This window comes from Salvelinus namaycush, chromosome 3 (assembly GCF_016432855.1).
Source record: "Salvelinus namaycush isolate Seneca chromosome 3, SaNama_1.0, whole genome shotgun sequence".
In the NCBI taxonomy this organism is placed as follows: Eukaryota; Metazoa; Chordata; class Actinopteri; order Salmoniformes; family Salmonidae; genus Salvelinus; species Salvelinus namaycush.
The window spans coordinates 57,380,306-57,438,645 of record NC_052309.1 but is presented as its reverse complement, the minus strand read 5'-3'; the positions used below and the strand labels follow the sequence as shown (position 1 = coordinate 57,438,645).

General features: G+C 42.8%; 2 protein-coding genes across 3 annotated transcripts; one reads left to right on the top strand and one right to left on the bottom strand.

Annotated features, from left to right (window-relative positions):
- Positions 1-3,562: 3,562 nt before the first annotated feature.
- Positions 3,563-29,870, top strand: mmp25a (matrix metallopeptidase 25a). Its single transcript, XM_038988539.1, has 9 exons — positions 3,563-4,244; positions 4,863-5,010; positions 19,064-19,374; positions 19,842-20,021; positions 20,166-20,262; positions 20,389-20,471; positions 25,848-25,997; positions 26,227-26,508; positions 29,379-29,870. The coding sequence occupies exons 1-9, from the start codon at positions 4,088-4,090 to the stop codon at positions 29,639-29,641; spliced, it is 1,671 nt and encodes a 556-aa protein (XP_038844467.1). The 5' UTR covers positions 3,563-4,087; the 3' UTR covers positions 29,642-29,870.
- Positions 29,871-37,742: 7,872 nt separating this feature from the next.
- Positions 37,743-51,857, bottom strand: LOC120033188 (serine/threonine-protein phosphatase 4 catalytic subunit B). Of its 2 annotated transcripts, none has more exons than XM_038979473.1 (9): positions 51,707-51,857; positions 50,967-51,254; positions 50,820-50,871; positions 42,194-42,244; positions 41,877-41,978; positions 41,379-41,552; positions 39,738-39,864; positions 39,351-39,540; positions 37,743-39,139 (listed from the first exon to the last, which is right to left on the bottom strand). In XM_038979473.1, exons 2-9 carry the CDS (start codon positions 51,074-51,076, stop codon positions 39,010-39,012), a joined length of 936 nt encoding a protein of 311 aa, XP_038835401.1. In that variant the 5' UTR covers positions 51,077-51,254; positions 51,707-51,857; the 3' UTR covers positions 37,743-39,009. The 2 variants fall into 2 exon arrangements, with proteins under 2 accessions (XP_038835401.1, XP_038835408.1); XM_038979480.1 differs by having other exon boundaries at positions 51,744-51,857.
- Positions 51,858-58,340: the final 6,483 nt, after the last annotated feature.

Below are 58,340 nucleotides of genomic sequence, written 5' to 3'. Positions count from 1 at the left end.
TAGCGAGACAGAGAGAAGCAAATTTGAAGAAGCACCGCCGTCTTTCAAATCCGCTGTGTGGGAACATTTTGGATTCAGCGTTCAATACGATGACGAGGGTAAGAAGACCGTAAACAAACAAAGTACAGTCTGCAAGCATTGCTTTGCCACTGTCGGCTACTCGAGTGGAAACACTTCTAACATGATGTGTCATTTACGTCGCCCTCACCCGGCCGTATCCCTTGCAGGTGGAGCTGGAACAAGGAGAGTCCACTCGTTAGCGAAAACACAACAATCTCTCGCTGCTGCCTTCCAACAACAAAACATAAAGAAATAACAAAAGCAGTGGGAGTATTCATAGCCAAAGATTGTATTGCCTATACAAGTATGTATCCTGTTTATTTAAAATAGAGAAGGCAAAGCACCTACAGGTTGTCAAAGCTAAGAAGCACTTTTAATTTAATGTTTTTCTCCCCTTGACTCCCCTAGCCAGTCATGCTGCCATTTTCTGAATGGAAAGTTTTATTTGTCTATAGGAAAAATAAAGAGTTCATTGTTTAAAGGGTGATGTGTTTTAATTTTTTTCTTAAATATAAAGATACCGTACCATTACCGTGGCCCACAAACCGTGATACATACCGAACCGTGGGCCCACTGTACTGTTGCATCCCTAATGTACACACACGTACACACTGCTGTGCTCTAGAGTCAGTGGCATAGGAGGTCGTTTTTCTATCCCTAAACATAGCACACCAAACCATCAAGTCACCTGCTCGAGAGTTCAGTGGGGTGCAGTACATGGAAATCAAATTATATGCATAAAGGTGGTTGATTCTTGTTCCAATTAAAATGTTCCATTTGTGTTCTAGAATAAGATATTAAATACAAACACACATGCAGACTGGCCTAGCTAACTTAGATTTTCCATTTGGTTGTCTGGTGTGCTGTTGCCAAATTTCTGCCCTGCAAGAGCTGCCCCAGTCAACTGTAAGTGCTGTTATTGTGAAGTGGAAATGTCTCGGAGCAACAACGGCTCTGCCACGAAGTGATAGGCCACACAAGCTCCCGGAATGGGACCGCCGAGTGCTGAAGCGGATAGCGCGTAAATATCATCTGTCCTCAGTTGCAACACTCACTACCGAGTTCCAAACTGCCTCTGGAAGCAACATCAGCTCAACAACTGTTCATCTGGAGCTTCATGAAATGTGTTTCCATGGCCGATTTGCCGCACACAAGCTTAATATCACCATGTGCAATGCCAAGTGTCGGCTGATGTGGTGTAAACTCACTGCCATTGGACTATGGAGCAATAGAAACACGTTCTCTCGAGTGATGAATCACGCTTCACCATCTGGCAGTCCGACAGACAAATCTGGGTTTGGTATTTTATTAGGATCCCCATTAGCTGTTGCAAAAGTGGCAGCTACTCTTCCTGGGGTTCACATAAAACATAATACAGAATGACATAATACAAAACATTAATATACAAGAACAGCTCAAGGACAGAACGACATCATTTGTTTTAAAGGCACACATAGTCTACATATCAATGCATACACAGAAACTAGGTCAAATAGGGGAGAGGCGTTTTGCCATGAGGTGTTGCTTTATCTTTTTTTTAAACCAAATTTGCTGTTTATTTGAGCAATATGAGATGCCAGGAGAACGCCACCTGCCCGAATACATAGTTGCAACTGTAAAGTTTGGTGGAGGAGGAATAATGGTCTTGGGCTGTTTTCATGGGTCGAGCTAGGCCCCTTAGTTCCAGTGAAGGGAAATCTTAACGCTACAGCGTACAATGACATTCTAGACGATTCTGTGCTTCCAACTTTATGGCAACAGTTTGGGGAATGCCATTTCCTGTTTCAGCATGACAATGCCCCTGTGCACAAGGCAAAGTCTATACAGAGATGGTTTGTTGAGATTGGTGTGGAAGAACTTGACTGGCCTGCAGAGAGCCCTGACCTCAACCCCATCAAACACCCTTGGGATGAATTGGAATGCCAACTGTGAGCCACTCCTAATCACCCAACATCAGTGCCCGACCTCACTAATGCGCTTGTGGTTTAATGGAAGAAAGTCCCTGCAGCAACGTTCCAACATCTAGTGGAAAGCCTTTGCAGAAGATTGGAGGCTGTAATATCAGGAAAGGGGGGACCAACTCCATAATTACCCATGATTTTCGAATGAGATGTTTAACAAGCAGGTGTCCACATACTTTTGGTCATGTAGTGTATGTATTGAGTTCTCTCTTTCCGTAAATCCCCAGCTGTCTTCCTCTGTTTTAATCTTCCTCATAAACATCCTCTATCTAATCTATTTTTATAAACACAATACTCAACAGGTTGGAATTCTCCCCGGGGGGTGTCAAACATCAGTCCCAGCAAACAGGAAGGAGTGGAACCCACTGTTTCAGGACCTCATCACCCCCATTCATATCCTCTCTCAGACCCCCTATTGATTATTTCTTACATTCCATCCCTCCTCTCTCCTTCATCTCGTCTGGCCCTTTACAGCGGTGACACAAAAAGATACACATCTCTCTGCTTTGAATGAAAAATATGTGGTGAATACTGTTACCGTCTTTGTTGTGGGTTCTGCTGAATTCATGTGGGTATGTGTATGACACAGGGTCAGTTCTCTTGCCGGTTTGCCGTCGCCTCTGTACGCCGATGACATCATCGTTTGGCATCAATTTGGACATACTCTATGAAGACGTTTGAACTCTTGAACTTATCATCCCCAGATCAGAGGCGGGGTATGGGTTCGATGCAGTGTGGGACAGCTCCTTTTCAGGATGGGGTATATAGAGCAATATACAGGACAAGCTGTTTACATGTCCACCTTCTAAACAAGTGCTCTGCAGAGTGAGAGGAAACAGAAAGTGTATGTGTGTGTGTTTACCAGAATGGAGTAGATGAGAAAATGAACCCAGAAAAAAAAGGGTGGGGTGGGGCTGCTGACTATAAGTGCATCCTATTGATCTATACAGTATGTCCATCTATGCGCAGGCCCAGCCTAGTCTCAGGGGATGTTGCAAGAGAAAAACAGACAGAGACAGAGCTCTGCTAAAGAAGCATCTTCAACTATTCTGAGGAACTGTTCTCCATCTTGTGCTTTCTCTGCTTACTCAGGAAACAGGTTGTTTGTATCTATTTATTTATTTGATTCATCAGAGTTATCCAGAGAGCTGCAAAGGTTCCAGGTTGAGTATCCTACGAGAAGCCGGCGGTTATGAGTCAAGCATTTGACTGCTTAAGTGGTCACACACTCTGTGGAATGAACCGGACATCCTGTGTAGCCCATCTTTACGAGAGGTCGTGGTGAGCAAACGCATTTTCAGGTTAGTTATGTGTTATAATCGTCTGCTCTTGGTGAGCGGAGCAGGGCTCCTTCTAACAATCTCCATCGGGCTGTGTGCCCCAACGTCTGACCTGTACTCTCGTGGAGTGGTAAGTAGGAAACCCTGCATGCTTCTTCCGGTCCAATAATGACAACTCATTTAATAACCTTCATTATTCGCATTTATGACATTCCCTCAGATTCATATGACATGTGAGATGTACACATTAGATATTAAATACGTTTTCATACATAGGCATTGTTCAAATATCCAGATTGGCATACTTTGTTCAATGCTAGTATTGGGACTCTACTAATGATTTACGCTAGATCCATACTGCCATTTGCATAGAATTATTTGACTGTGGTGTTGCCCATAAATCTTATGCTTCAGTTATGTGTTTTAAACGTAAAGAAAAGCTCATGGTATTTATGTGTTTTAAACAAGAAAAGCTCATTGGACTCAAATAAATGTGGGCTGGCTGATGTTTAACAATAAATTGCATAAAGTGGTGCATGTTTACAATATTCCTTGGAACTGAGGCCAGTGTATATGCATACTGGAGATAGTTTCACAGTGTGTGTGTGAGAGAGTGTGTGTACATGCATGTGTGTGTATGGTGTCATTCTTGAGCTGTCTTTTTGCACAAACATTTGTGTTTGTACACACGCAAACGCACTTCTTTAAAAAAAAAATGCTTTCTTCACATTATTGTGGAAAATATTCCGTAATATATCAAGGAATTAGGAATCACTCTGTGCATGTATGTGTGTCTCTCTCTCTGTGGAGGACTGGCTGAGTCGGTATGGGTACCTGCCCCCTCCGGACCCCCGCACAGAGAGGCTCCAGACCAGGGAGGGCATCCAGAAAGCTCTCCGCCAGATGCAGAGGTTTGCTGGGCTAGATGAGACAGGAATACTGGGTAAACTCTTTTGCATACTTTTGCATCCCTGAGTCTAATTATGTTTAATTGGAAAAAAATGTTGTATTGCTAAATGGACAAAATACCTAAATGTTATTAAACAAAATAGTAAAAAAATATGTTTTATTCAAATATATATATCGGACTGCACAGTGAAGGAAAAGCAGCCAACAAGTGCTCAGCATATGTGGGAACTCCTTCAAGACTGTTGGAAAAGCATTCCATGGGGAAGCTGGTTGAGAGAATGTCTAGAGTGTGCAAAGCTGTCATCAAGGCAAAGGGTGGCTATTTGAAGAATCTCAAATCTCAACACTTCTTTGGTTACTACATGACTCCATATGTGTTCTTTCATAGTTTTGATGTCTTCACTATTATTCTACAATGTAGAAAATAGTAAAAATAAAGAAAAACCCTTGAATGAGTAGATGTTCTAAAACTTTTGACCAGTAGTATATATACTGTATATATATAGAGTGAGCCTGGATAACGTCATCTTTGTTTCTCCACCCTAACTGTTATTGTACACACTGATGAAAGAATAGAATATAATTATAAAAATATGAATGTCCTCTATCTCTCCCCCTCTCTCTGGCCCCCTCCCTCCCTCTCCTCCCTCAGACCATGCTACTCTTTCTTTGATGAAGACCCCTCGCTGTTCCCTGCCTGACATTGTCGGAACGGAAGACCTGAGGAAGAGAAGGAGGAAGAGGAAAAAGAGATATGCTTTGACCGGGCTGAGCTGGAAAAAGAATGATATCACCTGGAGGTATGATGTCGCTGAAAAATGCTAGTTATAAACTGGTTGGTTTGAGCTCTGAATGCCGTGGTATATCAGACCGTATACCACAGGTATGACAATAAATGACTGTTTACCGTTATAATAGCAATAAGGCATCTCGGGGGTTTGTGGTATATGGCCAATATACCAAGGCTAATGGCTGCATCCAGGCACTCTGCGTTGCGCCGTGCATAATAACAGCCCTTAGCCGTGGTATATTGCCAATATACTACACCTTCTCTGGTTTTATTGCTTAATTATACACCATGTTTTTTGACAATGTCTAGAACACCAGTTACCAGATTCCGAATGAACTTAGTTACCAGATTTCAAAACCACTCACTTACCAGCTGTTTACGTGGCACATACTAGGCCATAAATCTCCACTCGATTTAACATTTAACAAACAGAGATGTGCTAGTTAAAAAGCTAAGATTTAAAGTGGGCTTCTTTTTTTAGAAATGGGTCTTGCCTGTCCCTAAATAGCAGGAAGCCAATTGTACAGTACACTCAACTTTCCTGCCAGTTCTTGACTATTGTGACACCATTTACCAGAATGCAGCAGCCATTACTCATAAACCCTTGGATGCCATCTACCATAGTGCCCTTCATTTTATCACAGGTGACTGTTTTAATGCTCATCACTGTGTCCTGTATCAAAAGGTTGGCTGGTCCTCATTATTAAAATCGCGTAGATCACTTCATTACTCCCTTTTTGTTTCCAAAGCTCTACTACTAAGCTCCCGACTCACCTAACTTGTTAAAGTATAAAAGCATGAGATACCAAACCTGTTCACAGGATTGGTTAACTCTTGAGGTTCCTCAGGTCCTCACCAAACTAGGATAATCCACTTTTAGTTTTAATACACCTCATTGCTGGAACCAACTACAAAATACATTAGAATTGGATGTTCTGGTACAGCTCGGCAATTTAAAATATTGCTTGGGGACCTTCTTACTGAAGAATGTAACAGTTTTTCTAGAATATTTGTGTTGTGCTGCATTTTAGTTTGTTTTACATTGTATCGTATTTTGATTGATTTTGTCTTATGAATTGTACTGTATATGCAGGCAGGGCCATATACCAGGGTTTGAGTTTCAGTGAGTTCCGGAAAGAGAGGGATCTACAAACACTATTAGCTATACAATTGTAATGTTATACCCCTAAAAGGGGGGAAATATGATTCATTATTCACAATGACACACAGAATCAGCAACTGTTCAGTCAGTTGTAATGATGAATTGTATAAAATCATCAACCCTTCACATAGATATTTATTTTCTCAAATTACATAGCGTTCATGTTTCTATTCCTAGGCATTACTAATCAAGCTCCGCACAAACAGACATCAATGGAGCACACAGTCATTGCATTATCACATTCACATGAAATATTAGAGTATTAAGATTTTGTATTGATATCAGTGATGTAAGTGGTAAAAAAAGTGGCTAATTAGTCAATTATAAACTCCAGTGGGCGATTGAGATAAGACGAACAACCATCGATACAAACTAAAACGTATTACATTTTTAGAACTGTATTTTTGCCTTTTAATTTAATTTTAATGTAAACCTATAGGGAAGATAGGCTATGTGGAGATGTTCATATTGAAACATATATTCTTTTTTAAAGTTCCTAATAGGGCTGTACCGGTTCACCAAACCCACATATCAGTAGGTATTGTGGTTTTACGGTCACAGTTCGGTTTTGGTACAGCGGGAAAACACAATGTTCAGCATTCACAATGTTCCTTGCATTGTCTGCTCTGACCGGATTGTTATATTGGGCACTGTAGGGCACTCGAGTGGCACAGCGGTCTAAGGTACTGCATCTCAGTGCTAGAGGCGTCACTACAGACACCCTGGTTTGATTCCAGGCTGTATCACAACCGGCTGTGATTGGGAGTCCCATAGGGCGGTGCACAATTGGCCCAGCGTCATCCGGGTTTGGCCGGTGTAGGCCGTCATTGTAAATAAGAATGTGTTCTTAACTGATTTGCCTAGTTAAATAAATGTACAAAAAAAGTAACGCTTTCACTCTGATGCTGCGTTTTTAACCATGTGCGAGGTGGAAATTTACCAGTAGTGAATTTGTACCAGTTGGATGCATTCATGTGATTTGAACTCGTTGAGAAACACAGATTGTCTAATGGCCAACAAACTGTGTCAACCATAAACTAAAAGTACAGCTTTCAAGCTTATAAACAAATTATAGAGTTTAAAAACCACGAATAGATTTATTTTTATAAATAATGTTTCGTTAATGCATTTACAGTGCCTTCAGAAAGTATTTACACCCATTATCTTTTTCCACATTTTATTGTGTTTCAGCCTGAATTTAAAATAGATTAAATTGAGATTTTGTGTCACTGATCTACACAAAATACCCCATAATGTAAAAGTTGAATTATGTTTTTAGAACTTTTTACAAATTCATACAAAATTTGAAGCTAAAAGTCAATAAATATTCAACTCCTTTCTCATGGCAAGCCTAAAGAAGTTCAGGAGTAAAAATGTGCTTAAAAAGCCACATAATAAGTTGCATGGACTCATTCTGTTTACAATAATAGTGTTTAACATGTTTTTTGAATGAATACCTCATCTCTGTACCCCACGCATAAAATTATCTGTAAGGTCCCTCAGTCGAGCAGTGAATTTCTAACACAGATTCAACCACAAAGACTAGGGAGATTTTCCAATGCCTCACAAAGAAGGACCCCAATTGTTAGGTGGGTAAAAATAAAATAAAAAGCAGACATTGAATATCCCTTTGAGCATGGTGAAGTTATTAATTACACTTTGGATGGTGGATCAATACACCCAGTTACTACAAAGATACAGTCGTCCTTCGTAACGCAGGTGCCGAAGAGGAAGGAAACCGCTCAGGGATTTCACCATGAGGCCAATGGTGACTTTAAACCAGTTACAGAATTTAATGGCTGTGATAGGAGAAAACTGATTGATAGATCAAAAATATTGTAGTTACTCCACAATACTAACCTAAATTACAGAGTGAAAAGAAGGAAGCCTGTACAGAATAAAAATATTCCAAAACATGCATCCTGTTTGCAATAAAGCACTAAATAAATGTACTTTATGTCCTGAATAAAAAGTGTTATGTTTGAGGCAAATCCAACACATCACTAAGTACCCCTCTTCATATTTTCAAGAATGGTGGTGGCTGCATCATGTCATGGGTATGCTTATTATCGGCAAGGAATAGGGAGTTTTTATAGGATAAAAAGAAATGAAATAGAACTAAGCACAGGCAAACTCCTAGAGGAAAACCTGGCTCAGTCTGCTTTCCAATAGACACTGGGAGACATTCACCTTTCAGCAGGACAATAACATAAAACACTGGAGTTGCTTACCAAGACGACATTAAATGTTCCTGAGTGGCCCATTTACAGCTTTGACTTAAATCGACTTGAAAGTCTACAGCAAGACTTGAAAATGGCTGTCTAGCTATGATCAACAACCAGCTAGAAGCAACTATTTGTCCAATGCCGTTGTAATCTACTGGGAATCCAAAATATCTTTATCAACTTGTTCTTTCATAGTTTAATGTTTTACACATTCAAAAGTCTCTCAGGCTATCACACAATGTTATGCAAATGAGTTGCTGTATGTGAGGATGCTGGAGCATACTGAGGGAGAGTTTTTGGTGAGGCGATTGTGCGGCGGGTCAGTGCTGGGGTGCACTGTCTGTGTTCATCCAAATAAATTACAACTTGGTTATTTATGGGAAATCAGTGTCCTAGGACTGTTTACACTAGTCAACAAACTACGTGTGATTTTCGGTGGCTTTACAGGCTCGTTACAAATTGGTGGCAACGGTGGGATCAGCACGTCAACTAGCTAACAACTTACGAGCTTGGCTAATTTTAGCTGGTTAGCTGCATTGGAAAATGGAGGGAAAAGTTGAACAACCCGGGAACAGCAATCGACAAACACTGACCAACCAACAGCCGGTGGTGGATCAGCTGGGTGCAGTCGGATTGACCAGCCGGTGTTCATGTCAGAATCTTTCGAGGGGAAAAAAGATGAATGGACTGTTTGGATTGAACAATTTGAGTTAGCAGCGCAAGTGAACGGATGGTGAGCGGTAGATCGTTTGAACTTTCTCATGCTGTTGCTGAGGGGAAATGCGCAGAGATTTTGTAGTACTTTTCCTCAGGATACCAAGAATGATTACAACAGTGTGAAAGTGGCTTTGCAGAGGCATTTTGAGCCACCGGAACATGCTGACTGGAATCATGCATTTTTTTCAGGACAGAAAAGGTAAAGTCGTTGAGTGCATTCATGACTTTGGGCATGATTTAAGCAGGCTAGCTTCAAAGGATTATCCAGATTATAGCACGAGCACACGTAATTCGCTGGCACGAGACCATTTTATTGCACACATTGGGTGCAGTGATCTGCGTATGCACCTGCGCAAGGCAGTACCAAAAACGTTGGAAGAGGCAATTAGTATTGCTACAGAGCTTGATCAGATAAAGCAGCTAGAAATGCTGGAAAGTGAAGACACTGCACAATAAAAAGTGTACATGTGTGGTACAAGCAAGGTTACTCTGCCTCCAGTTGGAGACAGTGTAAGAGTTCCAAAAGAGATGTTCGAGTCATTGTGTGAGAGAGTTGCACAGTTGCGGACTAAGGTCCAGTATCTGGCAGCGAGGCAGCCACATCAGAGGCAGACATACCAAAGCAGCAGAGCGTTTCAAGGGTCTTCTACAGTAGCAATGGCAAACGCCACGGGAGGATACAGACCGGACCAGGGAGAGGGAGATCTAGCTTCCCCGGGAGCGACAGAGGACGACCTACGTCGACCAATAGCAGGGCCTGCTGGAAATGTCATTGCACATGAAAAAAACTGTCCTTTCCTTTTCCATGTCAGCGCAGCATCGGCTTCAACTACATGCACAGCTGACCAGTCCACAGCGAGAATTACATCAAGTGTGGTGGAGAGTGGGGTTTACCTGGAGTGCAAATTTGCTGACTCCGAGTATGAGGTCATGGTGGACTCGGGGTCCAGGTTTCCATGGTACACGAACAGGTATGGAGAAATGCTACTGGAGATAAGAGTGGTACATTGCAACCATACCACAGCATGGTTAAAGTAGCAAATGGACAGTTTCTCTCAGTCTTGGAGACCTGGTCCACAGTCATGAACATTGAATCTGACCTGGGATTTTGTCGTTGCTAGCAACACAGACCAGTGTGTACTGATAGCGACAGACTTTCTGGTGAAATATTGGGCTGTACTTGACGTGAAAAAGAAAACATGTGTTTTGGGGAAGCAGATTCCCATGATTTTCAGGGGAGTGGCAGGGGGAGTGTGTTAAGTGGTGTTGATACAGTGGGGCAAAAAAGTATTTAGTCAGCCACCAATTGTGAAAGTTCTCCCACTTAAAAAGATGAGAGAGGCCTGTAATTTTCATCATAGGTACACTTCAACTATGACAGACAAAATGAGTAAAAAAAATCCAGAAAATCACATTGTAGGATTTTTTATGAATTTATTTGCAAATTATGGTGGAAAATAAGTATTTGGTCACCTACAAACAAGCAAGATTTCTGGCTCTCACAGACCTGTAACTTCTTCTTTAAGGAGGCTCCTCTGTCCTCCACTCGTTACCTGTATTAATGGCACCTGTTTGAACTTGTTATCAGTATAAAAGACACCTGTCCACAACCTCAAACAGTCACACTCCAAACTCCACTATGGCCAAGACCAAAGAGCTGTCAAAGGACACCAGGCCAAGACCAAAGAGCTGTCAAAGGACACCAGAAACAAAATTGTAGACCTGCACCAGGCTGGGAAGACTGAATCTGCAATAGGTAAGCAGCTTGGTTTGAAGAAATCAACTGTGGGAGCAATTATTAGGAAATGGAAGACATACAAGACCACTGATAATCTCCCTCGATCTGGGGCTCCACGCAAGATCTCACCCCGTGGGGTCAAAATGATCACAAGAACGGTGAGCAAAAATCCCAGAACCACACGGGGGGACCTAGTGAATGACCTGCAGAGAGCTGGGACCAAAGTAACAAAGCCTACCATCAGTAACACACTACGCCGCCAGGGACTCAAATCCTGCAGTGCCAGACGTGTCCCCCTGCTTAAGCCAGTACATGTCCAGGCCCGTCTGAAGTTTGCTAGAGAGCATTTGGATGATCCAGAAGAAGATTGGGAGAATGTCATATGGTCAGATGAAACCAAAATAGAACTTTTTGGTAAAAACTCAACTCGTCGTGTTTGGAGGACAAAGAATGCTGAGTTGCATCCAAAGAACACCATACCTACTGTGAAGCATGGGGGTGGAAACATCATGCTTTGGGGCTGTTTTTCTGCAAAGGGACCAGGACGACTGATCCGTGTAAAGGAAAGAATGAATGGGGCCATGTATCGCGAGCTTTTGAGTGAAAACCTTCCATCAGCAAGGGCATTGAAGATGAAACGTGGCTGGGTCTTTCAGCATGACAATGATCCCAAACACACCGCCCGGGCAACAAAGGAGTGGCTTCGTAAGAAGCATTTCAAGGTCCTGGAATGGCCTAGCCAGTCTCCAGATCTCAACCCCATAGAAAATCTTTGGAGGGAGTTGAAAGTCCGTGTTGCCCAGCAACAGCCCCAAAACATCACTGCTCTAGAGGAGATCTGCATGGAGGAATGGGCCAAAATACCAGCAACAGTGTGTGAAAACCTTGTGAAGACTTACAGAAAACGTTTGACCTCTGTCATTGCAAACAAAGGGTATATAACAAAGTATTGAGATAAACTTTTGTTATTGACCAAATACTTATTTTCCACCATAATTTGCAAATAAATTCATTAAAAATCCTACAATGTGATTTTCTGGATTTTTTTTCTAATTTTGTCTGTCATGGTTGAAGTGTACCTATGATGAAAATTACAGGCCTCTCTCATCTTTTTAAGTGGGAGAACTCTATTTCCTAGGATCGATGAGACCTTGGACTTGCTTGCCGGTGCTCAGTGGTTTTCCACTTTAGACTTTGCCAGTGGTTACTGGCAAGTCGAGATGCACCCCAAGGATCGTTGCAAAACTGCTTTTATGACAATGACAATGCCTCTTCCCCGCACTCGCCCTGAGGTGCGTGTCCTCAGCCCGGTACCACCAGTTCCGGCACCACGCATCAGGCCTCCAGTGCACTTCCACAGTCCAGTACGGCCTGTACCTCTTCCCCGCACACGCCCTGAGGTGCGTGTCCTCAGCCCGGTACCACCAGTTCCGGCACCACGCATCAGGCCTCCAGTGCACTTCCACAGTCCAGTACGGCCTGTACCTCTTCCCCGCACTCGCCCTGAGGTGCGTGTCCTCAGCCCGGTACCACCAGTTCCGGCACCACGCATCAGGCCTCCAGTGTGCTTCCACAGTCCAGTACGGCCTGTGCCTCTTCCCCGCACTCGCCCTGAGGTGCGTGTCCTCAGCCCTGTACCACCAGTTCCGGCACCACGCATCAGGCCTCCAGTGCGCTTCCACAGTCCAGTACGGCCTGGGCCTCTTCCCCGCACTCGCCCTGAGGTGCGTGTCCTCAGCCCGGTTCCACCAGTTCCGGCACCACGCATCAGGCTTCCAGTGCGCTTCCATAGTCCAGAGCTTCCGACGACAGTACCCAGCCCAGAGTTTCCGGCGACAGTACCCAGTCCAGAGCTTCTGGCGACAGTACCCAGTCCAGAACTTCCGGCGACAGTACCCAGTCCAGAACTTCCGGCGACAGTACCCAGTCCAGAACTTCCGGCGACAGTACCCAGTCCAGAACTTCCGGCGACAGTACCCAGTCCAGAACTTCCGGCGACAGTACCCAGTCCAGAGCTTCCGGCGACAGTACCCAGTTCAGAGCTTCCGGCGACAGTACCCAGTCCAGAGCTTCCGGCGACAGTACCCAGTCCAGAGCTTCCGGCGACAGTACCCAGTCCAGAGCTTCCGGCGACAGTACCCAGTCCAGAGCTTCCGGCGACAGTACCCAGTCCAGAGCTTCCGGCGACATTTCACAGTCCGGAATCTCCAACGACGGGCCACAGTCCGGAACCTCCAACGACGGGCCACAGTCCGGAACCTCCAACGACGGGCCACAGTCCGGAACCTCCAACGACGGGCCACAGTCCGGAACCTCCTACGACGGGCCACAGTCCGGAACCTACAAACGTGAAGGAGGGCCTTTCTGGGTCTCGTTAACTACTATTGACGTCTTGTGCCACAGCAGAGCACAGTTCTAGCGCCACTGTACAGGTTGCTGAAAGACCAAGTGACTTGGCGTTGAACACAACCGGAACAGGATACCTTGAACAAATGAAAAGAGCTGTTAACGAGTGATCAGGTCTTAGTCCACTATGACTCAAAACTACCCACTGGGCACACACTGGTTGAATCAACGTTGTTTCCACGTCATTTCAATGAAATTACATTTATCCAACATGGAATAGACATTGAATTGACATCTGTGCCTCGTGAGTACCTCTTTCTTTTGGCTTTCTTTGGCATCTCCAAATAGAGATGCCCCAGCTGAGAAGAAATACTCACAGATTGAAAAGGAAGCCTTGGGACTAATCTATGGAGTAAAAATGTTCCATCAGTATCTGTGGGGGAGACAATTTAACTTATTGACAAGAGCCTCCCTACGATTGCATCCAGCGGTAGGCCAACATTTTGTCAGCGTATGACTTCTACCTGAGACCAGTAATGCCGGAACTTTGTCAGCTCACATCCACACACTGCTAACAGAGCACTTCGAGGAAGCACCGCTGAACGCTACACAAATAGCCAGAGCAACACACATGGAGAGTGAGCTCTCAAAAGTTTACAAACATATCATGGAGGGTTGGCTTGAACAGGTTGAAGAAAACTTGAAATCTACACACGGAGGAATGAGCTGTCAGTTGAAGGGTGTTTCTTATGAGGCAATACACACAGGACACCAGGACATTGTAAAAACAAAAGCACTTGCTCGCAAATACTTTATGTCTGGTGGCCAGAACTATATAGAGAAGTGGGGCCGATCTGCAAGAAGTGTGAAATACCACGACAGGTCTTGTTGCATCCATGGGAGTTCCATGGTGAGTGTTAAATGTTTACACAGACTGTGCAAGCCCATGTTTATGATAGTGGTTGACGCACACTCTAAACGGTTAGAAGTGTTCAGAATGTCACAAATCACTTCACATGCTACCATAACCAGACTGAGAAGTTGTTCTCATCATTCGGATTGCCTGAGCAAATCGTAACGGACAAAACTAATTCCAGATGTTTGTGAATCCTACACTCCACCAGCACGCACGGACACACAACTTCAAAAGGCTGGCAGAGAGGTATGTTCAGACATTCAAAAATGGTTTAATAAAGCTTGCCAGTAGCACTCTGGACATAGAGGACAAGATCTCCTTGTTCTGACTGCAGTACCGCACCACAACGGACTGCACAACAGGACAAACGCCTGCTGACCTCTTCTTGAGCAGACATGTTCGCACCAGACTGAATTTCATCAAACACAGCACAGCCAATGCTGTGCTTCGCAGGAAGCAGTACAAGTAAAAGTATATTGTCACAAAAAATGTTGTCACATACATCGGATAGGTGCAGTGAAATGTGATGTTTTACAAGGTCAGCCATAGTAGTACGATGCCCCTGGAGCAAATTAGGGTTAAGTGTCTTGCTCAAGGGCACATCGACAGATTTTTAACCTTGTCAGCTCGAGTAGTCAAACCAGCAACCTTTCAGTTACTGGCCCAATGCTCTAACCATGACCAACGTACAGTGGAAAGGTCATTTGGAGTGGATGATGCCGTGCACCTGCGAAATACAACGGGAGGAGGACCGAGATGGATACCTGAGTTTGCCACACAGACAGGTCCAGTATCTTACAAAGTGATAGGCAGAGACACTGACAGTCCACATATGACACGGGGATCAGTTGAGAGCATGAGTTGCTACAGAAACACCATCTCAGGTGGTAACTGACTCTTTGACTGACACAACTGACACTGTACAGGTGAGACAAGAACATTTGAACGCAGACACACAAAGCCTGCGTTGCTCGCACAGGGTCATCAGACCACCCCCAGCGTTACAGCCATGAAAGACTTTTACACACACACATTCACACTGATGAGGCTGAAAAATAGAGAAAGGATTGTTATGATGTGAAAAAGATGTATGGGCAAAGGTTGTAAGAAAAAGAAACGTATGATGTCAAACTGTTCATTGAAATGTTTAAAAGATACATACTCTTTTAGTTGTTTACAGTACAAGCATTTAAAAAAAAACTTTTATTTAACTAGGCAAGTCAGTAACAATGGCCTAGGAACAGTGCCTTGTTCAGGGGCAGAAGAACAGATTTTTAACTTGTCAGCTCTGGGATTCGATATTGCAACCTTTCGGTTACTAGTCCAACGCTCTAACCACTAGGCTACCTGCTGCCCATTTAATAGGGGTCATTTGTTACTGTTTCTCAGACTAAAAGGAGTAGATGATGTAGTGTATTAATTAGCCTATAACAACTACATGGTTAAATTATGGTATTACATTATAGGGTTAATAGTAATATTGGTACACGCAGGTCGCCGTACCATAGTCAAGGTCAAAGTGCATTATGAGAATGCACATGTCAATTCATTCTGTTATTAAACTTGATGCTAAACAGCATGGCTGCATCTTGCCTCGTTAATATACCACAGGTAGTTTACCAACGTTACCGGAATCTTCAGTAATTTTGGTAATTAACAGAAAGTCTATGGCAATCTATCATAACTTTGGTCATTTATATTTGAATTACATTTTTTTTTAAATTAATTTATAGGATAATTTTTGTTGTATCTGTTTCAATACTGTTTCCATATATATAGTAGATAGACCAAATAGCCTAATGAAAAAAGCATCTAATCAACAATGGCATTATTTTCAATTAACTCTGCAACTCTTCCAACTATTAATGTTTTTCACAACTGCTGTCAGCTTGATGCCAAAACAAATACATACTGACATAGTAAAATAAATAAAAGTGTTGAAAAAATTATAAAACAAATGATTATTTCATTCTGAATCAAGATGATTGCCGGAGAACAAGGCTGATGTTTTACGTATTCCTAACTAATCGTTTTTTTGTTTGTTTCTTTGCGTTGTTTGTAACTTATTTTTTTACTTATTTTGTACATAATGTTGCCGCTACCGTCTCTTATGACCCGAAAAGATCTTCTGGACATCCGGACTGCGATTACTCACCACGGACTGGCAGAATCCTTTTTTTCCTTTAACGAGTCCGACGAGCCCGACGTGAATGATATACTGCTTCCCCAGGAACAGGCCCAGTTCCCCCATCATTTGCGTGAAGAGAAGGCGGAGAAAAAGGGGCCAGAGGGCGGGCTGCCTTCTGAGAATTCGTAGGAAATCGAATAAACTCCTACTTCCTTCCATTCTGCTAGCAAACGTGCAGTCTTTGGAAAATAAAATCGATGACCTATGCGGAAGATTAAACTACCGGGACATTCAAAACTGTAATATCTTATGCTTCACGGAGTCGTGGCTGAACGACAACATTATCAACATACAGTTGTGTGGTTATACGCTGTATCGGCAGGACAGAACAATGGCGTCTGGTAAGACAAGGGGCATCGGACTATGTATTTTTGTAAAAAACAGCTGGTGCACGATATCTAAGGAAGTCTCGAGGTTTTGCTCGCCTGAGGTAGTGTGGTCTACAGCTTATCATGAGATACTCTATCTACTCTATTTTCATCTGTATTTTTCGTAGCTGTCTACATACCACCACAGACTGATGCTGGCACTGAATGAGCTGTACACCAAACAGGAAAATGCTCAACCAGAGGCGGCGCTCCTAGTAGCCGGGGACTTAATGCAGGGAAACTTAAATCAGTCTTACCAAATTTCTATCAGCATGTTAAATGTGCAACTAGAGTGAAAAAACTTTGGACCACCTTTACTCCACACACAGAGACATATACAAAGCTCTCCCTCACCCACCATTTGGTAAATCTGACCATAATTCTATCCTCCTGATTCCTGCTTACAAGTAAAAATTTAAGGAAGCACCAGTGACTCGATCAATAAAAATGTGGTCAGATGAAGCAGATGCTAAACTACAGGACTCTTTTGCTAGCACAGACTGGAATATGTTCCGGGATTCCTCCGATGGCATTGAGGAGTGCACCACATCAGTCACTGGCTTCATCAATAAGTGCATCGATGACATCGTCCCCACAGTGACCGTACATACATACCCCAACCAGAAGCCATGGATTACAGGCAACATCCGCACTGGGCTAAAGGCTAGAGCTACTGCTTTCAAGGAGCGGGACTCTAACCCGGAAGCCGATAAGAAATCCCACTATGCCCTCCCACGAACCATCAAACAGGCAAAGCATCAATACAGGACTAAGATCGAATCGTACTACACCAGCTCTGATGCTCATCGGATGTGACAGGGCCTGCAAACCATTACAGACTACAAAGGGAAGCACAGCTGAGAGCTGCCCAGTGACATGAGCCAACCAGACGAGCTAAACTACTTCTATGCTCGCTTCTAAGCAAATAACACTGAAAAATGCATGAGAGCACAAGCTGTTCCGGAAGACTGTGTGATCACGCTCTCCGCAGCCGATGTGAGTAAGACCTTTAAAAAGGTCAACATTCACAAGGCCGCTGACCAACTGGCAAGTGTCTTCACTGACATTTTCAACCTCTCTCTGTCCGAGTCTGTAATACCAACATGTTTTAAGCAGAACACCATAGTCCCTGTGCCCAAGAACACTAAGGTAACCTGCCTAAGTGACTACTGACCCGTAGCACTCACGTCTGTAGCCATGAAGTGCTTTGAAAGGCTGAAGATGGCTCACATCAACACCATTATCCCAGAAACCCTACACCCACTCCAATTAGCATACCGCCCCAACAGATCCACAGATGATGCAATCTCTATTGCACTCCACACTGCCCTTTCCCATTCTCAGTCCCCTCCTGTACTCCCTGTTCACTCATGACTGCACGGCCAGGCACAACTCCAACACCATCAGTATGGTTGCCGATGACACAACAGATGTTGGCCTGATCACCGACAAAGACGAGACAGCCTATAGGAGGAGGTCAGAGACCTGGCTGTGTGTTGCCAGGACAACAACCTCTCCCTCAACATGATCAAGACAAAGGAGATGATTGTGGACTATGGGACCGGGACCGAGCACACCCCCATTCTCATCGACAGAGCTGTAGTGGAGCAGGTTGAGAGCTTGAAGTTCCTTGGTGTCCACATCACCAACAAACTAACATGGCCCAAGCACACCAAGACAGTCGTGAAGAGGGCACGACAACACCTATTCCCCCCCCCAGGAGACTGAAAAGATGTGGCATGGGCCCTCTGATTCTCAAAGGTTCTACATCTGCACCATCGAGAGCATCCTGACTGGTTGCATCACTGCCTGGTATAGCAACTGCTCGGCCTCCGGCTTCAAGGCACTACCCCCCCCCCCCCCCCCCCCCCCCCCTTTACACCGCTGCTACTCTCTGTTGTTATCATCTATGCATAGTCACTTTAATAACTCTACCTACATGTACATATTACCTCAACTAACCGGTGCCCCCGCACATTGAATCTATTCCGGTACCCCCCTGTGTATAGTCTCGCTATTGTTATTTTACTGCTGCTCTTTAATTACTTGTTACTTTTATTTATTGTTCTTACTTGTATTTTTTTTTAACTGCATTGTTGGTTAGGGGCTCGTAAGTAAGCATTTCACTGTAAGGTCTACACCTGTTGTATTCGGCGCATGTGACTAACACAATTTGATTTGATTTGAATCCCTGATATTACACACCAATGGTATTCACTAAATTGATGGTCCATATTCTGAAGTGCCCTAATGGGCCACTATATGTCTTGTGATAGATTACATAAAATCCTTGAAAGATAATTATGGTAGTTTACAGGTAAACTTAGAAAGTTTCCAGTAATATACCCTCCCTTTGCAACCCAAATCTCCTCTCATGCCCTCCCTCATCCTCCCCCACTCCAGTGTGCTCAGCTACCCCTCCCCTTCCCTGTCCCCCTCCCTCCACCCCGAACTGGTGGATCTCATCCTCACCTACGCCCTCCGTGTGTGGAGCAACCCCACCCCCCTCAACTTCCAACTTCTTCGCCCCTCCCGGGACCACCCCGACCAAGAGGGGGACTTCAGGGTGTCCTTCCCCAGCTCCTACCACGAGGACGGGTACCCCTTTGATGGCAGAGGGGGCACCCTGGCTCACGCGTTCTTCCCCGGGACGGCAGACATGGCGGGGGACACCCACTTTGACAATGGGGAGAGCTGGAGTTACGGGTATGGAGGTGAGGGAGAGGCTTAGGGCGTAACACACATAAACAGTGTGTACTTCTGTGAATAACATAATGAGATTTTAATTGCTTTATCTCTCCCTTTCTCTCCCCTCCCTCCATTTCTCTCTTCATCTTTAGCTCCCCCAACCTCTGTCTCCCTTTTTTTCCCCTTCCTCCATTTCTGTCATTCTCCCTCTATTGCCAAATAGCCTATACCTACAGTATATGTATCATCTCGGTACTGGTACCCCTTGTATATAGCTAAGTTGTTACAATTTAAATGGTTACAATTTATTTTTTTATTCCTTGTGTTATTATTTTTCAATTATTTCAATTATTTTCTCTTTGCATTGTTGGGGAGGGCACGTAAGTAAATATTTCACTGTTAGTCTGCACCTGTTGTTTACGAAGCATGTGACAAATACAATTTGATTTGAGATCTATTGTCTCTTTTTCTCTCCTCTCCATCTCTCTCTCAGATGACATTGGCACCACTGATCTCTTCACGGTAGCGGTGCATGAGTTTGGCCACGCCCTGGGCCTCTCACATACCTCTTCCAATCCCTCCATCATGAGGCCATACTACCAGGGGACTGTGGGGGACATCCAGAGCTACACACTACCTACAGATGACAGGCAGGGAATACAGGCTATATACGGTACACACCATCACAATCACACACAGTGCACACACACATTTGAAGTCTTCGTTTGGGTCCTCAACAAAGGGAAATGTTAGAAAGACCCATATGCAGAGACACAGGAACACAAATGTTCAAAAATACTGAAATGGTATTTCATAGGAAAGAGAAGAAAGTCTGCCACGCATCCCACTCCGGCCTCCACCACTCCCAAGCTACCTTTCCTGCCCAGTCCTCCATCCCCAAGACTAACACCACGGTGAGTGTATAACTGGGGAAATACTGCAAATACTACAACTTGTTATAGTTAAGATACTATATGACAATACCATGAAAATATCATAAAGATACAGTACCCTCTCACTACCGCCCCTTAAAAACACAGCCCAGACCCTGCTCTGCCAGATCGCTGTGAGGGGAAATATGATGCCATTGCCAACATCAGAGGAGAAGTCTTCTTCTTCAAGGGTAAGAAGAACAACCATTTTGCATGTTAACTATAGAAAAATGTATGGGCTTGGGACTGTCAGTGTCTGTGTGGCGCCATTTTCTCTAAATTTTCCCGCACGTGATCCAGCCCCCTAGCAATTTGAGTTCCAGTCGATGACCTTCAGTCCCTCGCCATTTGAGTGACAGCTAGTAAAATGAGAGAAATCATTTGAGTGATAGCTAGCAAGATGCACACACAGCAGAGAGAGAGAAAGACACAGGAACATTTCCTCTTGTGTGCTACCTATATCATCCTACTAGAATCCACATAATGAGGACAGCTTCTCTATCTTGGAGGGGGAAATCAATCATTTCCAAGCCCAGTGACATGCACTAGTCTGTGGTGTCCTAAATTCCAGAACTGGAAAGGAACCTGACACCCGCAGCACACAGGGGGACAAACACCTATCTGGAGGAGACAGCATTCCCTCCCCCATATGCCCCCGTAGGCACAATAACGACAACATAACCAACAAAAACGGGTCACAAATCCTGCAGCTCTGTCGCACGCTGGGTATGTACATAGTCAATGGTAGGCTTCGAGGGGACTCCTATGGTAGGTACACTTATAGCTCATCTCTTGGCAGTAGTACTGTAGACTACTTTATCACCGACCTCAACCTAGTCTCTCAGAGCGTTCACAGTCAGCCCACTGACAACCCTATCAGATCACAGCAAAATCACAGTCTACTTGAACAGAGCAATACTCAATCATGAGGCATCAAAGCCAAAGGAACTAAATAATATTAAGAAATGCTATAGATGGAAGGAAAGTAGTGTGGAAACCTACCAAAAAACAAATAGGCAACAACAAATTCAATCCCTTTTAGACAACTTCCTGGACAAAACGTCCCACTGTAAGAGTGAAGGTGTAAAGTATATTTGACCTCTCAGCTTCCCTATCAAATCTAAAAATGTCAAACAGAAAACCGAAGAAAATGAACAACATTGACAAATGGTTTGATGAAGAATGCAAAAACCTAAGAAAGAAATTGAGAAACCTATCCAACCAAAAACATAGAGACCCAGAAATCCTGAGCCTACGCCTTCACTATGGTAATTCACTAAAACAATACAGAAATACACTACGGAAAAAGAAAAAACAGCATGTCAGAAATCAGCTCAATGTAATTGAACAATCCAGAGTCTAACCACTTGTGGGAAAATTGGAAAACACTAAACAAACAACAATACGAAGGGTTATCTATCCAAAACAGATAGATAACTTCTCCAATCTTTTTGGTCGTATAACAAAGAACAAACAGCAAAAACATATACATGATCAAATACAAATCTTAGAATCAACTATTAAAGACTACCAGAACCCACTGGATTCTCCAATTACATTGAATGAACTACAGGACAAAATATGGTATCCTCAATGAAATGCATTATCATTAACAGCAGACGCGTACATTTCCTCAGTGAAAACAATGTACTGAGCAAATGTCAAATGGGCTTTTTGCCAAATTACTGCACGCTAGACGGCACCCTAATTGACAAAGAAACAAACCAAAACAAAGGCAAAGTCTTCTCATGCTTTGCTGATTTCAAAAAAGCGTTTGACTCAATATGGCATGGGGGTCTGCTATATTTATGTATTTTACCTTTTATTTTTTTTATACAAATTGATGGAAAGTGGTGTTGGGGGAAAAACATACGACATTATAAAATCCATGTACACAAACAACAAGTGTGCGGTTAAAATGAACAAAAAACACATTTCTTTCCACAGGGCCGTGGGGTGAGACAGGGATGCAGCTTAAGCCCCATCCTCTTCAACATATATATCAACGAATTGGCACTAGAACAGTCTGCAGTTCCCGGCCTCACCCTACTAGAATCTGAAGTCAAATGTCTACTGTTTGCTGATTATCTGGTGCTTCTGTCCCCAACCAAAGAGAGCCTACAGCAGCACCTAGATCTTCTGCACAGATTCTGTCAGACCTGGGCCCTGACAGTTAATCTCAGTAAGACAAAAATAATGGTGGTCCAGAAAAGGTCCAGTTGCCATGGCCACAAATACAAATTCCATCTAGACACCGTTGCCGTAGAGCACACAAAAAACTATACATACCTCGGCTTAAACATCAGCGCCACAGGTAACATTCAAAAAGCAGTGAACAAGCTGAGAGACAAGGCAAAAAAGGCCTTCTATAGAACCCATTGCCTTTTATGGTTGTGAGGTCTGGGGTCCGCTCATCATCCAATAATTCACTAAATGGGACAAACACCAAATTGAGACTGCATGCAGAATTCTGCAAAAATATCCTCAGTGTACAACGTAAAACACCAAATAATGCATGCAGAGCAGAATTAGGCCGATACCCGCTAATTATCAAAATCCAGAAAACAGACGTTAAATTCTACAATCACCTAAAAGGAAGCGATTCCAAAACTTTCCATATAAAAGCCATCACCTACAGAGAGATGACCCTGGAGAAGAGTCCCCTAAGCAAGCTGGTCTTGGGGCTCTGTTCACAAACACAAACATACTCCACAGAGCTCCAGGACAGCAACACAATTAGACCCAACCAAATCAAAAGAAAACAAAAAGATAAGTACTTGATTCATTGGAAAGAATTAACAAAAAAACTGAGCAAACTAGAATGCTATTTGGCCCTAAACAGAGAGTACACAGTGGCACTTATACAGTGCGCAGGCTTTTAGCATAGCCCCTTTTACACCCCTGCTGGCTTACCCCTACTAGCTAACCACTAGCAGCCTTGAAACACATCACAGTGTTTCTCATACAAAATCAAAATAAACCTTTATCATCATAGTAGACATTGAACGTATATAACCAAACGTGCTAAAACTGTTCTTCGCCGATGGTAGCTATAGCTAACCACATACTAAACGGAGTACTAATGTTACTAGCAGCAGTAACAGTAAATCCAGGTAAACTCAGCAATAAAAGAAACGTCCCTTTTTCAGGACCCTGTCTTTCAAAGAGAATTCGTAAAAATCCAAATAACTTCACAGATCTTCATTGTAAAGGGTTTAAACACTGTTTCCCATGCTTGTTCAATGAACCATAAACAATTAATGAACATCCACCTGTGGTATGGTTGTTAAGACACTAACAGCTTACAGACGGTAGGCAATTAAGGTCACAGTTATGAAAACGTAGGACACTAAAGAGGCCTTTCTACTGACTCTGAAAAATACAAAAAGAAAGATGCCCAGGGTCCCTGCTCATCTGCGTGAACGTGCCTAAGGCATGCTGCAAGGCGGCATGAGGACTGCCAGGGCAATAAATTGCAATGTCCGTACTGTAAGACAGCGCTACAGGGAGACAGGACGGACAGCTGACACCTACACAGGATCAGTCCATCCGAACATCACACCTGCGGGACAGGTACAGGATGGCAACAACAACTGCCCGAGTTACACCAGGAACGCACAATCCCTCCATCAGTGCTCAGACTATCCGCAATAGGCTGAGAGAGGCTGAACTGAGGGCTTGTAGGCCTGTTGTAAGGCAGGTCCTCACCAGACATCAGCTGCAACAACATCGCCTATTGGCACAAACTCACCGTCGCTGGACCAGACAGGACTGGCAAAAAGTGCTCTTCACTGACGAGTCGCGGTTTTGTCTCACCAGGGGTGATGGTCGGATTTGCGTTTATCGTCGAAGGAATGAGCGTTACACCGAGGCCTGTACTCTGGAGCGGGATCGATTTGGAGGTAGAGGGTCCGTCATGGTCTGGGGCGGTGTGTCACAGCATCATCGGACTGAGCTTGTTGTCATTGCAGGCAATCTTAATGCTGTGCGTTACAGGGAAGACCTCCTCCTCCCTCATGTGGTACCCTTCCTGCAGGCTCATCCTGACATGACCCTCCAGCATGACAATGCCACCAGCTCATTCTGTGCGTGACTCCCTGCAAGACAGGAATGTCAGTGTTCTGCCATGGCCAGCGAAGAGCCCGGATCTCAACTTGCAGGTGCCTTGGTGGAAAAGTGGGGTAACATCTTACAGCAAGAACTGGCAAATCTGGTGCAGTCCATGAGGATGAGATGCACTGCATTACTTAATGCAGCTGGTGGCCACACCAGATACTGACTGTTACTTTTGATTTTGACCCCCCCCCCACATTATTCCATTTCTGTTAGTCACATGTCTGTGGAACTTGCTCAGTTTATGTCTCAGTTGTATGAATCTTGTTATGCTCATACAAATATTTACACATATTATTATTTTTTATTTTTTTTAAATACATTTTATCCCCTTTTCTCCCCAATTTTCGTGGTATCCAATCGCTAGTAATTACTATCTTGTCTCATCGCTACAACTCCCGTACGGGTTCGGGAGAGACGAAGGTCGAAAGCCATGCGTCCTCCGAAGCACAACCCAACCAAGCCGCACTGCTTCTTAACACAGCGCGCCTCCAACCCGGAAGCCAGCCGCACCAATGTGTCGGAGGAAACACGGTGTACCTGGCCCCCTTGGTTAGCGCGCACTGCGCCCGGCCCGCCACAGGAGTCGCTGGAGCGCGATGAGACAAGGATATCCCTACCGGCCAAACCCTCCCTAACCCGGACGACGCTATGCCAATTGTGCGTCGCCCCACGGACTACACATATTAAGTTTGCTGAAAATAAACGCAGTTGACAGTGAGAGGACGTTTCTTTTTTATAATGGCTGACCCAACATTGGCTACCATGATATCCTGCAACGTATATCGGCCAATAAAGATCACAGTTCAGCAAAAATAAAGACATACCTTGAAACAAAAGATGACATTAATCCAATTGGTATTTGACCATTTATTTTTGCAAAACGTGCAGTGTTGATGTACGCGAGTTGTTGTAGCTTGCTTGCTAGCTAGCTGGCCTATTACATTCCCAAACACCATGCTAGATCCGAGTGGGCCAGTTCGTTTCGCATGGACTGTTTAAAAAAAATCATCTACCCAGCAACATAACATGACAAAACTCTTTGGGCAATTTAGTACCTACTTACCCAATTCGCCTCCATCACCGAAGCCACCAGCAGGCTGTTCCTTTCTTGACGTCAAAGCCCAATGTATTGTTGGTATAGGAGTTTTGGATAAATGTAAATCACATTGCGAAAATAGAAGTGGATATCATTTTTTTTTGCATGAAGACTGTTTAGATAAAATACAATACATTTACGTTGTTAGATTTGTGGAACAAACTGTCTATCGTGCAACTTTTCCCTTATCACTTATCTAAGGTCAACTGTAACCCGTACATTGTACACAAATACGTATGCATAGTGCATACACTTACTGTATACTGTACACCCAAAACACACACGTTCCCATTCTCTCTCCCCCCCAACCTGTGCCTCTCCCTTTATTTTCTCTCTCTCTCCCTCCCTCTCTCAGGTGCTTTTTTCTGGCGTGCTCAGCAGTGGGGTTCTCTGGTGTCTTTCAACCCAGCACTGATCCACAACTTCTGGGTTGGGCTCCCCCTAAGCCTGGACCGGATCGACACAGTCTATGAAAGGAGCGACGGACACATCATCTTCTTCATTGGTGAGATAGGCGAAAATATTCAAAAATATATAATACTGCATAATATGATATGTTATACCGTAAATACATAGTATTCTCAATTGTATATTGCTTACTGTTATGTGCTTGTGTGAGTAGTATATGAATGCCCAAATGAGCGTCTTCTATCTGTTTATGTCTGATAAATTATATATTTCAATGTGATTAATCTCTCTCTGGTTGTCCTCTGTCCTCTCTACTCTCTGTGCAGGAGCCCAGTACTGGATGTTCAAAGACAGGGCCTCTTTGCCTGGGTACCCACGCTCCCTAGAGGAATGGGGCATGCGTACCATGGAGGGTCGGCCACTGGAGAGGGTGGAGGCGGTGTTTGTGTGGGCACACAATGGGAAAACGTACGTGTTCAGCGGAGGGGAGTTCTGGAGATTTGACGAAGGGGGGCAGGACAGGAAACTGGAGGGGGGGTACCCCAAAATGGCCTCCCTCTGGACAGGGGTGCCCTCTGACCCCGATGACATCATCAGCTGGGGAGACGGTAAGAAATACGCTAAGTTAGTGTTTGCACCTAATCACAGATCCAGGATCAGATTGGCCTTTACCCAATCCAACCATTTTACCCAGGGATGGGCAACTGGCGGCCCCCACTTTTGTAGGCCCGCGGATCCATTTTTTTTTAGGAACTCAGTTGGGGTCGCAACTTACTGTTGAGAGTTAGAACAATGAATACAAAAGGTGCTATTTCAAAATTTTGCATAATTTCTATTATGTCAGTCACTCAATTACTCAATTACAGTAGCCCATGTCCGCTAACATTTTTTTGATTGGTAAATTAGTCTAGCGACCAGCTATCTAAACTTGTAGTAAGCATGGTCGAAATACCGACCTATGGCAAAATGTGTAGAATTGCAGGAAATTAGCTGTAAAACTGCAAATTCTTTTGCCGGGCCCCTGGGCAAAATGAGTAGAATTGCATGAAATGAGTTATGAAATTGCAAAATCTTCTCTCCGCCCCATAGCAAAATGCACCATGCTCTACCAACTGACCAATACAGGACCACACTACAGTACTCTGAGAGAAGCTTTGTGGGTCCTTAAGCCATAGTAAAGTGTAGTTTTGGGGCACTTTTAGTACCAGTCAAATCTTTGGACACACCTACTCATTCAAGGGTTTTTCTTTATTTTTTAAATATTTTCTACATTGTCGAATAATAGTGAAAATATCAAAACTATGAAATAACACATATAGAATCATGTAGTAACCAAAAAAGTGTTAAACAAATCTAAATATATTTTTGCCTTGATGACAGCTTTGCTTTATGAGGAATGCTTTTCCAACAGTCTTGAAGGAGTTCCCACATATGCTGAGCACTTGTTGGCTGCTTTTCCTTCACTCTGCGTTCCAACTCATCCCAAACCATCTCAATTGGGTTAAGGTTGGGTGATTGTGGAGGCCAGGTCATCTGATGCAGCACCATCCCTCTCCTTCTTGGTCAAATAGCCCTTACACAGCTTGGAGGTGTGTTTTGGGTCATTGTCCTGTTGAAAGTGCAAACCATATGGGTTGGCGTATCACTGCAGAATGCTGTGGTGGCCATGCTGGTTAAGTGTGCCTTGAAATCTAAATAAATCACAGACAGTGTCACCAGCAAAGCACCACCACACCTCCTCCTCCATGTTTCACGGTGGGAACCACACATGCAGAGATTATCCGTTCACTTACTCTGCGTCTCACAAAGACATGGCGGTTGGAACCATAAATCTCAAATTAGGACTCATCAGACCAAAGGACAGATTTCCACCGGTCTAATGAACATTGCTCGTGTTTCTTGGCCCAAGCAAGTCTTCTTCTTATTGATGTCCTTTAGTAGTGGTTTCTTTGCAGCAATTCGACCATGAAGGCCTGATTCACACAGTCTACTCTGAACAATTGATGTTGAGATTTGTCTGTTACTTGAACTCTGTGAAGCATTTATTTGGGCTGCAATTTGAGGTCCAGTTAACTCTAAAGAACTTATCCTCAGCAGCAGAGGTAACTCTGGGTCTTCCTGTGGCAGCCCTCATGAGAGCACGTTTCATCGTAGCGCTTGATGGTTTTTGCGACTGCACTTGAAGAAAGTTTCAAAGTTCTTGACATTTTCTTGAATGATCTTCATGTCTTAAAGTAATGATGGACTGTCGTTTCTCTTTGCTTATTTGAGCTGTTCTTGCCATAATATGGACTTTGTCTTTTACCAAATAGGGCTATCTTCTGTATACCACCCTTACCTTGTCACAACACAACTGATTGGCTCAAATGCATTAAGAGGGGAAAAAATTATACAAATTAACTTTTAACAAGGCACACCAGTTAATTGAAATGCATTCCAGGTGACTACCTCATTAAGCTGGTTGAGAGAATGCCAAGAGTGTGCAAAGCAGTCATCAAGGCAAAGGGTGGCTACTTTTAAGAATCTCAAATCTCAAATATATATTAATTTGTTTAACACTTTCTTTTGTTACTACATGATTCCATATGTGTTATTTCATAGTTCTGATGTATTCACTATTATTCTACATTTTAGAAAATAGTAAAAATAAAGAAAAATCCTTAAATGAGTAGTTGTGTCCAAACTTTTGACTGGTACTGTATGTGTTGTAGGAGTTATCGGAAGTTCCGACTGGGAAGTTTTGCTTGAATTACAAGTGGGAAAACAAGTATTTTTTGTTGTGACGTTTTACCACTGACCTTTCACCTTTTCAACCAAAAGATGATAACAAATCAATTTGACAATTACAAACTTAGCAATGTGAATATATCCAGTTTGACTATATTGTAAATGTTAAGAAAGCTAGCTAACTTTATTATTAGCAATGTTAGCTAGCTTATCTAGCTACCTAAATCTTTTTGGTTGAATAATTGTTCCGACTTTAAAAGCACTTGAACACAATCATGTTGGACTTATAATTTCCCACTTCCCACAAGCACATGAATGCCCCATTCGTCACATGAATAGAATGTAAATATATTATATGCAACTTTACTGAGAGTGTGATATTGGGAGATTCTCAATTGTGGAAAAGTCTACCACACCCTCTCGAAGGAGAAAAGCATGCACACATTTAAAAAGTAGTTATATAACCATTTTATTTTAGGATTCCTCCCCTGTAAATGTAATTTGCCTGATGACGCACGAGTGGAGGAGAGTCTAATTTCATACAAGCGTATTTCTTTCAACGTTTCCTCTTCTCGCCTCCGCTCCTAGAATACCTCAACCTTTTTCAAAAGGAGGCGAGGAGAGGATGGAGGAGAGGAAGCGAGGAGTCGAGCAACACCAATTGAGAATCTCCCAATATGTTTAGTTGACCACATCTCTCCTTGAAGTACACAAACCATATCACAATCACTCTCTTCCCTCTGCCCCTCAGGAGATGCTTATTTCTTCAAGGACACCTCCTACTGGGTGCTAAAGAGAGGGGGATTGGACCAGGGAAGTATCACTCCAAAATCCACAGCAGTGGATTGGATGAAATGTAAAGTTGGTGCACCAACTCCCACCCACTTACCCAAGATGCCTCACCCTACAGGCAGAGACTGTGACAGGAGCAGAACTGTAACAATACAAGCATCTTATTGGCTAATTATAGTGTCTGTTTCTGTTTTGTTGTTATTTTCTGTTTCTGTATGTTAGTGTTCACTTTTTTCAATGTTTTTTTCTCTGTCAACTACAATGATTACAATGATTTGGTGAAAATTAAATTAAATAGATAAAATGACAGACAGCAAGCAGGGTTCAGGAGTTGTGATGATTTCAGTGCTCAGAGGACTATAAGCCATTTAAATCAAATCAAATGTTATTTGTCACATACACATGGTTAGCAGATGTTAATGTGAGTGTAGCGAAATGCTTGTGCTTCTAGTTCCGACAATGCAGTAATAACCAACAAGTAATCTAACCTAACAATTCCACAACTACTACCTTATACACACAAGTGTAAAGGGATAAAGAATATGTACATAAAGATATATGAATGAGTGATGGTACAGAACGGCATAGGCAAGATGCAGTAGATGGTATAGTGTACAGTCTATACATATGAGATGAGTAATGTAGGGTATGTAAACATTAAAGTGGCATAGTTTAAAGTGGCTAGTGATACATGTATTACATAAAGATGTCAAGATGCAGTGGATGATATACAGTATAGTATATACATATGAGATGAGTAATGTAGGGTATGTAAACATTATATTAGTGGCATTGTTTAAAGTGGCTAGTGATACATTTTTACATAATTTCCATCAATTCCCATTATTAAAGTAGCTGGAGTTGAGTCAGTATGTTGGCAGCGGCCACTAAATGTTAGTGGTGGCTGTTTAACAGTCTGATGGCCTTGAGATAGAAGCTGTTTTTCAGTCTCTCGGTCCCTGCTTTGATGCACCTGTACTGACCTCGCCTTCTGGATGATAGCGGGGTGAACAGGCAGTGGCTCGGGTGGTTGTTGTCCTTGATGATCTTTATGGCCTTCCTGTGACATCGGGTGGTGTTTACAGTGTATTTAAGTATGTCCGTCTGGTCATTATGTCTTGTGATGTACTGTATGTCACCTGATATGATGTATGTCTTGTGATATATGTTATCTGTACACCAATTATGTCTGTCCTTTGTTGCAAAGACAATTTCCATATGGGATATTAAATTATACTATTCTATCCTATCCTGTGTAATGCCATGATTGGTTCAATTATTATTTAGTCGTTCTGAACTTAGCTTAGGGGCAGTTCAGTTGATTGAATGTTTTTGCTACGTTTGCGAACAAGAATACAGAGATGTTGGTCAAGTTATGTAAATCAAATCAACATGTATTTGTCATATGCACAGGATACACATGGTGTACAAAGTACAATTAAATGCCTACTTGCAGGTTCACCTCTTAGATTGTAAAAAAAAAAAAAATATCAAGAAATGTAAATATAAAGGCAGAGATTTTTGGGGGCATAAACATATGAACAATGAGTCCCAAACACAAGATGTGTTGTGAAAATACTGAATGCAAAGTGTGTAAATGTGCCCATATAGTTTCACAAACATATTTCATGATCCAAAAGCAAATGAGTCATTGCTAACAAAAACTAATGATGATTAACAATAGTGTTGGGGGTAACATTATATAGAACTCACTGTACTAGCAGTGTCAATTCCCATGAAGCTAAAAATGACTGGCGGCCTGAGATAAACAATGCTAGAACCATTACATTCTAAACTGTCAACGTGTGAGCTAACAATAGCTGAAACTTAATAGCCTAAAGCTAGTTAGAGATTGGCAAGACTAAATATAGTTAGCATAAAGCTAGCGAACTGTTAAATGCTATTTTCTTACAAATATAAACACTTTCAACACATTTTAATGTAATATCGGAAGGGATTCAGACCCCTTGACTTTTTCCATATTTTGTTAGGTTACAGCCTCATTCTAAAATAGATTAAATGGTTTTTTTTCTCCCATCAATCCACACACAATACCCCATAATGTTTTTTGTTGCTAATAAAATAAAAAAATAAAAATGAAATGTCACATTTACATAAGTATTCAGACCCTTTACTCAGTACTTTGTTGAAGCACCTTTGGCAGCGATTACAGCATCGAGTCTTCTTGGGTATGACGCTACAAGCTTGGCACACCTTTATTTGGGGAGTTTCTCCCATTCTTCTCTGTAGATCCTCTCAAGCTCTGTCAGGTTGGATGGGGAGCATCACTGCACAGCTATTTTCAGGTCTTTCCAGAGATGTTCGATTGGGTTCAAGTCCGGGCTCTGGCTGGGCCATTCAAGGACATTCAGAGGTGTCGCAAAGCCACTCCTACATTGTCTTGGCTGTGTGCTTAGGGTCGTTGTCCTGTTAGAAGGTGAACCTTCACCCCAGTCTGAGGTCCTGAGCGCACTGGAGAAAGTTTCCATCAAGGCTCTCTGTACTTTGCTCCGTTCATCTTTCCCTCGATCCTGACTAGTCTCCCAGTCCCTGCCACTGAAAAACATCCCCACAGCATGATGCTACCACCACCATGCTTCACCATAGAGATGGTGCCAGGTTTCCTTCAGACGTGAGGCTTGGCATTCAGACAAAGAGTTCAATCTTGGTTTCATCAGACAAGATAATCTTGTTTCTCATGGTCAGAGTCCTTTAGGTGCCTTTTGGCAAACTCCAAGCGGGCTGTCATGTGTATTTTACTGAGGAGTGGCTTCCATCTGGCCGCTCTACCATAATGGCCTGATTGGTGGAGTGCTGGTTGGACAACATGGTTGTCCTTCTGGAAGGTTCTCCCATCTCCACAGAGGAACTCTGGAGCTCTGTCTGAGTGACCATCGAGTTCTTGGTCACCTCCCTGACCAAGGCACTTCTCCCCCGATTGCTCAGTTTGGTCGGGCGACCCGCTCTAGGAAGAGTCTTCCAAACTTCTTCCATTTAAGAATGAAGGAGGCCACTGTGTTCTTGGGGACCTTCATTGCTGCAGACATTTTTTGGTACCCTTCCCCAGGTCTGTACCTAGACACAATCCTGTCTCGGAGCTCTACGGACAATTCCTTCGACCTCATGGCTTGGTTTTTGCTCTGACATCAAATCAAATGTATTTATATAGCCCTTCTTACATCAGCTGATATCTCCAAAGTGCTGTACAGAAACCCAGCCTAAAACCCCAAACAGCAAGCAATGCAGGTGTAGAAGCACGGTGGCTAGGAAAAACTACCTAGAAAGGCCAAAACCTAGGAAGAAACCTAGAGAGGAACCAGGCTATGAGGGGTGGCCAGTCCTCTTCTGGCTGTGCCGGGTGGAGATTATAACAGAACATGGCCAAGATGATCAAATGTTCATAAATGATCAGCATGGTCAAATAATAATAATCACAGTAGTTGTCGAGGGTGCAACAAGTCAGCACCTCAGGAGTAAATGTCAGTTGGCTTTTCATAGCCGATCATTCAGAGTATCTCTACTGCTCCTGCTGTCTCTAGAGAGTTGAAAACAGCAGGTCTGGGACAAGTAGCACGTCCGGTGAACAGGTCAGGGTTCCATAGCCGCAGGCAGAACAGTTGAAACTGGAGCAGCAGTACGGTCAGGTGGACTGGGGACAGCAAGGAGTCATCATGCCAGGTAGTCCTGAGGCATGGTCCTATTGCTCAGGTCCTCCGAGAGAGAAAGAGAGAATTAGAGAGAGCATACTTAAATTCACACAGGACACCTGATAAGACAGGAGAAGTATTCCAGATATAACAGACTGACCCTAGCCCCCCGACACATAAACTACTGCAGCATAAATACTGGAGGCTGAGACAGGAGGGGTCAGGAGACACTGTGGACACATCCGATGATACCCCGGGACAGGGCCAAACAGGCAGGATATAACCCCACCCACTTTGCCAAAGCACAGCCCCCACACCACTAGAGGGATATCTTCAACCACCAACTTACCATCCTGAGACAAGGCCGAGTATAGCCCACAAAGACACAGTTGACATCCACTGTCAACTGTTGGTGCCTTTCCAAATCATGTCCAATTAATTTAATTTACCACAGGTGGACTCCAATCAAGTTGTAGAAACATCTCAACGATGGTCAATTGTAACAGGATGCACCTGACCTAAATTTCGAGTCTCATAGCATAGGGTCTGAACACTTATGTAAATTAAGTATTTCTATTTTATATTTATTTGCAAACATTTCTTAAAAATGTAATCCATTTTAGAAAAAGTGGTCTGAATACTTTCCCAATGCACTGTATTTATGAAAAATATGTTGTATTATATTTTACTAACTACCATAGCATGCTGTGAAAATGTATTTTTGATTTATTTAACTAGGAAAGTCAGTCACGAACAAATTCTTATTTTCAATGACGGCTTACGAAAAGGCAAAAGACCTCCTGCGGGGACAGGGGCTGGGAATAAAAATAAAAATATATGACAAAACACACATCACAACAAGAGACACCACAACACTACATAAAGAGAGACTTAAGACAACAACATAGCATGGCAGCAATACATGACAACAACATGGAAGCAACACAACATGGCAGCAGCATAACATGGTAGCAGCACAAAACATGGTACAAACATTATTGGGCACAGACAACAGCACAAAGGGCAAGAAGGTAGAGACAACAATACATCATGCGAAGTAGCCACAACTGTTAGTAAGAGTGTCCATGACTGAGTCTTTGAATGAAGAGATTGAGATGAAACTGTCCAGTTTGAGTGTTTTTTTGCAGCTCATTCCAGTCACTAGCTACAGCGAACTGAAAGAGGAGTCTAACATGGATAGGTTGGTCACCTAAATCAGGGTTACTTTGGCAGCTGGGGTGAAAGAGGAGCAATTAAGATAGAGGAAACCAAGTCTATATTTAACCTTAGCCTGCAGCTTTGACATGTGCTGAGAGAAGGACAGTGTACCATCTAGACAAACTCCCAAGTACTTGTATGAGGTGACTACCTCAAGCTCTAAACCCTCAGAGGTAGTAATCACAGCAGTGGGGAAAGGGGCATTCTTCTTACCAAACCACATGACCTTAGTTTTGGAGGTGTTCAGAACAAGGTTAAGGGCAGAGAAAGCTTTGTTGTAGAGCGTTTAACACAAAATCCGGAGGGGAGAATACTATAGACATCAAGAAAGCTAGTTGATTATTGTCAGTTGATTATTGACAAGTTTTTCCAACACTGTTGATAAACAGGGAAAATGGAAATTGGCCTATAACAGTTAGGATCAGCTTGATCTCCCCCTTTAAATAAAGGATGCACCGTGGCTGCTTTCCAAGCAATGAGAACCTCCCCAGAGAGAGAGACGTTAAAAAGGTCAGAGATAGGCTTGGCGATGATAGGGGCAGCAACCTTAAAAAAGAAAGGGTATAAACCATCTGACCCAGATGTTTTTTTGGGGTCAAGTTTAAGGAGCTCCTTTAGCACCTCGGACTCAGTGACTCCCTGCATGGAGAAACTTTGTAGCGGGGCAGGGGAAAAAGAGGGAGCAGCATCGGGGATAGTCACATTAGAAGGGGTGGGAGATGAAGAAATGTTGGACGGACAAGGAGGCATGGCTGAGTCAAATAGGAAGCCTAAATGGTGATTAAAGAGCTCAGCCATATGTTCCTTGTCAGTAACAACCACATTATCGACATTAAGGGACATGGGCAGCTGTGAGGAGGGTTTATTCTCCAGGTCTTTAACCGTTTTCCATAACTTCTTGGGGTTAGACCAACAGAGAGAGAACTGCGCCTTAAAGTAACTAACTTTGGTCTTCCGGATCGCCTGAGTGCACTTTTTTCTCATTTGCCTGAACAAGCCAGTCAGCCTAACTATGCGTGCGCCGAGGCTTTCGCCAAATGGTATTCTTGAGGTGGAGTACAGTGCCTTGCAAAAGTATTCATCCCCCTTGGCTATTTTGTTGCATTACAACCTGTAATTTAAATCGATTTTTATTTGGATTTCATGTAATGGACATACACAAAACAAAACTTTTTGGTTAACAGTACAACTGAAAATATTTAAAAAAGGAGGTCCAGGCGTCTTCGACATAGGGGATAAAGCTGATTCTACATCAATTTACAGAGGCCAGGTCATGAAGGAAGGCTTGCTCATTAAAGTTTTTTAGCAAGCGTCCATGACAAATCAGGACAGGTCATTTCACTGAGCAGCCATTTCGAACACAGGCTGTAAAACTGTGATCACTAAGGACATTACAGAAAACACCAGACTGATACCTATCAGGATTCTTTGTGAGGATAACAACGAGATTAGCCTTTCCTGGGTGTTTGGAGTCATACCTTGTGGGATTGGTAATAATCTGAGAAAGATTTAGCGAGCCCCATTGCTTTAGGACTTGGTCAGGTGGTTTAAGCACGTCCCAGTTTAGGTCACCTAACAGGACACATTCAGACTTAGTGTAAGGTTCCAGGAGAGAGCTTAGGGCATTTAGAGTACAGGCCGGTGCTGATGGAGGACGATATAATACCCAGCAACAGTCAAGAGCTATTTGAAAGTTGAATGCTTAAACACAGCAAATCAAACTGTTTGGAGAAAGACTTTGTGGAGACAAGCAAGCACTGAAGGTGTTCCTTGGTAAAAATTGCCAGAGCACAAGTCAGAATTGGGGCTAGCAACAGTAGATGCACCAGGGTGTACATGCACATTTCCAGATATCATCAGCAGTAATACAATCAGGGCACGGCAGAGGACAGGGAGAGCTCTGTAGTGTTGATTTATGACATTTGAATGTGGATTAGATGGCAACAAGATCATACTGTACAGCAATTTCATCAGGTAACATGAATACCACGTCGGCATCCCGAGTGTGGAAACAAACATAGTCTGTCCCACGGTTGGGTAAACAAGCAACTTCAGTCAACAAAGCACACAGGAGTCATGAGGCAAATAGCATAAAGCACAAGATAAAATATATAATTACTTGGGGCTAGCCAGTCACTCGCCCCAACAGTGCGTGTGCTGGAGACGAGTGAAAGCTCGGGAGAGAGGGGGGAGTGTGGCGGGGGTACCTGTACCAGACAGGTGGAGACAGGCTAGGGCAGACGGTGAACAGATCGCCAGGTGGAATCCAAGCAGCAGTGCAGCAGGCAATAGGAGTAGGTGTCACACCCACTTGGGAGAAGATTTTTCGGGTTCCTTGTAGAAATTCCCAGCTAGCTAGCAAGTCTTTGTCCACCGTTTTTTTCCAAGTGGAAAAGGAGGTCATTAGCTAGCTATATCTCTTTAGTGTTGGCGAATTGTCCTTTACAACATCCAAACAAAGTTGTCCTGTGGCTGTTGTATTTTGGAGATTACGGGGAGGATATTTTCTGATGTGATCAAAGCAACAAAATTGTTTATTGAGGTAATTGACAATTGAAGTGTCCTTGCAGCATATCAGTTCAAAATAGAGATAAATCCAGGGGATACTGTATTGTAAGGACCTCTGCACAGATGGAGGGGGCTTCAAAGGCCTCTGCATTTGGGTAGGGGAGGCTGTGAAACTCTCCTGCCATTGTTGGGCTCAAGGGCTTTGACACCTCTACTTCACACCTGTGCTAATTGATCTAATCTGTCCTACCAAGCTTGGTAGCCTTAACTTCGCATTCAGTCCTTGTAAAGTCAAATATATAATTTATATTTGTTTTTCTTCTTGCCTTTAAAAGTAACTTCTGACTAAACATTACTCAGTTCCAGGTTAGATGGTGTTTTCAGGTTTCTTGTGCTTCTTTTGCTGGTCGTTGGTTTGCCAGCGCATTCGCTGTATATACCTAGGAAATAATACTCTTTGGTAGTAGGAATCCTTCCAGGTAATTTTGTCCAAAATTAGGTTGCAGGTTTGGAGTTTTGATTTGAAGGTTGATGTTGTGGAGGGTAGAATCCTGTATATGTCCTTGCAGAAAAACAAAACTTTATCTAGCTCATAATCCATCTTTCTGTAAAAACATGCTGAAAATGCAGAAGCCCATCTGCTCATTAGCTCTCTGAATGTTTTACTCTGAAGTTCCACATATTTAAATATATAAACATATGTGGAAATATATAAAAAAACATTCATGCTGGACAAGTGTGCCTGCTAAATTACTCAAATGTTATCTACAATCACCACACTTACTCATTTCATGCATTCTGTAATATTGCTATTAGGACTTTGGTTGAGAACAACACCCAACAGTATATCATGTCTGGATATATAATTGAAGTAGGTCAAAAACTGTTTTTTTCTTCTTCAATCCATGCATCAACTGGCTAAACAAACAGAACTTGAAACCTCCAGCAGATAAAGGAGATTGATACAAAAAGATTTTATTTTCACAATATCAAAAGTCAACAGTGAACCCTACAGAGATTTGTGGATCATTAGGCATCAACAAGCTAGAGAGAAAAAAAAAAAACAGTTGTGTGTAGTGATCCCATTTAACCAGTTACTTTATTTTTGTTTGAGTGTAGGTGCATGCTGAGTAGCATTGAGAACAATGTTTTTGAAAACTGAGAGACAAAACACAAGCAAACAGTAAACTGAAATAGCAAACTGGAGCAAAAATCATTTTTGCAGTTCATCCTTTACACAACAGTTATACAAAAATCTAAGAAAAGAAAAATGTGTAAGAAATTATGCATATGGAAAATTCAACCCAGAAATGGGGTTACTTTCCTATATCTGCAGATTAAAAGATTATCGCATCTCCTTTCAAGTATCCCTCCATCTGTAGGACAATGTTCCCATTTTCAAATGTAAAAATACTACAAGATTAAGGGGAATGGCAAATACCAAACAACTCAATGGCGGCAAGAGGGGATAAGAGAAGTTAATAGGAGGAAGAAAAAGGAGAACTCCGTGATGGCCATTTTAAAGAGCTGAAATAACAACAGTCATGGGCACAGTTTCAAACGGACCCAAAGCGGTCACAACTAAACACTTCATGATCTTCCGACCAAGGTCTAGACAGTATCAGCAGTATGGTAATAGCTCCACCTCATCCTCTGATAGGGTAGGTGGATAGAGGGCTAGGTAGAGTTTCTGCCATATTGCTCACACTGACACAGCTCTTTCATCTCTCCAGTGGGTAATCAAGAAGTGTCTAGAGCGGGGTTGGCAACCCTGGCACTTCCTGTTTTTGATTAAACTGACCTGGAAGACCAAGTGTGTTGAATTTAGGCAATCACTGAACTGATCAATAAGCGTATTAGCTCAGTGTGGCGCCTTGAGACAATTGTACAGTACCTGCGGCACTCCAGGAACAGGGTTGCCTACCCCTGGTCTAGGAGTCAGTTTGAAACAGAACCGAAGAGATTCAAGACACCAGAACCATCCTAACATAAAGGGCGCGTTCCTCTGCCCAGGCATTGCTGACGCATGCCAGATCTTACAACCCCTGGATAGGTATTTTAAGTATCAGCTAACCACATCAAGTTATAGCAAACGACGCATCAAGTTATAGCAATCGACGACAGTCGATGACGTGGCACGTAACCATTGGTTGATGCACGCAACGTCTAAGCAGGGGAACGCGACCAAAGGCTCCATATTCCCTCCAGGGTGAGAGGTCACAGGAAGTAGTCTGCCACTGGCTTTTTGGAGGGAATGCCCCTGGTTTCCTGCGGAGCGGCTTCAAATATGATGAACTCCCTCTGCAGGTGCTCATCCAGCTCCAAGATGGCCGCCACATTACCACATCTGTTTGTCACAGAGAGAGAGAGAGACAGAAGGGGTCAGGAGAGAGAGGTGGTTGCTATTGCGACCTAAACATTGTTATAAGCTAACCAAGCACATGCATACACAGCAGAGTTTGGCCATAAACTTAGCAGTCCAAATACAGAATATATAGGACGGGAGAAGAAAACGAGACGAGAAGCGAGCAAGAAAAAGATGGAGACAGGACACAGACCTGTAGCAGTAGTTGGGTGCGGACCACACAGTGAGCACGGTCTCATTGAAGTGCCACTTGTATCCCTCCATGACCAGCTGGTGGGCCCTGCAGATCATGTGGATGTCGTTGGCTGCGTTGAACTGGGCCACCACGTCACTGCCAAACAGGTAGCCCGCCCCCCTTGGGCTCACACCCCACCCTGTAGTGTCTGGGAGAGAGAGAGAAGCAGAGAGACATTCTGGTTGTTACTGGAGTCGTCTCATTCCTTTTCGTTGGGGCATAGATGCTAAAATGTGTGACAGAAAGACTTGGAGGAAGGAATCTTCACCATCGTGCTTATAGCTACACGTTTTTGGGGCAGAAGGTTATTTAGGGGGTTGTTTCTGGACAGTATCAGTATCTTACCTTCTGGGTCAGACCACAGCAGGTCACACATGGGGCCGTCGTGAGGCACTTCCTGCTTCCTGTCGATAGTTCTGATTTGGTCCAGAGTTTGAATAGATGGAGAAAGGCCGCCGTGCACACAGAATATCTACACAAAGAGATAGTAAGAATCTACACTGAACAAAAATATAAAACACAACATGTAAAGTGTTGGTCCCATGTTCCCTGAGCTGAAATAAAAGACCCCTGACATTTTTCATACGCACAAGAAGCTTATTTCTCTCAAGTTTTGTGCACAACTTTAGTAAGCATTTCTCCTTTGCCAAGATGATATGCCACACCTGTCAGGTGGATGGAATAAGAAGCTGATTAAACTGCATGATCATTAGACAGGTGCACCTTGTGCTGGGGACAATAAAAGGCCACCCTAAAATGTGCAGTTTTGTCACAACACAATCCCACAGATGTCAAGTTGAGGGACCGTGCAATTAGCATGCTGACTGCAGGAATGTCCACCAGAGCAGTTGCCAGAGAATTGAATGTTAATTTCTCTACCATAAGCCATTTCCAACATCTAGAAAATTTGGCAATACATCCGACAGGCCTCACAACCGCCGACCACGTGTATGGCGTCGTGTGGCGAGCAGTTTGCCGACGTCAACATTTTGAACAGAGTGCCCCATGGTGGTGGTAGGGTTAAGGAATAGGCAGGCATAAGCTATGGACAACGAACACAATAGCATTTTTAAATCGATGGCAATTTGAATGCACAGAGATGCCGTGACAAGATCCTGAGGCCCATTGTTGTGACATTCATCTGCCGCCATCACCTCATGTTTCAGCATGATAATGCACGGCCCCATGCCGCAAGGATCTGTACACAATTCCTGGAAGCTGAAAATATCCTATTTTTTTCATGGCCTGCATACTTAGCGTTGTCACCCATTGAACATGTTTGGGATGCTCTGGATCAACGTGTATGACAGTGTGTTCCAGTTCCTGCCAATATCCAGCAACTTCACATAGCCATTGAAGAGGAGTCGGACAACATTTCACAGGCCACAATCAACAGCCGGATCAACGTTTTTTCCCCCCAAGGTATCTGTGAGCCACAGATGCAGATCTGTATTCCCAGTCATGTGAAATCCATAGATTAGGGCCTAATGAATTTATTTCAATTGACTGACTTTCTTATATGAATTGTAACTCAGTAAAATCTTTAAAATTGTTGCATGTTGTGTTTATATTGTTGTTCAGTCTAGTTAAGGCCTTACACAATCCAACTCCAGAAACAGGTTTCTTTAAAAACATTATTCTTCATACAGCAGCAAAACATGTTTGAACCGATGAGTGCGATTGCGATCGTTACTTGCATTAATTACAGAGTTAACAATTACAGAGGAAAACTAGAGCTAGCAGGAAAGATATAAAGAGGGGAGATTGTAGCGAGTCGTGCTGTTTCAGTGAGAACTAGATATTTAGTGAGACTAGCCATCTAACCATAACAATCTAGCCTGGTCCCAGATCTATTTTTGCTGTATTGTCAACTCCTATGTTTATTGTCACGTCCCTACATGGCATGACCATAGGAGTTGGTAAGATGGCACAAATAACAATCAGAGAGAAGCAGAGAAATATGACTGAAGGGGCTGGGGAGCGCACCTTGCCGTCGATGATGGCAGAGAGGGACAGGTAATCAAAGATCTCGGTGCAGTATCTCCAAACAGTGACCGAGCCGTACTTTCGGAGGCACTCGTCATAGAAGCCGTAGACCTGTGTGATCTGCCGTGACTCATGGTTCCCTCGGATCAGAGTGATCCTGTCTGGATACCGCACCTGTGGGAGGAGGAGGGGGTAAGTTACTTGTTAGAATGGGTCCTTCAGAGGGACCCTACTGGCTAAAAAGCAAAGGAGAGGGGTGGTAGGTCCAACTTTGACCCATAGAGAGCTTAGGTTAGTAGTAGGGCTAGACACAAAGGGCACAGTACAATGAAGAAGTACACAAAAATGTCCAATCATTGCATTTCCTGAATTTACATAAGTTTAAATTGAATTAACCCCAACCTTGCATAGCATTAGAAACACTACTACAGAGGGGGTAAAAGAGGGTCAGAAGAATAAAAACAATTGAATAGCTTTGATTTGGCTTCTCTCAAGTACCTTGAGTGCTAGCAGCAGCAGGAACGTCTCAACACTGTAGAAGCCTCGGTCCACAAAGTCACCCATGAAGAGATAGTTTGTCTCCGGAACATCACCGCCAACCTTGCACACACGCAATTGAAGTGTTAAATAATGACACAGCAAAAATGTCACAGTAGAATATGACATGTATGTAAATTACATAGAGTTTATGGCATTATGAAGCAAAATGGTGCATATGTTGAGTTTGGAACTGTACACACACACCGCACAGAGCAGCACTCAGAAATCATAGAGATGAAATGCAGGAAATTCAGACAAAAAGAGACTGAACTTACTCTAAACAACTCCTTCAGGTCATAAAACTGTCCATGGATATCCCCACACACCTGTGATAGAAAAGGAGAATTGTAGGGAATTAAAGGGAAACAATTCAGGAAGTAAAGCTGAGCAAACATGTATTTAATCCACTAATACTAAACATGTGCTTGTAACATAGAAAAATCTATATTTTTTGTATTTTGATCTTGAACAACGTTTATTAGAGGTAAGGGTAGCGCTATCTTGAATTGCCATGGTAATGCCGATGTGTCATTGCATTGGTAGGAGTGAGCAAATTGTGAGTTTTGGCACAGACTGCAAGTGAATGCTGCCACCGGGAATTTCTTCGCCTCTACTGGATTGCGATCAGGACAACAATATTGAGGAATGAAACTGTATACAATTCCTTTTGATGTAATGATATGTACACGTTAGAGTATTTTTTCAGTTGATGAGTCGGTGAAATGAAATTGCCAAGCCGAGTAGACAATCAGCCAAAATGAGGCAAAGTAGCTAACTAGCTAGCCAGTCTACTTGATTGAGCTCAACTTGTCTTTATGTAAATATTTCATTGATAACTACAAAACTAAAATACTCCTATTGACACTTTGAAGAGCATTTGTCATTATGTATGAGCTAGACCTAGCTAACACAAACTGGCTAATGATTAAGTTAGAAATGAAGAAGTGCTGCATGGTATACCGGTACCAAAACATCATGATACTTATGGATACCAACATTTTCGAATACCATAGTGCCGTTTCATATGATACTACCGGTGTTATGTGTTAATAACATTTAGACTACGGGGGGAGGGGGTTGAAGAATGCTTTGCATGGCTAAACAAGGAGTTTTCTAGCTTAAGTACATGTTCATTAAAAGTAGTTAAACCTACGCCCCAGTTTGTCATTATACAAGGAACAAACATAAACCTACCAACATTTTCGGCCCTACCGATCTAAAAGAACCCATTGGCACCTGTAATTTCAACAACAAAAAAAGAAAAGTAGCCTCCCGGGTGGCGCAGTGGTCTAAGGCACTGCATCGCAGTGCTAGCTGTGCCACCAGAGACTCTGGGTTTGAGCCCAGGCTCGAAGGAGTCCGGGAGGTCCATGGGACGACGCACAATTGGCTTAGCGTCGTCCGGGTTACGGAGGGTTTGGCCGGTAGGGATATCCTTGTCTCATCGCACACTAGCGACTCCTGTGGCGGGCCGGGCGCAGTGCATGCTGATCGGGTTGCTAGGTGCACGGTGTTTTCTCCGACACATTGGTGCGGCTGGCTTCCGGGTTGGATACGCGCTGTGTTAAGAAGCAGTGCGGCTTGGTTGGGTTGTGTTTCGGAGGACGCATGACTCTCGACCTTCGTCTCTCCCGAGCCCGTATGGGAGTTGTAGCGATGAGACAAGACAGTAACTACAAACAATTGGATACTACGAAATTGGGGAGAAAAAGTTTATTTTTATTACAAATAAAAAATGTAAGCAACAGCATCTAGTCTCTTGTAAGCACCGGTCCAATAATGTCCCCTTCACTTCAATGCGCATATCACGTGGCAGCAGTAATCCGCCCGCCGCATCCCATTCCAGCAATCACTCACCAGCTTCTCTCTATCCTCTCTTCCTGCGCATCTGTTCCTCAGTTTTTGAAATAAAATTTAGCCCTGATGGCGAGGGGAGATGCAGACACTGATCAGTCTTCTGTTGTTACATTTGATACATTGGAGCAGTGCGCAGAGCAAGCAAAGTTGATAGGGCTACATTCTATATCATTTCATTCCTGGTATAACCAAGACAAGAAGGCCAGTCTGATAGGCTTTGCAAGTTCGCTGTCACGCAGCAGTGCCAGAGGAAAAACAGCTTCGCGACAGTCATACTTGCAGCTTTACAGCAAAGAAAATGACTTGTCACTAGCTCAAAGGGTGAAACACATTACTGGAGCAACCTTTTTCTTCCTGTGCGATTTCGAACGCATTTGATATTTCACAAACCATGTGGCGGGCTGTTTTAAACTAATCCCGGGCCGCTAATCATTGTTTTGATGAACAACGTTCAGTCATGTCACCTAGCTAGCTAACAACCTGGTAACTTGACAGTAAGTCTTGGCAAATTTGATTAGCACAGGGTCTGCTACTCATGAGATGTGCTTCAAAAGGTAGGATTAAAATAGGCCTAATGGAAGTCTAAACTATCAAAAATCTCTTTCTGGTGCTCCTTACATTCTGTTTGGTGCCTATCGTTTTTAAAGTTGGGAGCAGTGTGTATGTGTTTCTGGGAGAGAGTTGTGTGTTTATGAGGGAGAGAGTGTGTGTGTCTTAATTGAAGAGTAAAGGTTTCATGCAGTGTTTTCCCCTTACGGCCACAATGACATGCAGACCATTATGCATGTATATTCCTTCCTCCCATCCCTCCAGCCAAATCACAGGCAGGCCTTTGCAAATATGAGCAAATTAGTCATTCTACGCAGTATTCTATTCTACAGTGAACAGTGTGAAGTAAATTCAATGTTGTATTGCGTAGAAGTGTGAATATCAGTGACACATTTTTTGTGTAGCACATGCGCATAGCGTTTAGAAAACGGGAACAAGTGCCGGGAATGGGGCGAACAGGATGCTGGGCCACTGAATCCCCCGGTATCGTGGCAAAACTAATATGTAGCTAGCTGGCAAGGCAGGCAGGCAGAAGAGAGGGCTGCTGCAGGATTGCTATTTACCAGTAAAATGTATGATCCCCATATAGCTAACTACATAGCTAGATAAGTGTATTTTTATCTGTGATGCTATGATTCCTAAAAATGGTAAGCCCGCTGGCTGTTGATTCCAAGAATGAATGTACCCTTAGCCTGAAGCCTATCCCTGATGATGGCTAGCTTTAATGACTTTTGAAAGCTCAGGCTGGTAGTCAGATGGTAACTAAATCATCCTGGTCTAACTGGTTTGTGACTTACAGGCATAAATTATCATATTATTTCTCTAAAAGTCCAATCAAATCAAATGTTATTGGTCACATACACGTGATTAGCAGATGTTATTGCGGGTGTAGCGAAATGCTTGTGCTTCTAGCTCTGACAGTGCAGTAATATGTAACAAGTAATATCTAAAAAATTACACAACATATACCCAATACACACAAATCTAGGTAGGAATGAACTAAGACTACATACATATGGACGAGCGAGGTCAGAGCAGAACGGACTAAGATACAGTAGAATAGTATAGAATACAGTATATACATATGAGATGAGTAATGCCAGATATGTAAACCTTATTAAAGTGACTAGTGTTCCATTCCTTAAAGTGGCCAGTGATTTATAGTCTATGCCTATAGGCAGCAGCCTCTAATGTGCTAGTGATGGCTGTTTAACAGACTGATGGCCTTGAGATATAAGCTGTTTTTCAGTCTCTCGGTCACAGCTTTGATGCACCTGTACTGACCACGCCTTCTGGATGGTAGTGGGGTGAACAGGCAGTGGCTCGGGTGGTTATTGTCCTTGATGATCTTTTTGGCCTTGCTGTGACATCGGGTGCTGTAGGTGTCCTGGAGGGCGGGTAGTTTTCCCCGGTAATGCATCAGGAAGACCGCACCACCCTCTGGAGAGCCTTGTGGTTGTGGGCGGTGCAGTTGCCGTACCAGGCTGTGATACAGCCGGACAGGATGATTTCAATTATGCATCTGTAAAAGCTTGAGGGTTTTAGTTGACAAGCCAAATTTCTTTAGCCTCCTGAGGTTGAAGAGGCTCTGTTTCACCTTCTTCACTACACTGCCTGTGTGGGTGGTCCATTTCAGTTTGTCAGTGATGTGTTCGCCAAGGAACTTGAAGCTTTCCACGTTCTCCACTGCGGTCCCGTCGATGTAGATAGCAGAGGGTGCACCCTCTGAAGTCCACAATCATCTCCTTTGTTTTGTTGACGTTGAGTGAGAGGTTGTTTTCCAGGCACCACACTCCCAGAGCCCTCACCCTAGGCTGTCTCGTCATCGTTGGTAATCAAGCCTAATACTGTTGTGTCGTCTGCAAACTTGATTGAGTTGGAGGCGTGCTTGGCCATGCAGTCATGGGTGAACAGTGAGTTCAGGATGGGGCTGAGCACGCACCCTTGTGGGGCCGCAGAGTTGAGGATCAGCGGAGTAGAGGTAATGTTTCCTACCTTCACCACCTGGGGTCGGCCCGTCATGGAAGTCCAGGATCCAGTTGCACAGGGCGACTCCACTTTGTCTCTATACTGACGTTTTGCCTGTTTGATTTCCTTGCGGAGTGAATAACTACACTGTTTATATTCTTCTATATTCCCAACCCGCGAATGCTACCATCTATCCACGGTTTCTGGTTAGGGTAGGTTTTAATAGTCACACTGGGTACTACATCTCCTATAAACTTCCTCCTAAACTCAGTCACCGTATCCGTGTATGGGTCTTGAATTTTTTACGCAAGCTGCCCGGAAAATATCCCAGTCCACGTGATCAAAACACTCCTGAAGCGTGGATTCCGATTGGTCAGACCAGCGTTGAATAGTGCGAAGCACAGGTCCTTCCTGTTTGAGTTTCTGCCTATAGGACGGGAGGAGCAAGATGGAGTTGTGGTCAGATTTGCCGAAAGGCGGACAGGGGAGGGCCTGGTAAGCATTCCAGAAGTTTGAATAGCAATGGTCGAGAGTCTTAGCAGCGCGAGTAGTACAGTCGATATGTTGACAGAACTTCGACAGCCGAGTCCACAGATTTGCTTTGTTAAAATCCCCAGCTACAATAAAATGCAGCCTCAGGATATGTGGTTTCCAGCTTGCATAAAGTCCAGTGAAGTTCCTTGAGGGCCGTCGAGGTAACTGCTTGAGGTGGGATGTAAACGGCCGTGGCAATGTCGGAGGAGAATTCTCTTGGGAGATAATATGGTCTGCATTTAATTGTTAGGTATTTTAGGTCGGGTGAACAAAAGGACTTGAGTTCCTGTATGTTTCTAGAATTACACCATGAGTCGTTAATCATGAAAAACACCCTTCTGTTTCCCGTAGAGATATTTATTCCTGTCTGCGCGATGTACTGAGAATCCTGCTGGCTTTACCGGCTCTGACAGAGTATCCCAAGAGAGCTATGTTTCTGTGAAACAAAGTATGTTACACGCCCCGATGTCTCTCTGGAAAGAAATCCTTGCTCTAAGCTCATCAACTTTGTTATTGCGAAGTCTAAGCCTTTCGAGGGAGGTTCTAAGCCAACATATGGAATTGTTTAAAGATGGTCATACCATGGATAATTTAGATATTTTATTTTAGGGCCCCTGTAGGTATCAGAAAATATAAAATATTGAATTTGGCTTTTACTACTATAGCTCATTAAAACGCATTGAATAGCACATTCATAAATGGCAAAACAGAGTCAAAAAATAAATCATAAGGAATAAGGTTTTGAAGTGTCTGTCATATATAGGAGATAAGCTCAAGAAATACATTAAATGCATTATGTGGGTTGAATGCTGTAACACAAAATAAAACAATTAATAAAAGTCCCATGATGGTAATGACTGCCCATTACTGCTTATTAACCATTTATTTACATTAATAAAATATTTGTTTTATTTGATGAGTTTATTATTTCATTCCAAGTCATCATTTCATATAGAGCTGCTGCCTATGCGGTCTGACAAAATCACTATTTTAGTAGTTTTTCAAAGTAAATAAGGCATATACTTTTATGACTGCTGAATACCAACTATCAATCCCTTAGATCATGTATTTTCAGGCTCGCGAAGCAACTGCTTTCTATCTCTCTCCATCCTGTGTTCTCTCTTCTCTCAGTCTCAGGGTCTTGCGCCGCATAGACCGGACAAGTTTAAGTGGGCGTACAATGGATTATGGTCATTGTAGTTAACTACCACGTTTTCTGTGCTTAACTATGTAGAATATTGGCCTGTTGGAAACTACAACTCCCTACTACATCACAGTGTTCAGGCTTGATCTGATATATCTACAGAAACTGCATATCGAGCTTACAGAAAAAAGAGTCTCCCCTTTCCATAGTGGGGTCATACTAGTTTGTAGCCCAAACAGTTTGGATGCTACAGATAGAAGTTGGCATATCAGCGGTACTGACTTCAGACGAGTCCGTGTGGCTTCTGGTGGTCGTAGAGCAAAACAGTGAACACCACTGTGCTCCTGAGTCTCTCATCTTTCCATTTTTCAAACCCGTTTGGACGCTACAGACGTTTTCATGAGAAGAGATGTCTCCTCTTCTGACAAACAGCGCTGTAGCTCTGCCACTTTCCACCGTAGATGTGGAAGGCCGACAGGCGGATGCGGTGGATTGAGACGCATCTTATATAGCTTAAACGGAATGATTTTGATGATTTTAATTTGTGTATTATGTTAAATTGACTCACAGGTGCATCAATAGATTTAAGGATTATGGACTATCAGATATGACATGATGTTACATGTTTGCTCAAAACCTTTGGATAAAAAAATGTAACTGTCACCTTGCAAGCTGATTGATAACTTGTACAACTCCCTTCCATTCATTGTTCCATTTTTTATGTGCTGAAGGGTCATCATTACTTGGGGAAGATGAGGACGAGATTGAAATGGACGAGCAGGAGGAAGTTTGAGCCACCACGTGATACTGCTGCCTCTGCCAAGCTTTTTGACTGGAAGGTAACTGTCAATGATTATTGTTATGTACTATTAGGCCTATATATATAAACCCTATATATAAACTAGGTCTATGTTTTTTTTAAACACTGTCAGCTCTCAGAACTTTGTGTTGAGGACGACACTATAGACATGTCACCTGTGCACCAGGCAGTCAATAGTTGAATCCACAGTAACAAGGACAGGCAGGGGCTGAAGAGACTGGACAACATGCTGCAAACAGTGCTGAGGGACAATCACACCCTCGCAGGACAGATACATAGATATACATACCATATATACTTAGGTACTAGTGAAGGGACTTCTGGTCTTCACCCAATAGCTTAGATTGTCACTGGTCATTTCCCCTTTCTTGCATGCTTTTAATTTGTTCCCATTTTGACTCTTCGTGTATTAGGCTATAGGCCTAGTGGAATGTTTGTAAGAAGAAATTTAAGTTGTAAAAGCAAATTGTTATTATATGCCTAATTCTTATAATATTTTGCAATTCCAGTAAAATTTTGATGACAACATCCCAAAGATGAATGTTGTATATAATGTTATGGTTATGATAGCATGATGTAACTTGCACTTTGTTTTCAGGGTGGAATGAGATCATGTATTCCCTTAACTTTATGGAAAGATTTATATTTCTTATGTATGAGTCTTTCCTTATCAAATGTAAGACTAAATGCCATTTGTAATATGTTTTGGTACATATATGCATTTACTATACTATCCAAATAATAAAGTGTCTGATCGCAGAACATTCCATAAAATTCTAGAAAGATTCCACCGGTCTTTAAAACAGTTAAAAGGTATTACTATTCTGATTTCAGACTATCAATCCTTACAAAACAAGGAAGACTCAATATACTCTAAGTGTTTCTTTATCTTCATTAGGAAGTTGTGTAAATTGCAGTTGTTTGGGAAAAAAAGTGTATGACACATTTTCACAGGTGTTTTTTCTTGACTGATTACCATTTGATTTACGTCATATCATTTGAAAGGGCTGTTTCTCAGCTTTCAAAATATGTATCATGTTTTCATAATGGTTTGACACCAGCAAAGTATGGCTCATTTAGGTATGCATGATCTCAGTAAATTCAGGAATTTCAAAAAACTCCTACCGATGATGCAAAAATGCCAATATGGCGATTTACAATTAAGTCTGGTTTACAGTCTGTCTATCGACATGTCTGTAGACAATTGTCTTAGCAACATCATGAACATTCTATCGTCGTCCGACATCAAACTTTATACTTATGAAAAAGTATAAACCTATAACAGCCTCTGCATGACATCAGCACCCCAGTGCTCCAAATAGCATACTTTCTCTATTTTAACACCAATAAAACCCATCCATTTAAAAATGAATTCAGTAAATGTCAACCTAGCAAGCCAGGCAACTAAAATATATTTTCTAAACAATGTTTTGGTTCGTTGTCTAGCCAGTTCAAATAATGACCATAGTATAGCTGACAACGTCTAAACTTTAGTTACTTGTTATCCATTATTACAGGAAAGTAAACCAACATAATTATTTACAAGGTAATGGCAAGCTTACAGAAAATAGCTTAGTGCCATAGTGTGACAAAATAAAAGTAGGTAATTCTGAGAATTTTAGAACTGCATCATAGGAGGATTTGGTCTGGGTGCTGTGACAGTACGGTAACCACATCAACGGACACTGCGAGTCGCAGAGAAGTAAACTTTTATCACATCTGTGCGACAAGGAAAGTGACAGTCGCAGCGACGGTCTACAGACATTCGACCTGAGTATAAATCAAATGTTGTTTTGACCAGTGACACTGGTCGCATTCTAATTGCCTACAAACATGTCATTATACCAAGTATGAACTAGACTTTACAGTTAACTGGTGTTCTAAAGCCTAGTGTTTCCATTCCCCCTTAATGTATTCAGCCATCCAACATTACATGTAACATGAGGGCTCAGATTGGGAAGTGCAAATAATGGCAGTCTAGGCAAATCTACGAAGTAATCAAGATGTCTTCTATTCTGAAAATACTCACAGTAACTGGAGAATCCACCCTCTGTACGTTACTCTCCTCTACCAGAATCTCCCTGTTAACACAAACACAAGCAGACGACAGGCTTAGTGATGAAGATTTAGATAGTGTCAGAAATGTTTAAGTAATACAGCCTTTGTGTTTAATTACCTGGCCTTGGCACACAGTGCTTTGACTTCATTTTCCTTGATGAGTTCACAACGCCTAAGTTGTTCTATCTGTCTGTCCAGATCACTGATGTCCCCCATTGTCACACACATATGGAGCGAGAGGCTCACGCACAATCCTCACTCTGGGGTCTGGAGGAGTCACCTACAGGGCCTCGCAAACACAGAGTGTGTATTCTTCACACAGTCACCCTGGTCCGAACACACACACTCTCGCTGTTCATGCAGTTCTAGTCACAAAGAGAGCGGCAGATTGGAGCAGTAGAGGGATCTATGGAAGAGTAAGAGATTACATTTTTTAGAGCATGGTAACATGTAGACATTGTTATACGTCTGTTCTGTTCAGTGTGAGGGCTTCAAACAGTGGAAACCCCAATAAACTAACTAGCGTAATAGTTAGCGTTACTAGCGAAGTTTGCGAGTTAGTTAGCATGAAGTGAGTTAAACATTAACATAATAACGTTAGTTAATTGGTAACGTTAGCTCAGTCAGCTAGTTGGCTGGTCTTTTCATTAAGGTTGGTATTATGGCTATATTTGTGTTCATATTTAATACCACGAACTGCGTTGTTAGGATTAGCTAACCAGTTAGCTAACAATCTTGGCCTGTTTATCAGGTACTTACGAAATGCTAACGTTGCTTAGCTAGCTAATTTAGCTTGCTAGCTAGCTGTTACCAATGTTTTCTAGTCGAAACGGCGTAATCCAAAACTAACATAAATACCTTTGAATATTGTGGAAGAAGAACTCGAGATACATACATCTAGCTGTTTTATTCCACGTAAAAGCAATTTTTTTCCGCTCCAAAAGGGTTATTATCTTTTTTCACCGGTTCACCAAACCACAGCCGGACGGGCTCTGTCTGCAACTTCCGCTTTCGGGGACGCGCATTTCGCAGTCATGAAACGGGAGGGGAATTTTTCAGTTTTTAAGCAAATTTCCGACAATTCTACATTTTGACATGACTAATGCTGTTCTTATGCTGAAACATAACACAATTAATGGTGTCCTGACTGTCTACACATATTTTCTACATACTTTCTATTTGGTTTTAGTCGTTTAAGTTGCCACTGAAATAGTTTTTCCAATCCTGAAAATGTCAAATAATAACAATATGAATTTGCTATCCACAAACAATTTCATCCCCATTGATGTATATGAACTCTTGATTGCATTTTCTATGTATTGGCAAATGAGAGGCTTTGAAGCCATTGGCACTCCCCAGAAAGAATGGATGGAATTCTACAGTATTTCAATTGAATGTTTTAAGGACAATATTACATTTATTTAAGTATTTTTTGTTGTTGTAGTGCGGACACTAACATTAGTACTTAAAAAAGATATATACTTTAAGGAAAATGTATATATTTTTTGTTTAGCGCACATAATATAATGAACAAAAATATAAACGCAACAATGCAACAATTTAAAAGATTTTACTGAGTTACAGTTCATGTAAGGAAATCAGTCAACTGAAATAAATAAATTAGGCCCTAATCTATGGATTTCACGACTGGGAATACAGACAGATATGCATCTGTTGGTCACAAATACCTCAAATAAAAAAGGTAGGGGCATGGATCAGAAAACCAGTCAGTATCTGGTGTGACCACCATTTTCCTCATTGCAGCGTGACACATCTCCTTCGCATAGAGTTGATCTGGCTGTTGATTGTGGCCTGTGGAATGTTGTCCAATTCCTCTTCAATGGATGTGCAAAGTTGCTGGATATTGGCAGGAACTGGAACACACTGTCGTACACGTTGATCCAGAGCATCACAAACATGCTCAATGGGTGACATGTCTGGTGAGTATGCATGCCATGGAAGAACTGGGACATTTTCAGCTTCCAGGAATTGTGTACAGATCCTTGCGACATGGGGCCGTGCATTATCATGCTGAATCATGAGGTGATGGCGGCGGATGAATGGCATGACAATGGGCCTCAGGATCCTGTCTCGATAAAATTCAATTGTGTTTGTTATCCGTAGCTTATACCTGCCCATACCACAACCCCACCACCACCATGGAGCACTTTCTTCACAACGTTGACATCAGCAAACCGCTCGCCCACACACAACGCCATTCAAGTGGTCTGCGGTTGTGAGGTCGGTTGGACGTACTGCCAAATTCTCTAAAACGATGTTGGAGGTGGCTTATGGTAGAAAAATTAACATTATATTTTCTGGCAACAGCTCTGTGGCATTGTGTTGTGTGACAAAACTGCACATTTTAGTGGCCTTTTATTGTTCCCAGCACAAGGTGCACCTGAGTAATGATAATGCTGTTTAATCAGCTTCTTGATATTTCACACCTGTCAGGTGGATGGATTATCTTGGCAAATGAGAAATGCTCACTACCAGAAATTTGAGAGAAATAAGCTTTTTGTGCATATGGAACATTTCTGGGATCTTTTATTTCAGCTCATGAAACACTTTTACATGTCATTTATATTTTTGTTCAGTGTATCATTTAAAAGTATGCATTAAGGTGTCTGTAATATAATAAAATTGAAACAAACAAATGTAGACATACATTTCTATAGCTTCCAAAATATGTTTTACCATGTGGGGGAGTGCCAACATGGAGGCGCAGTGGCTTCAAAACAGAGCCCCCTGTTTGCCATCTAGTGTATATATATACAGTACATTTGGAAAGTATTCAGACCCTTCCCTTTTTCCAAATGTTGTTACTTTATAGCCTTATTCTAAAATGGATAAAATAAAATAAATCCTTATCTACACACAATACCCCACAATGACAAAGCGAAAACAGGTTTTTAGAAATTATATCAATGTATTAACAATAAAAAACGAAAATACCTTATTTACAAGTATTCAGACCCTTTTCTAAGAGATTCAAAATTTCTCTCAGGTGCATCCTGTTTCCATTTGTCATCCTTGAGATGTTTCTACAACTTGATTGGAGTACACCTGTGGTAAATTCAATTGATTGGACATGATTTGGAAAGGCTCACACCTGTCTATTGTAGGGGCTGAATCAGAATTAGTTAGGTAACATAGATAAATAAGATGTTTTATTTACATAATATGCTTATGTGAGATACTTGTCATTAGAATGTCTCCTTTTGGACTATACTGTTGGCAGTTGCACTTTTCCCTTCTCTGCTAGGGAAAAGTCACTTGGGGCCCAGAGAGGTGAGAGGTCAGGCTTGTCTTTTACATGTCTGGTAATATGCAGAATATCAGAAAGGAAGATGTCAGAATGGAACATTGTCTTCATATGTGAATGTATCTGTTAAACCATGTGACAGGATGATTAAGGGGGAACCAATTATCTCTTGGCTCCACAATGTCTGTACGCCAGTCTCTCCCTCCTTTTCCCATTGGGGGGAGGAGTATGGCAGTGTCTGGAACCATTGTATGACCCCTCTGATGTTGCATTAATCTTGAGATACAGTGGGGCAAAAAAGTATTTAGTCAGCCACCAATTGTGCAAGTTCTCCGACTTAAAAAGATGAGAGAGGCCTGTAATTTTCATCATAGGTACAATTCAACTATGACAGACAAAATGAGAATTTTTTTTTCCAGAAAATCACATTGTAGGATTTTTAATGAATTTATTGCAAATAATGGTGGAAAATAAGTATTTGGTCACCTACAAACAAGCAAGATTTCTGGCTCTCACAGACCTGTAACTTCTTCTTTAAGGAGGCTCCTCTGTCCTCCACTCGTTACCTGTATTAATGGCACCTGTTTGAACTTGTTATCAGTATAAAAGACACCTGTCCACAACCTCAAACAGTCACACTCCAAACTCCACTATGGCCAAGACCAAAGAGGACACCAGAAACAAAATTGTAGACCTGCACCAGGCTGGGAAGACTGAATCTGCAATAGGTAAGCAGCTTGGTTTGAAGAAATCAACTGTGGGAGCAATTATTAGGAAATGGAAGACATACAAGACCACTGATAATCTCCCTCGATCTGGGGCTCCACGCAAGATCTCACCCCGTGGGGTCAAAATGATCACAAGAACGGTGAGCAAAAATCCCAGAACCACACGGGGGGACCTAGTGAATGACCTGCAGAGAGCTGGGACCAAAGTAACAAAGCCTACCATCAGTAACACACTACGCCGCCAGGGACTCAAATCCTGCAGTGCCAGACGTGTCCCCCTGCTTAAGCCAGTACATGTCCAGGCCCGTCTGAAGTTTGCTAGAGAGCATTTGGATGATCCAGAAGAAGATTGGGAGAATGTCATATGGTCAGATGAAACCAAAATAGAACTTTTTGGTAAAAACTCAACTCGTCGTGTTTGGAGGACAAAGAATGCTGAGTTGCATCCAAAGAACACCATACCTACTGTGAAGCATGGTGGTGGAAACATCATGCTTTGGGGCTGTTTTTCTGCAAAGGGACCAGGACGACTGATCCGTGTAAAGGAAAGAATGAATGGGGCCATGTATCGTGAGATTTTGAGTGAAAACCTCCTTCCATCAGCAAGGGCATTGAAGATGAAACGTGGCTGGGTCTTTCAGCATGACAATGATCCCAAACACACCGCCCGGGCAACGAAGGAGTGGCTTCGTAAGAAGCATTTCAAGGTCCTGGAGTGGCCTAGCCAGTCTCCAGATCTCAACCCCATAGAAAATCTTTGGAGGGAGTTGAAAGTCTGTGTTGCCCAGCAACAGCCCCAAAATATCACTGCTCTAGAGGAGATCTGCATGGAGAAATGGGCCAAAATACCAGCAACAGTGTGTGAAAACCTTGTGAAGACTTACAGAAAACGTTTGACCTCTGTCATTGCCAACAAAGGGTATATAACAAAGTATTGAGATAAACTTTTGTTATTGACCAAATACTTATTTTCCACCATAATTTGCAAATAAATTCATTAAAAATCCTACAATGTGATTTTCTGGATTTTTTCCCCTCATTTTGTCTGTCATAGTTGAAGTGTACCTATGATGAAAATTACAGGCCTCTCTCATCTTTTTAAGTGGGAGAACTTGCACAATTGGTGGCTGACTAAATACTTTTTTGCCCCACTGTAGTATATGACCTAGAAGTCACTCACCTCAGTGAGCTTGTCCAGGAGTGGGGAGAAGAGGGGGTGTATCTTGGCTATAAAAAATCTTGGTATTCTCTTATAGGCACTCTCAGAATTCATTTATAGACACTGAATTGATCTGAGAGTCAAAGGGCTATGGTGAAGCTCATATAATTAAAGATGAAGTTTAAGTATAACTCTGACTTGTGGGTGGTTTATAACTCTCCTCATTTAGTAATACAGGAAACTACCACGACACTATATAAGGTCCCACAGTTGACAGTGCATGTCAGAGCAAAAACCAAGCCATGAGGTCAAAGGAATTGTTCGTAGAGCTCAGACAGGATTGTGTTGAGGCACAGATCTGGGGAAGGGTACCAAAAACATTCTGACGCATTGAAGGTCTTCAAGAACATAGTAGCCTCCATCATTCTTAAATGGAAGTTTGGACCCACCAAGACTCATCTTAAAACTGGCTGCCCGGCCAAACTGTGCAAGCAAGGGAGAGGGGCCTTGGTCAGGGAGGTGACCAAGAACCCAATGGTCACTCTGACAGAGCTCCAGAGTTCTTCTGTGGAGTTGGGGAAATCTTCCTGAAGGACAACCATCTCTGCAGCACCCCACCAATCAGGCCTTTATGGTAGAGTGGCCACACGGAAGCCATTCCTCAGTAAAAGGCATATGACAGCCCGCTTGAAGTTTGCCAAAAGACACCTGAAGGACTTTCAGACCATGAGAAACAAGATTCTCTGGACTGATGAAATCAAGACTGAATTATTTGGCCTGAATGCCAAGCATCACGTCTGGAGGAAACCTGGCACCATCCCTTCGGTGAAGCATGGTGGTGGCAGCATCATGCCATGGGGATGTTTTTCAGCGGCAGGAACTGGGAAACTAGTCAGGGTCGAGGGAAGGATGAACGGAGCAAAGTATAGAGAGATCCTTAATGAAAACCTTCTCCAGAGCATTCAGGACCTCAGACTGGGGCGAAGGTTGACCTTCCAACAGGACAACAACCCTAAGCACACAGCCAAGACAACGCAAGAGTGGCTTTGGGACAAGTCTCTGAATGTCCTTGACTGGCACAGCCATAGCCCGGACTTGAATCCAATCAAACATCTCTGGAGAGACCTGAAAATGGCTGTGCAGCGATGCTCCCCTTCCAACCTGACAGAGCTTGAGAGGGTCTGCAGAGAATGGGAGAAACTCCCCAAATACAAGTGTGCCAAGCTTGTAGCATCATACCCAAGATGACTCGAGGCTGTAATCGCTGCCAAAGGCATTTATAAGTTACATTCTTCAATAATCAAGGGGTATATACAGTTGAAGTCGGACGTTTACACACTTAGGTTGGAGTCATTAAAACTCATTTTTCAACCACCCCACAAATGTCTTAACAAACTATCGTTTTGGCAAGTCGGTTAGGATATCTACTTTGTGCATGACAACAGTAATTTTTCCAACAATTGTTTACAGATTATTTCACTGTATCACAATTCCAGTGGGTCAGAAGTTTACATACACTGAATTGACTGTGCTTTAAACAGCTTGGAAAATTCCAGAAAATGTAATGGCTTTCGAAGCTTCTGATAGGCTAATTGACATAATTTGAGTCAATTGGAGGTGTACCTGTGGATGTATTTCAAGGCCTACCTTCAAACTCAGTGCCTCTTTGCTTGACATCATGGGAGAATAAAAATAAATAATCCAAGACATCAGAAAAAAAATTGTAGACCTCCACAAGTCTGGTTCATCCTTGGGAGCAATTTCCAAACGCCTGAAGGTACCACGTTCATTTGTACAAACAATAGTACGCAAGTATAAACACCATGGGACCACGCAACCGTCATACCGCTCAGAAAGGAGACGTGTTCTGTCTCCTAGAGATTAACGTAATTTGGTGTGAAAAGTGGAAATCAATCACAGAACAACAGCAAAACCTTGTGAAGATGCTGGAGGAAACAGGTACAAAGGTATCTATATCCACAGTAAAACAAGTCCTATATCGACATAACCTGAAAGGCTGCTCAGCAAGGGAGAAGCCACTGCTCCAAAACAGCCATAAAAAATTCCAGACTTTTTGCAACTATACATGGGAACAAAGATTGTACTTTTTGGAGAAATGTTCTCTGGTCTGATGAAACACAAATAGAACTGTTTGGCCATGATGACCATCGTTATGTTTGGAGGAAAAAGGGGGAGGCTTGCAAGCCGAAGAACACCATCCCAACCGTGAAGCACGGGGGTGGCAGCATCATGTTGTGGGGGTGCTTTGCTGCAGGAGGGTCTGGCGCACTTGACAAAATAGATGGCATCATGAGGGAGGAAAATTATCTGGATATATTG

Bases quoted from the DNA above. Each gene is read 5' to 3' on its own strand.
- mmp25a (XM_038988539.1), top strand. From the start codon at position 4,088: ATGTGTGTCTCTCTCTCTGTGGAGGACTGGCTGAGTCGGTATGGGTAC. The intron at 4,245-4,862 runs GTAAACTCTTTT...CTCCTCCCTCAG, and splicing joins AGATGAGACAGGAATACTGG to ACCATGCTACTCTTTCTTTG. The intron at 25,998-26,226 runs GTGAGATAGGCG...CTCTCTGTGCAG, and splicing joins ACACATCATCTTCTTCATTG to GAGCCCAGTACTGGATGTTC.
- LOC120033188 (XM_038979473.1), bottom strand. From the start codon at position 51,076: ATGTGTGTGACAATGGGGGACATCAGTGATCTGGACAGACAGATAGAA. The intron at 50,872-50,966 runs GTAATTAAACAC...TTGTGTTAACAG, and splicing joins GCACTGTGTGCCAAGGCCAG to GGAGATTCTGGTAGAGGAGA. The intron at 39,865-41,378 runs GTGCGCTCCCCA...CTCTTTGTGTAG, and splicing joins CTGCCATCATCGACGGCAAG to ATATTCTGTGTGCACGGCGG.